The sequence below is a fragment of the Saccostrea cucullata genome, unplaced genomic scaffold (genome assembly GCF_032062105.1).
Source record: "Saccostrea cucullata isolate Sc308-1 unplaced genomic scaffold, CSIRO_AGI_Scuc_v1 ctg5716, whole genome shotgun sequence".
In the NCBI taxonomy this organism is placed as follows: Eukaryota; Metazoa; Mollusca; class Bivalvia; order Ostreida; family Ostreidae; genus Saccostrea; species Saccostrea cuccullata.
Window position 1 is genome coordinate 2,953 of NW_026937260.1, and position 72,089 is coordinate 75,041.

The 72,089-nt window shown below is 37.1% G+C and overlaps 1 protein-coding gene and 2 long non-coding RNA genes across 4 annotated transcripts; all 3 read right to left on the reverse strand.

Annotated features, from left to right (window-relative positions):
- Positions 1–15,743: 15,743 nt before the first annotated feature.
- Positions 15,744–45,586, reverse strand: LOC134247660 (uncharacterized). The gene is made up of 19 exons (XR_009987899.1): positions 45,549–45,586; positions 44,974–45,066; positions 43,821–44,104; positions 43,241–43,449; positions 42,589–42,942; positions 42,027–42,175; positions 40,644–41,186; positions 40,208–40,477; positions 38,097–39,708; positions 35,399–35,469; positions 25,586–25,684; positions 25,252–25,485; positions 23,831–23,980; positions 23,029–23,096; positions 21,108–21,232; positions 19,499–19,588; positions 19,151–19,249; positions 15,970–16,097; positions 15,744–15,850 (listed from the first exon to the last, which is right to left on the reverse strand). It is a non-coding gene; the product is annotated as an uncharacterized LOC134247660 (long non-coding RNA).
- Positions 45,587–51,091: 5,505 nt separating this feature from the next.
- On the reverse strand, positions 51,092–51,481 carry LOC134247657 (uncharacterized). The gene has a single exon (XM_062729998.1). It carries the CDS (start codon positions 51,479–51,481, stop codon positions 51,092–51,094), a length of 390 nt encoding a protein of 129 aa, XP_062585982.1.
- A 16,052-nt stretch (positions 51,482–67,533) lies between these two features.
- LOC134247658 (uncharacterized) lies at positions 67,534–71,666 on the reverse strand. Of its 2 annotated transcripts, none has more exons than XR_009987897.1 (5): positions 71,478–71,666; positions 69,689–69,760; positions 68,688–68,827; positions 68,277–68,407; positions 67,534–67,986 (listed from the first exon to the last, which is right to left on the reverse strand). It is a non-coding gene; the product is annotated as an uncharacterized LOC134247658 (long non-coding RNA). The 2 variants fall into 2 exon arrangements; XR_009987898.1 differs by having other exon boundaries at positions 69,685–69,760.
- Positions 71,667–72,089: the final 423 nt, after the last annotated feature.

Here is a 72,089-nt window from a genome sequence, read left to right on the forward strand (position 1 = left end):
TTAACCAATCAAACACAAAGAAGTTTAACCAATACAATGGGGCTACCTACACAACCAACCTCTAGACTCTAGCCCTCCCAACAGAAAAGGATGCCCCCTATGCTACATATTCCAACCCCAAATCTACACCCTCCTAACAGAAAATTATGACCCCCAAGAGCTAAATAGACAATTCCCAAACCATAATCCCATCTTACTCACATATAAAGACCCTATCAAACTAGCCCACCTTCCAACCCATTCCTCCTTACAGCTAAAGGGAAGAATTTTCAGCAAAGCTTCAACTTTTTAAGCACACACCAACTCAAAGTCAAGCCTTCCCGAAAATTCAGGGCCTAAGTTTAACCATTAAATAACACCCCTCTGTCGACAAGCCCCTAATGGGCTGGAGGTCTATTCTACAAAGTCCCCTGACCTCAAAGGGGCTTAACCAATCAAATACAAAGGGAGTCACTAACTTAAAAGACCACCTTTCTTAACCCAACCCTCTTAATACAAAACGAGAAACCTACAACCTATATACGCCAACTCACACCCTATACTAATAACAAAAGATGATAACCCAAGGGGCTTAACCAATCAAACACAAAGAAGTTTAACCAATACAAAGGGGCTACCTACACGACCTCCCTCTATAATCTACCCCTCCCAATAGAAAAGGATGACCCCCTATGCTACATATTCCAACCCAAAACTCTACCTTCCTAACAGAAAATGAAGACCCCCAAGAGCTAAATAGACAATTCCCAAACCCTTCCTATCCCCACCCTCCTAATACAAAACAAACACCCTACAACCCAAATACACCAACTCCAACCCTATACTAATAACAAAAGATGATAACCCAAGGGGCTTAACCAATCAAACACAAAGAAGTTTAACCAATACAAAGGGGCTACCTACACGACCTCCCTCTATAACCTACCCTTCCCCACAGAAAAGGATGACCCCCAATGTTACATATCCTAACCCTAAAACTTTACCCTCCTATCAGAAAATGAAGACCCCCAAGAGCTAAATAGACAATTCCCAAACCATTCCTAACTCCACCCTCTTATATAAAATGAGAAACCCTACAACCCAAATACACCAACTCCAACCCCATACTAATAACAAGAGATGACAACCCAAGGGGCTTAACCAATCAAACACAAAGAAGTTTAACCAATACAATGGGGCTACCTACACAACCAACCTCTAGACTCTAGCCCTCCCAACAGAAAAGGATGCCCCCTATGCTACATATTCCAACCCCAAATCTACACCCTCCTAACAGAAAATTATGACCCCCAAGAGCTAAATAGACAATTCCCAAACCATAATCCCATCTTACTCACATATAAAGACCCTATCAAACTAGCCCACCTTCCAACCCATTCCTCCTTACAGCTAAAGGGAAGAATTTTCAGCAAAGCTTCAACTTTTTAAGCACACACCAACTCAAAGTCAAGCCTTCCCGAAAATTCAGGGCCTAAGTTTAACCATTAAATAACACCCCTCTGTCGACAAGCCCCTAATGGGCTGGAGGTCTATTCTACAAAGTCCCCTGACCTCAAAGGGGCTTAACCAATCAAATACAAAGGGAGTCACTAACTTAAAAGACCACCTTTCTTAACCCAACCCTCCTAATACAAAACGAGAAACCTACAACCTATATACGCCAACTCCAACCCAAGATGATAACCCAAGGGGCTTAACCAATCAAACACAAAGAAGTTTAACCAATACAAAGGGGCTACCTACACGACCTCCCTCTATAATCTACCCCTCCCAATAGAAAAGGATGACCCCCTATGCTACATATTCCAACCCAAAACTCTACCTTCCTAACAGAAAATGAAGACCCCCAAGAGCTAAATAGACAATTCCCAAACCCTTCCTATCCCCACCCTCCTAATACAAAACAAACACCCTACAACCCAAATACACCAACTCCAACCCTATACTAATAACAAAAGATGATAACCCAAGGGGCTTAACCAATCAAACACAAAGAAGTTTAACCAATACAAAGGGGCTACCTACACGACCTCCCTCTATAACCTACCCCTCCCCACAGAAAAGGATGACCCCCAATGTTACATATCCTAACCCTAAAACTTTACCCTCCTATCAGAAAATGAAGACCCCCAAGAGCTAAATAGACAATTCCCAAACCATTCCTAACTCCACCCTCTTATATAAAATGAGAAACCCTACAACCCAAATACACCAACTCCAACCCCATACTAATAACAAGAGATGACAACCCAAGGGGCTTAACCAATCAAACACAAAGAAGTTTAACCAATACAATGGGGCTACCTACACAACCAACCTCTAGACTCTAGCCCTCCCAACAGAAAAGGATGCCCCCTATGCTACATATTCCAACCCCAAATCTACACCCTCCTAACAGAAAATTATGACCCCCAAGAGCTAAATAGACAATTCCCAAACCATAATCCCATCTTACTCACATATAAAGACCCTATCAAACTAGCCCACCTTCCAACCCATTCCTCCTTACAGCTAAAGGGAAGAATTTTCAGCAAAGCTTCAACTTTTTAAGCACACACCAACTCAAAGTCAAGCCTTCCCGAAAATTCAGGGCCTAAGTTTAACCATTAAATAACACCCCTCTGTCGACAAGCCCCTAATGGGCTGGAGGTCTATTCTACAAAGTCCCCTGACCTCAAAGGGGCTTAACCAATCAAATACAAAGGGAGTCACTAACTTAAAAGACCACCTTTCTTAACCCAACCCTCCTAATACAAAACGAGAAACCTACAACCTATATACGCCAACTCCAACCCAAGATGATAACCCAAGGGGCTTAACCAATCAAACACAAAGAAGTTTAACCAATACAAAGGGGCTACCTACACGACCTCCCTCTATAATCTACCCCTCCCAATAGAAAAGGATGACCCCCTATGCTACATATTCCAACCCAAAACTCTACCTTCCTAACAGAAAATGAAGACCCCCAAGAGCTAAATAGACAATTCCCAAACCCTTCCTATCCCCACCCTCCTAATACAAAACAAACACCCTACAACCCAAATACACCAACTCCAACCCTATACTAATAACAAAAGATGATAACCCAAGGGGCTTAACCAATCAAACACAAAGAAGTTTAACCAATACAAAGGGGCTACCTACACGACCTCCCTCTATAACCTACCCCTCCCCACAGAAAAGGATGACCCCCAATGTTACATATCCTAACCCTAAAACTTTACCCTCCTATCAGAAAATGAAGACCCCCAAGAGCTAAATAGACAATTCCCAAACCATTCCTAACTCCACCCTCTTATATAAAATGAGAAACCCTACAACCCAAATACACCAACTCCAACCCCATACTAATAACAAGAGATGACAACCCAAGGGGCTTAACCAATCAAACACAAAGAAGTTTAACCAATACAATGGGGCTACCTACACAACCAACCTCTAGACTCTAGCCCTCCCAACAGAAAAGGATGCCCCCTATGCTACATATTCCAACCCCAAATCTACACCCTCCTAACAGAAAATTATGACCCCCAAGAGCTAAATAGACAATTCCCAAACCATAATCCCATCTTACTCACATATAAAGACCCTATCAAACTAGCCCACCTTCCAACCCATTCCTCCTTACAGCTAAAGGGAAGAATTTTCAGCAAAGCTTCAACTTTTTAAGCACACACCAACTCAAAGTCAAGCCTTCCCGAAAATTCAGGGCCTAAGTTTAACCATTAAATAACACCCCTCTGTCGACAAGCCCCTAATGGGCTGGAGGTCTATTCTACAAAGTCCCCTGACCTCAAAGGGGCTTAACCAATCAAATACAAAGGGAGTCACTAACTTAAAAGACCACCTTTCTTAACCCAACCCTCCTAATACAAAACGAGAAACCTACAACCTATATACGCCAACTCCAACCCAAGATGATAACCCAAGGGGCTTAACCAATCAAACACAAAGAAGTTTAACCAATACAAAGGGGCTACCTACACGACCTCCCTCTATAATCTACCCCTCCCAATAGAAAAGGATGACCCCCTATGCTACATATTCCAACCCAAAACTCTACCTTCCTAACAGAAAATGAAGACCCCCAAGAGCTAAATAGACAATTCCCAAACCCTTCCTATCCCCACCCTCCTAATACAAAACAAACACCCTACAACCCAAATACACCAACTCCAACCCTATACTAATAACAAAAGATGATAACCCAAGGGGCTTAACCAATCAAACACAAAGAAGTTTAACCAATACAAAGGGGCTACCTACACGACCTCCCTCTATAACCTACCCCTCCCCACAGAAAAGGATGACCCCCAATGTTACATATCCTAACCCTAAAACTTTACCCTCCTATCAGAAAATGAAGACCCCCAAGAGCTAAATAGACAATTCCCAAACCATTCCTAACTCCACCCTCTTATATAAAATGAGAAACCCTACAACCCAAATACACCAACTCCAACCCCATACTAATAACAAGAGATGACAACCCAAGGGGCTTAACCAATCAAACACAAAGAAGTTTAACCAATACAATGGGGCTACCTACACAACCAACCTCTAGACTCTAGCCCTCCCAACAGAAAAGGATGCCCCCTATGCTACATATTCCAACCCCAAATCTACACCCTCCTAACAGAAAATTATGACCCCCAAGAGCTAAATAGACAATTCCCAAACCATAATCCCATCTTACTCACATATAAAGACCCTATCAAACTAGCCCACCTTCCAACCCATTCCTCCTTACAGCTAAAGGGAAGAATTTTCAGCAAAGCTTCAACTTTTTAAGCACACACCAACTCAAAGTCAAGCCTTCCCGAAAATTCAGGGCCTAAGTTTAACCATTAAATAACACCCCTCTGTCGACAAGCCCCTAATGGGCTGGAGGTCTATTCTACAAAGTCCCCTGACCTCAAAGGGGCTTAACCAATCAAATACAAAGGGAGTCACTAACTTAAAAGACCCTTTCTTAACCCAACCCTCCTAATACAAAACGAGAAACCTACAACCTATATACGCCAACTCCAACCCAAGATGATAACCCAAGGGGCTTAACCAATCAAACACAAAGAAGTTTAACCAATACAAAGGGGCTACCTACACGACCTCCCTCTATAATCTACCCCTCCCAATAGAAAAGGATGACCCCCTATGCTACATATTCCAACCCAAAACTCTACCTTCCTAACAGAAAATGAAGACCCCCAAGAGCTAAATAGACAATTCCCAAACCCTTCCTATCCCCACCCTCCTAATACAAAACAAACACCCTACAACCCAAATACACCAACTCCAACCCTATACTAATAACAAAAGATGATAACCCAAGGGGCTTAACCAATCAAACACAAAGAAGTTTAACCAATACAAAGGGGCTACCTACACGACCTCCCTCTATAACCTACCCTTCCCCACAGAAAAGGATGACCCCCAATGTTACATATCCTAACCCTAAAACTTTACCCTCCTATCAGAAAATGAAGACCCCCAAGAGCTAAATAGACAATTCCCAAACCATTCCTAACTCCACCCTCTTATATAAAATGAGAAACCCTACAACCCAAATACACCAACTCCAACCCCATACTAATAACAAGAGATGACAACCCAAGGGGCTTAACCAATCAAACACAAAGAAGTTTAACCAATACAATGGGGCTACCTACACAACCAACCTCTAGACTCTAGCCCTCCCAACAGAAAAGGATGCCCCCTATGCTACATATTCCAACCCCAAATCTACACCCTCCTAACAGAAAATTATGACCCCCAAGAGCTAAATAGACAATTCCCAAACCATAATCCCATCTTACTCACATATAAAGACCCTATCAAACTAGCCCACCTTCCAACCCATTCCTCCTTACAGCTAAAGGGAAGAATTTTCAGCAAAGCTTCAACTTTTTAAGCACACACCAACTCAAAGTCAAGCCTTCCCGAAAATTCAGGGCCTAAGTTTAACCATTAAATAACACCCCTCTGTCGACAAGCCCCTAATGGGCTGGAGGTCTATTCTACAAAGTCCCCTGACCTCAAAGGGGCTTAACCAATCAAATACAAAGGGAGTCACTAACTTAAAAGACCACCTTTCTTAACCCAACCCTCCTAATACAAAACGAGAAACCTACAACCTATATACGCCAACTCCAACCCAAGATGATAACCCAAGGGGCTTAACCAATCAAACACAAAGAAGTTTAACCAATACAAAGGGGCTACCTACACGACCTCCCTCTATAATCTACCCCTCCCAATAGAAAAGGATGACCCCCTATGCTACATATTCCAACCCAAAACTCTACCTTCCTAACAGAAAATGAAGACCCCCAAGAGCTAAATAGACAATTCCCAAACCCTTCCTATCCCCACCCTCCTAATACAAAACAAACACCCTACAACCCAAATACACCAACTCCAACCCTATACTAATAACAAAAGATGATAACCCAAGGGGCTTAACCAATCAAACACAAAGAAGTTTAACCAATACAAAGGGGCTACCTACACGACCTCCCTCTATAACCTACCCTTCCCCACAGAAAAGGATGACCCCCAATGTTACATATCCTAACCCTAAAACTTTACCCTCCTATCAGAAAATCAAGACCCCCAAGAGCTAAATAGACAATTCCCAAACCATTCCTAACTCCACCCTCTTATATAAAATGAGAAACCCTACAACCCAAATACACCAACTCCAACCCCATACTAATAACAAGAGATGACAACCCAAGGGGCTTAACCAATCAAACACAAAGAAGTTTAACCAATACAATGGGGCTACCTACACAACCAACCTCTAGACTCTAGCCCTCCCAACAGAAAAGGATGCCCCCTATGCTACATATTCCAACCCCAAATCTACACCCTCCTAACAGAAAATTATGACCCCCAAGAGCTAAATAGACAATTCCCAAACCATAATCCCATCTTACTCACATATAAAGACCCTATCAAACTAGCCCACCTTCCAACCCATTCCTCCTTACAGCTAAAGGGAAGAATTTTCAGCAAAGCTTCAACTTTTTAAGCACACACCAACTCAAAGTCAAGCCTTCCCGAAAATTCAGGGCCTAAGTTTAACCATTAAATAACACCCCTCTGTCGACAAGCCCCTAATGGGCTGGAGGTCTATTCTACAAAGTCCCCTGACCTCAAAGGGGCTTAACCAATCAAATACAAAGGGAGTCACTAACTTAAAAGACCACCTTTCTTAACCCAACCCTCCTAATACAAAACGAGAAACCTACAACCTATATACGCCAACTCCAACCCAAGATGATAACCCAAGGGGCTTAACCAATCAAACACAAAGAAGTTTAACCCAAAGGGGCTTAACCAATCAAACACACCTCCCTCTATAATCTACCCTATACGCCAATGACCCCCAATGCTACATATTCCCACCCAAAACTCTACCTTCCTAACAGAAAACAACCCAGAAACCCTACAACCCAAATACACCAACTCCAACCCTATACTAACAAGAGAGCTTAACCAATCAAACACAAAGAAGTTTAACCAATACACAATACACCCTTAAAAGACCACCTTTCTTAACCCAACCCTCTTAATACAAAACGAGAAACCTACAACCTATATACGCCAACTCCAACCCTATACTAATAACAAAAGATGATAACCCAAGGGGCTTAACCAATCAAACACAAAGAAGTTTAACCAATACAAAGGGGCTACCTACACGACCTCCCTCTATAATCTACCCCTCCCAATAGAAAAGGATGACCCCCTATGCTACATATTCCAACCCAAAACTCTACCTTCCTAACAGAAAATGAAGACCCCCAAGAGCTAAATAGACAATTCCCAAACCCTTCCTATCCCCACCCTCCTAATACAAAACAAACACCCTACAACCCAAATACACCAACTCCAACCCTATACTAATAACAAAAGATGATAACCCAAGGGGCTTAACCAATCAAACACAAAGAAGTTTAACCAATACAAAGGGGCTACCTACACGACCTCCCTCTATAACCTACCCTTCCCCACAGAAAAGGATGACCCCCAATGTTACATACCCTAACCCTAAAACTTTACCCTCCTATCAGAAAATCAAGACCCCCAAGAGCTAAATAGACAATTCCCAAACCATTCCTAACTCCACCCTCTTATATAAAATGAGAAACCCTACAACCCAAATACACCAACTCCAACCCCATACTAATAACAAGAGATGACAACCCAAGGGGCTTAACCAATCAAACACAAAGAAGTTTAACCAATACAATGGGGCTACCTACACAACCAACCTCTAGACTCTAGCCCTCCCAACAGAAAAGGATGCCCCCTATGCTACATATTCCAACCCCAAATCTACACCCTCCTAACAGAAAATTATGACCCCCAAGAGCTAAATAGACAATTCCCAAACCATAATCCCATCTTACTCACATATAAAGACCCTATCAAACTAGCCCACCTTCCAACCCATTCCTCCTTACAGCTAAAGGGAAGAATTTTCAGCAAAGCTTCAACTTTTTAAGCACACACCAACTCAAAGTCAAGCCTTCCCGAAAATTCAGGGCCTAAGTTTAACCATTAAATAACACCCCTCTGTCGACAAGCCCCTAATGGGCTGGAGGTCTATTCTACAAAGTCCCCTGACCTCAAAGGGGCTTAACCAATCAAATACAAAGGGAGTCACTAACTTAAAAGACCACCTTTCTTAACCCAACCCTCCTAATACAAAACGAGAAACCTACAACCTATATACGCCAACTCCAACCCAAGATGATAACCCAAGGGGCTTAACCAATCAAACACAAAGAAGTTTAACCAATACAAAGGGGCTACCTACACGACCTCCCTCTATAATCTACCCCTCCCAATAGAAAAGGATGACCCCCTATGCTACATATTCCAACCCAAAACTCTACCTTCCTAACAGAAAATGAAGACCCCCAAGAGCTAAATAGACAATTCCCAAACCCTTCCTATCCCCACCCTCCTAATACAAAACAAACACCCTACAACCCAAATACACCAACTCCAACCCTATACTAATAATAAAAGATGATAACCCAAGGGGCTTAACCAATCAAACACAAAGAAGTTTAACCAATACAAAGGGGCTACCTACACGACCTCCCTCTATAACCTACCCCTCCCCACAGAAAAGGATGACCCCCAATGTTACATATCCTAACCCTAAAACTTTACCCTCCTATCAGAAAATGAAGACCCCCAAGAGCTAAATAGACAATTCCCAAACCATTCCTAACTCCACCCTCTTATATAAAATGAGAAACCCTACAACCCAAATACACCAACTCCAACCCCATACTAATAACAAGAGATGACAACCCAAGGGGCTTAACCAATCAAACACAAAGAAGTTTAACCAATACAATGGGGCTACCTACACAACCAACCTCTAGACTCTAGCCCTCCCAACAGAAAAGGATGCCCCCTATGCTACATATTCCAACCCCAAATCTACACCCTCCTAACAGAAAATTATGACCCCCAAGAGCTAAATAGACAATTCCCAAACCATAATCCCATCTTACTCACATATAAAGACCCTATCAAACTAGCCCACCTTCCAACCCATTCCTCCTTACAGCTAAAGGGAAGAATTTTCAGCAAAGCTTCAACTTTTTAAGCACACACCAACTCAAAGTCAAGCCTTCCCGAAAATTCAGGGCCTAAGTTTAACCATTAAATAACACCCCTCTGTCGACAAGCCCCTAATGGGCTGGAGGTCTATTCTACAAAGTCCCCTGACCTCAAAGGGGCTTAACCAATCAAATACAAAGGGAGTCACTAACTTAAAAGACCACCTTTCTTAACCCAACCCTCCTAATACAAAACGAGAAACCTACAACCTATATACGCCAACTCCAACCCAAGATGATAACCCAAGGGGCTTAACCAATCAAACACAAAGAAGTTTAACCAATACAAAGGGGCTACCTACACGACCTCCCTCTATAATCTACCCCTCCCAATAGAAAAGGATGACCCCCTATGCTACATATTCCAACCCAAAACTCTACCTTCCTAACAGAAAATGAAAGACCCCCAAGAGCTAAATAGACAATTCCCAAACCCTTCCTATCCCCACCCTCCTAATACAAAACAAACACCCTACAACCCAAATACACCAACTCCAACCCTATACTAATAACAAAAGATGATAACCCAAGGGGCTTAACCAATCAAACACAAAGAAGTTTAACCAATACAAAGGGGCTACCTACACGACCTCCCTCTATAACCTACCCTTCCCCACAGAAAAGGATGACCCCCAATGTTACATATCCTAACCCTAAAACTTTACCCTCCTATCAGAAAATCAAGACCCCCAAGAGCTAAATAGACAATTCCCAAACCATTCCTAACTCCACCCTCTTATATAAAATGAGAAACCCTACAACCCAAATACACCAACTCCAACCCCATACTAATAACAAGAGATGACAACCCAAGGGGCTTAACCAATCAAACACAAAGAAGTTTAACCAATACAATGGGGCTACCTACACAACCAACCTCTAGACTCTAGCCCTCCCTTACAGAAAAGGATGCCCCCTATGCTACATATTCCAACCCCAAATCTACACCCTCCTAACAGAAAATTATGACCCCCAAGAGCTAAATAGACAATTCCCAAACCATAATCCCATCTTACTCACATATAAAGACCCTATCAAACTAGCCCACCTTCCAACCCATTCCTCCTTACAGCTAAAGGGAAGAATTTTCAGCAAAGCTTCAACTTTTTAAGCACACACCAACTCAAAGTCAAGCCTTCCCGAAAATTCAGGGCCTAAGTTTAACCATTAAATAACACCCCTCTGTCGACAAGCCCCTAATGGGCTGGAGGTCTATTCTACAAAGTCCCCTGACCTCAAAGGGGCTTAACCAATCAAATACAAAGGGAGTCACTAACTTAAAAGACCACCTTTCTTAACCCAACCCTCCTAATACAAAACGAGAAACCTACAACCTATATACGCCAACTCCAACCCAAGATGATAACCCAAGGGGCTTAACCAATCAAACACAAAGAAGTTTAACCAATACAAAGGGGCTACCTACACGACCTCCCTCTATAATCTACCCCTCCCAATAGAAAAGGATGACCCCCTATGCTACATATTCCAACCCAAAACTCTACCTTCCTAACAGAAAATGAAGACCCCCAAGAGCTAAATAGACAATTCCCAAACCCTTCCTATCCCCACCCTCCTAATACAAAACAAACACCCTACAACCCAAATACACCAACTCCAACCCTATACTAATAACAAAAGATGATAACCCAAGGGGCTTAACCAATCAAACACAAAGAAGTTTAACCAATACAAAGGGGCTACCTACACGACCTCCCTCTATAACCTACCCTTCCCCACAGAAAAGGATGACCCCCAATGTTACATATCCTAACCCTAAAACTTTACCCTCCTATCAGAAAATCAAGACCCCCAAGAGCTAAATAGACAATTCCCAAACCATTCCTAACTCCACCCTCTTATATAAAATGAGAAACCCTACAACCCAAATACACAAACTCCAACCCCATACTAATAACAAGAGATGACAACCCAAGGGGCTTAACCAATCAAACACAAAGAAGTTTAACCAATACAATGGGGCTACCTACACAACCAACCTCTAGACTCTAGCCCTCCCAACAGAAAAGGATGCCCCCTATGCTACATATTCCAACCCCAAATCTACACCCTCCTAACAGAAAATTATGACCCCCAAGAGCTAAATAGACAATTCCCAAACCATAATCCCATCTTACTCACATATAAAGACCCTATCAAACTAGCCCACCTTCCAACCCATTCCTCCTTACAGCTAAAGGGAAGAATTTTCAGCAAAGCTTCAACTTTTTAAGCACACACCAACTCAAAGTCAAGCCTTCCCGAAAATTCAGGGCCTAAGTTTAACCATTAAATAACACCCCTCTGTCGACAAGCCCCTAATGGGCTGGAGGTCTATTCTACAAAGTCCCCTGACCTCAAAGGGGCTTAACCAATCAAATACAAAGGGAGTCACTAACTTAAAAGACCACCTTTCTTAACCCAACCCTCCTAATACAAAACGAGAAACCTACAACCTATATACGCCAACTCCAACCCAAGATGATAACCCAAGGGGCTTAACCAATCAAACACAAAGAAGTTTAACCAATACAAAGGGGCTACCTACACGACCTCCCTCTATAATCTACCCCTCCCAATAGAAAAGGATGACCCCCTATGCTACATATTCCAACCCAAAACTCTACCTTCCTAACAGAAAATGAAGACCCCCAAGAGCTAAATAGACAATTCCCAAACCCTTCCTATCCCCACCCTCCTAATACAAAACAAACACCCTACAACCCAAATACACCAACTCCAACCCTATACTAATAACAAAAGATGATAACCCAAGGGGCTTAACCAATCAAACACAAAGAAGTTTAACCAATACAAAGGGGCTACCTACACGACCTCCCTCTATAACCTACCCCTCCCCACAGAAAAGGATGACCCCCAATGTTACATATCCTAACCCTAAAACTTTACCCTCCTATCAGAAAATGAAGACCCCCAAGAGCTAAATAGACAATTCCCAAACCATTCCTAACTCCACCCTCTTATATAAAATGAGAAACCCTACAACCCAAATACACCAACTCCAACCCCATACTAATAACAAGAGATGACAACCCAAGGGGCTTAACCAATCAAACACAAAGAAGTTTAACCAATACAATGGGGCTACCTACACAACCAACCTCTAGACTCTAGCCCTCCCAACAGAAAAGGATGCCCCCTATGCTACATATTCCAACCCCAAATCTACACCCTCCTAACAGAAAATTATGACCCCCAAGAGCTAAATAGACAATTCCCAAACCATAATCCCATCTTACTCACATATAAAGACCCTATCAAACTAGCCCACCTTCCAACCCATTCCTCCTTACAGCTAAAGGGAAGAATTTTCAGCAAAGCTTCAACTTTTTAAGCACACACCAACTCAAAGTCAAGCCTTCCCGAAAATTCAGGGCCTAAGTTTAACCATTAAATAACACCCCTCTGTCGACAAGCCCCTAATGGGCTGGAGGTCTATTCTACAAAGTCCCCTGACCTCAAAGGGGCTTAACCAATCAAATACAAAGGGAGTCACTAACTTAAAAGACCACCTTTCTTAACCCAACCCTCCTAATACAAAACGAGAAACCTACAACCTATATACGCCAACTCCAACCCAAGATGATAACCCAAGGGGCTTAACCAATCAAACACAAAGAAGTTTAACCAATACAAAGGGGCTACCTACACGACCTCCCTCTATAATCTACCCCTCCCAATAGAAAAGGATGACCCCCTATGCTACATATTCCAACCCAAAACTCTACCTTCCTAACAGAAAATGAAGACCCCCAAGAGCTAAATAGACAATTCCCAAACCCTTCCTATCCCCACCCTCCTAATACAAAACAAACACCCTACAACCCAAATACACCAACTCCAACCCTATACTAATAACAAAAGATGATAACCCAAGGGGCTTAACCAATCAAACACAAAGAAGTTTAACCAATACAAAGGGGCTACCTACACGACCTCCCTCTATAACCTACCCCTCCCCACAGAAAAGGATGACCCCCAATGTTACATATCCTAACCCTAAAACTTTACCCTCCTATCAGAAAATGAAGACCCCCAAGAGCTAAATAGACAATTCCCAAACCATTCCTAACTCCACCCTCTTATATAAAATGAGAAACCCTACAACCCAAATACACCAACTCCAACCCCATACTAATAACAAGAGATGACAACCCAAGGGGCTTAACCAATCAAACACAAAGAAGTTTAACCAATACAATGGGGCTACCTACACAACCAACCTCTAGACTCTAGCCCTCCCAACAGAAAAGGATGCCCCCTATGCTACATATTCCAACCCCAAATCTACACCCTCCTAACAGAAAATTATGACCCCCAAGAGCTAAATAGACAATTCCCAAACCATAATCCCATCTTACTCACATATAAAGACCCTATCAAACTAGCCCACCTTCCAACCCATTCCTCCTTACAGCTAAAGGGAAGAATTTTCAGCAAAGCTTCAACTTTTTAAGCACACACCAACTCAAAGTCAAGCCTTCCCGAAAATTCAGGGCCTAAGTTTAACCATTAAATAACACCCCTCTGTCGACAAGCCCCTAATGGGCTGGAGGTCTATTCTACAAAGTCCCCTGACCTCAAAGGGGCTTAACCAATCAAATACAAAGGGAGTCACTAACTTAAAAGACCACCTTTCTTAACCCAACCCTCCTAATACAAAACGAGAAACCTACAACCTATATACGCCAACTCCAACCCAAGATGATAACCCAAGGGGCTTAACCAATCAAACACAAAGAAGTTTAACCAATACAAAGGGGCTACCTACACGACCTCCCTCTATAATCTACCCCTCCCAATAGAAAAGGATGACCCCCTATGCTACATATTCCAACCCAAAACTCTACCTTCCTAACAGAAAATGAAGACCCCCAAGAGCTAAATAGACAATTCCCAAACCCTTCCTATCCCCACCCTCCTAATACAAAACAAACACCCTACAACCCAAATACACCAACTCCAACCCTATACTAATAACAAAAGATGATAACCCAAGGGGCTTAACCAATCAAACACAAAGAAGTTTAACCAATACAAAGGGGCTACCTACACGACCTCCCTCTATAACCTACCCCTCCCCACAGAAAAGGATGACCCCCAATGTTACATATCCTAACCCTAAAACTTTACCCTCCTATCAGAAAATGAAGACCCCCAAGAGCTAAATAGACAATTCCCAAACCATTCCTAACTCCACCCTCTTATATAAAATGAGAAACCCTACAACCCAAATACACCAACTCCAACCCCATACTAATAACAAGAGATGACAACCCAAGGGGCTTAACCAATCAAACACAAAGAAGTTTAACCAATACAATGGGGCTACCTACACAACCAACCTCTAGACTCTAGCCCTCCCAACAGAAAAGGATGCCCCCTATGCTACATATTCCAACCCCAAATCTACACCCTCCTAACAGAAAATTATGACCCCCAAGAGCTAAATAGACAATTCCCAAACCATAATCCCATCTTACTCACATATAAAGACCCTATCAAACTAGCCCACCTTCCAACCCATTCCTCCTTACAGCTAAAGGGAAGAATTTTCAGCAAAGCTTCAACTTTTTAAGCACACACCAACTCAAAGTCAAGCCTTCCCGAAAATTCAGGGCCTAAGTTTAACCATTAAATAACACCCCTCTGTCGACAAGCCCCTAATGGGCTGGAGGTCTATTCTACAAAGTCCCCTGACCTCAAAGGGGCTTAACCAATCAAATACAAAGGGAGTCACTAACTTAAAAGACCACCTTTCTTAACCCAACCCTCCTAATACAAAACGAGAAACCTACAACCTATATACGCCAACTCCAACACAAGATGACAACCCAAGGGGCTTAACCAATCAAACACAAAGAAGTTTAACCAATACAAAGGGGCTACCTACACGACCTCCCTCTATAATCTACCCCTCCCAATAGAAAAGGATGACCCCCTATGCTACATATTCCAACCCAAAACTCTACCATCCTAACAGAAAATGATGACCCCTAAGAGCTTAATGGAGAAGTCCTAAACCATACCTAACATCTGCACCCTATAGGCATGAGGCCAGAAACAGATACCCTTACCTTAATCAAAGCAGGCCGTCTGACTTCTTTCAGGTCTATTGTTATCTTTCCGTGTGGATGATTTCAAGAATCTGTACTCTTCTCAAATCCTTTAATGGTCACCTGAGTATAAAACAATCCTCTGTTACCTTTGTTATGTTTAGCAGACAGGTGAGAAAAAAAACAAGATAATTATTGAAAATAATTTTATGAAAGGTAAATAATGCAAAATACAGTGAAACCTGCTGAACGTAACAAAGATTACAGTGGTGATTGGTAGAAATACAGCGTCAAGACTCTCTGTTGATGACCAGGCAGCATCCCACAATGTTTATACACCATGGAAGTTCTTTAACAGGGGAGACTACTCCTAAAATCAGAGGAAATGTTGTCAAAATAAAAATTACCCATGATTCTTACAACTAGGTTCCAAACAAGAAAATATTTTCTTTACAGTATTATACGGCTAAAGCAAACACTCAAAATGAATTGACATTTACAGCATCAATGCAAACACATGCATGTATATGTTACATCTATTTTATTGCAGACTTAATCATGTTAATTTGTACTCAGTACAGGCTACTTTTACTTGTATAGGAACATTTCAGATGGATAGTAAGATTCACATTAGTTAGTTAATTAGTTAAACAAAATAATGTTTGATCAAGACACATAAATCAATTGGTGAAAAATGGAACTTTCAGTTCAATAGAATTTTTGCAAAGTTTTTTAATTATATAAAGTTTTCTGGGAAACATCATTTTGTAAAATTCATTTTCTGCCGCTAAACAGCCATTTTGGGGATGTTTGATCATTCATAAGCAAAAAAAAAAAAATTCCGACCTTCTTCCGACCCTTGATTTTTTTGGAATGTTACAGGAAACAAACTTTTTTTTAAGCTTAATATAGAATTTTTATGTACAACTCATCTTAAATGGACTGCGATTGTTTATAATCATTCAGACCCTTAAAGTAATGGCAAAGAACAGCAGGGTTTATAGTGTCAGTATAATGTATGAAATGTAAGATACATATGAATCAGTAAAACATAGTTTTGTAAATACAAGTACTAGTAGTTCTACAACAAGCTTCCCTGATTCCACAAAAGGAAATTTGTTTCAAACAGATGCAACTATTGCAGATGTACAGCAATACAGAAATCATCATCATGTCAAGTTATTCAATGAAATATAAAGAGATAACAAACAAAAGTCCATAAAACAATACAAAATAGGAGCAGAGCAAACACAGACCTCCGAAACATCAGAGGTGGGATCAGGTGTCATGGAGGAATGAGCATCCCCTGCTGACCCGTCAAAGCCGCCGTGTGCTCATTGTCTTGATCAGGAAATAACAGAAAAATCTGTCATCAATTCAGTGTGTGAATAATGGACTAATAATTGGTATAAAAAACATCAGACATCATTTTTACTCAATGATAAATTGTATTTGCTGACAAAGTCATTTTATTGACCATAGAACTTAGAAAATGATGACTTTAAACAAAACTGCTGTATTCTTGTTTTGAAATTTTCAATAATTTACCTAGTTTTAGAAATTGCACATACATAGAGCACGTTATTGCACATCAATTCAACCCAAAGATATGACCATTAGCAGGTGATGAAAGTTTATTGCTTCATAATTAAGGGAAGTTGACAATTGAAAAGTTTAAATCATCTTATTTATCATAGAGCTTGGTTAGTAATCTATTTCTGGACATGCTTAAAAGCCTACTCTGAAAACATTAACCTGGTCATTCTTTAGCTGAAATTGCAGCATCTTAAAACTTAACTGGTACAAAGAAACTTACTAGAAATATTTTTTTTTTAAATGCTCCCTAAACCTTATCCTAGGACACCTACACTGAAAGTTTACCAAAAGCTCTCCTTAACTTTTTTGACGTGAACTAAACATATAGGTAACAAATATTACGAAGCTCATCTCGACAAATGTTATCAGTTTAAGTAATGCAAATGTACATCATATTTTCTCAATAGTAGGTATTTATCCTGAGAAATAGTTTAAATAAGTCTTATAGTTCCTTGGGGATTGACCTGTTCCAAAAACTTAAACCTAGTCACTTGTTTGAAAAATTCAGGTCAGATCCAGCATCCAAAGCAAGTCTTGATTGTCCCCGTCTATGCGAAAGTCACCGGACCGTCGGTTTTTACCGGTAAAATTTAGGTCGGGTCGGTAAAAAATTTCAGTATACAGGACCAAATGTCCGGTAAAAAATAAAGCCAAATAAATCAAAATTAAGAGGTACACATGGTCTAATTCCCCACAAATATCCTTTATTTGACCAATTCAGCAGTAATACCTGATTAATTTTTATGTATTACAACCCTGTCATGATCGTTTTTATTCTAATTCGAATTTTCTCTGTCAAGGGTTAGAGATCTTTAGACATGTTAGATAGCTCATACGTAGAATTGGTTGGGAAAATATTTAGATAGCTCATTCGTAGATTCGGTTGGAAACTTTTTTCATTGAACTTGAGTAACCATAATGAGTTGTTTTAAGAAAAATAAATATGCATTGAAAGTGCATATTAAATCTAGAAAATATTTGATACAATGTATGTTGTATAAGTCAAATATGAAGGAAAAAAATGCATGCAATTGTATAAATAGATACCTTTTACAAATGAAAATTATAAATAGTTAACTTGTCCATTTCACTTTGAATTTATTTATAAGGTTAAATTGAGAATTAACCCCATCCCACCCACCCTCTCAATTTCAGTATCATAATGATGTATAGATTTAAAGGAAAAAAGTCGGTCTGGTAAAAAATTGCTTGGTCTGGTAAAAATTTTATTTTTACCAGACATTTTGTCCTGTAAAAATTTTCAACTTTCGCGTAGACTGTTGTCCATCCTTAGATGTATTATCCATGCAAGTTTGGTCCAGGTAGGGCTTATAGTTTCTTGGAAATAACCTGGTCACTCATCTGGAAAATGTAGGACAGATCCAGCATCCGAAGCAAGTATAGTAGTGTCATCATCCATGCAAGTTTGGTTCAGGTAAGGCATTAATTTCGTTGTTTTGAAAGTAACCCTATTCAATATATAGTCATGTAAAATTTTGTGTGGGATTTAATATTGTTCATAATTGTTTTCAATGAAATAATTGAAATTTAATCCCCCAGGAATATTTGTGCTTTTACAGTAGTTACATGGGAATGGACTTGCTTCTAGACCTTTAACCTGGTACACTGATGCTTATGTTGACACCAATGCTGGGGGTATAGCATAAGCTCATCTGGACTTCCTCCAGGTGAGCTAAGAAGGAAACATTCCTCACAAGGGGCAGAAGAGTACAAAGATGATCAGCCCTGTGAATCCATGCAGAAAACTGAAGCTTCAGTTCAGGACAACACATAAGAATTGCTACACGTACCATTCTGAAGACTTACCTTTGATGAAGGTGGCTATGTCTACTGCGGACTGTTCCATTCTTAACCGATACCTGGAACAGTGTGGAAAGTCCTGTCAACTTGACAGCTTTTCCTGGGCTGAAAAGAGGTAGAAAACATCAGTGGTGCTTACTGACTTTGATTCAAACGTAATAACATGGATGAGGAACACTTATGTTTGTTAAGAGATTGTAAAAAAAAAATTTCTTTTGGACCAAAAAATCTTGATAGAATTGAAATATCATAATCTAAAATTGTAAAATGGACCATATTTTAAAAATCAACATCCAAATGTATTTTAAGTATTTACTAGAATTTTTTTGAAAGTAGAATACATAAAAACTGTACTCATTGATTAAGGCTTATGGATACTCAACATTGGAACTTTGGGAATCTGTATGGACACCTGTTTTCAAAGGAAGTAGAGTGGTTCATCATCTAAATCAACAACAAAGTGGAAAAAATTACTTCAAAAGCAAACAAGAGGCCACATACTCATATGAGATCTTTTGCTAGGGAAAAAGCAGATATCAGTTCAGTATTGAAAAGTTTATTTATAGAAGTGGTCTCAGGGGGGAGGGGGTTATGATTTGAACAGACTTTATTTAAATTTACACTCCCTGTGGATACTACCAAATTCCTTTGGTCGCCCGCGTGGCACAGTGGTTAGAGCGTCTGCTCTAGAGTCGCAAAGTAAGAAGTTGATCCTTAGGTCTCGGGTTCAAATCCCGTTGAGTGCCGAGCAAAGGAAAAAATTGGTAGTTCTCTACCGGCAAATGGTGGCTTCTCCATATGAGTGAAAAATTCTAGAGACGGATGTTAAACAACACGCAATCAATCAATCAGGTGAGCCCAAATTTTCTAATAAAAATTTCTTTGAAAAACTTTAGACTTTAAAGATATTCACTCAAGAAAAATTAAGCATCACTATAAATCACTCGCAAATCCAAATTAAGATGAAATTCATATTTATTTCACGTTCTGTAAATTGTATACAGGGCTCTCACACCACTTTTTGGGACTGGGGCCGGGGTGTTCAAATTGGGAAAATTACCATCATTTTGGGAAAAGTTGGATAACCAAAATTCATTTTAAAAAATCCTCAAATTTTGCTTTTCTAGCATTTTGTCATCTATTTAACTCTGGTTTTGAATACAGATCAAACATGGGTACGTAGGCTATTTATGAAAGTACATTAGCTTTGTCATTACTATCTTTGAGTGTTGATATTGCGGTTATCTGTCTTTCTGAGTGACAGTCGCTAGTCACATTGTCCCAAATTTCTTCGATCACATGGACAAAGTTGCTTACCAATATAGCACGAGATTGATCATGCCGAAGCGTGCATGGGTACGTTTCTACGTGCAGCTTACTAATATTTAAGTGAAATGTCTTTTTTGAAACCAAAATGATGTTTTTTTGTCGAAACTTTAATACATGACAAGATACTCTGAACTCATAGTACACATTTCGGTAAAAACAATAACCTGGTTCCCCGAACCAGTTTACGAATGCATTTGGCGCGAACTAATAAAATAGTGGTACAGTTTCACTTTCATTTTCAAGTGTGTTTTGTTTGTTTGTTTTTTTTTTGCGATTAAGTTTCATGGACTTTTATTTTTTAATTAATATTCTGCTATGAAAATTGGGAAATTTACACCTTTCTTTTGGGAAAAAAGGTACCTTTTTTGCATTGGGAACGGGGCCGTTGAACTGCCCCAATTTTAGAGAATCGAGAGCCCTGGTATATCATGCAACATGCGCAATAATTGTTTTATTATGTTATGATTCTCTTCATTTCAAAGTCAATTCAGATATGTAAATGTTCTATAATCATCATGATCATGTATAAAATGTGACATTTAGCAGGGGAGTCTGTACAATTTTAGGTTCTAGCTATTTTGTATTCTTAACCTTTAATAAAATTATTTTCAATAATTATCTTGTTTTTACTTACCTGTCTGTAACAAAGTTTACAGTGGTGATTGGTAGAAATACAGCGTCAAGACTTTCTGTTGATGACCAGACAGCATCCTGCAATGTATGTACACCATGGATGATCTTTAACAGGGGAGACTACTCCTGAAATCAGAGAAAATGTTGTCAAAATAAAAATTACCCATGATTCTTACAACTACGTTTTTCTACAGTATAAAATGGCAATAGCAAACACTCAAAATGAATCGACATGTACAGAAAAGTCATGGTTCTTATTCCCCATGGCTTTAAAATATATTGTAAACTTAACAGATACATCTATATAGACAATAGTGAAGTAAAATCATCTGTCCCTGGCACTGTCTATAAATCTGTTTCACTGTATAAATGTAAATGTATACCTTTAATAATCAAGTCTAAATTAAAAACAAGTATTTCATCAGATAATAGTGTAAATGAAAATTAAAAAAAAATTATCAAAAACTAGAGGCCCATGGGCCACATTGCTCACCTGATACCAGTTCAGTATCAATGAGTTTCAATATAAATCACAGATGTTCATCTGACATTTGATATTTTATTGAGGCTTTGCCCTAGCTCCAAGGGCATCAAAACATAATTGATCAAACCTAATTTACATTACCTGAGGATGCTTCAATATAAATTTGATGAAACATTATGGCACAATTAAAGCTTTGCTGTCTTTTTAAAGAAGATTTTTAAAGATTTTTTCTTAAATATTTCTGTGTCAAACTTTAATCCCCCATTGAACAGTGCTCCAAGTTGCGACTAAAATGATCGCATTTGTGACCAAAAAATTGATTTTGCGACTAAAAATGAAAATACACTCGCATTTTCGCGACTGAGAAAATTTGGGCTTGAAATGTCAATTTTTAAGACCGGGATCGAAAGATTCTCTATCAAGAAAATGTTTGAAGACATATACAGTACTTAAATACACTTTACAAAGCGTCACATGGACTTAGATCACGTGATGTTATGGCAGCATGCTGTACAAAGTTTGATAGAACCAGAGACGTGTATAAATAATGTTTCTGATAGAATGGCATCCAAACTTCGTAAACTTTCTAAGATCCGACCTTGTTATTGAAGCATTTGATCAATTGCTTGCATATCATAATGAATCATGCTAATAAAGAGTGTTTTGGCAGCATTTATAATGACTGGGTAATGGGTTAGGTACGTAGTAGGAAGTAAACATGACAAACGGCAGGCAAAGTCCTGTCTCAACAGCTGTCAAGCTTGTATTTTCATTTGATAAAATTTTATTTCTGTAATCAGATTTACTTGTGTTCTTCTGTACAACCATAAGGGTACATGTATTCAATAAAAATATTTCATTCAACCTAGCAAATTTTTATAGTCACAGTAATAAGTAATCTTTGATATAATAAAGACATAATACATATCCTTATTTAATTTATCAAGTTTTATTCACAAAATATATTTTTTTATGGCAAGTGAAATTTTTTATTATGGCGACCAGATATTCTGAAATGGCGACCAAAAAAAATTTTAGGTCGCCTTTTTGCGACCTAAGAGCAAGTGTGACTTGGAGCACTGTTGAAGCCCCACTTTACCCAGGGAGTCATGATTTGAATGAACATATATTTGAATCTACAATATTTTGAGAAGGTTCAACATGTTTAAACTTTTTTGACCTAAGTGGTTCTTGAGAAGAAATGTAAAAAGATACCATCAATTTTTTTATTCCAGGAAGATGGAGTTAACCTTTGTTTGAACAAATGTGAATTGCCTTCATCCCCATCCCCATCCATGGATACTTTTTGTAAGTTTGGTTAAAATTGACTCAGAGGGTCTTGAGAAGAAGTTGAGAATATGAACACCACAGACAACGGCCAAATTTCAATCAGAAAAGCTCACTCCAGGTGAGCTAAAAAAATATGTTATAGACATACCTATCCTAAAATTCACATGGGTTTCACATGTTGACAGGAAGACAGGAAGATACATCTGACATGCTCAACTGAAAAAAATGTCCTTTCATTCAGCATGTTCAGTAGATTTTAATCAAACATTTTTTTTCCTTAACATCAAAGAACGAGTAAAATAAATCATAAAATAATATATGTAAGTTAGACACCCATATAGCGCATGCAGGGCTTACTGCTGGAAAAAATTCGTCAGAAACAGATCTATGTGGAATTAGTATGAAGTTTGAAAAGTCAATGACCACCCACCCCCCTCCCACCAAAAGAGGGTTTGAGTAAAAGTTTGTTGTTTTTTTGCTTGTCACCTTGACTGGGTTGGGACCCCCCCCTTTGGGAAAAAAATAGATCCGCACCTTAGGTGCATGGTTATTTCAACATTGGATATACTGAGACTCGAATATTTCATTGAAATCAAATGCTTAAAAAACTGACCTTTTATAAAAGTGAAAAATGAGGGTGAACAGCTATATATTTTTCTTATTCAGTTTTGAACTCTTCAACTATGTTTAATGAAGAAAAAATGAAATTTGTCCCTAAAAATAATGTATTTTATAGGCAAATATATGAACAGACCCTCCAAAAGACGTTGGACACATTAAAAATTTGAAAACTGTGAGGATAAAAAAAGCATTTTGTAAAATTGTTAACAGACAGACAAAGACCTTGTAAACGTCACACTATCAAACAAGGCGATAAGCGCTTCTGTTCTCGGACCAGTAGAGATAAAAATTCATTTTGCTTGAGCTTTTAAAAATAAAAACAGATATACCTATAATCAGTATCATGTGGCTCATTAAACATCGTCTCACTGGCCCTCTGATCATCCTCTCCTTTCCCGCCACGGACATGTCACACAAATGGCGTTCCAGTATTACGATCCCGATGTTATTTCACGCAGTACATTGGCCCCACGAACAATCTGTATACAGAGTAAACAAAAAAAAAGCATTCCCTCATGCCAGTCCTTCTTTAAATTATCTTTGCCAAGTCATGTTTTGCATATTTTTTCTCCACATTGGTATTTTTTTTTGTTAATCCAAAACTTTTCCTTCATTGATCTGTTTAACATATTGTTACTCAAAATGTTAGCATACATTTTTCAAAGGTGTCACCGACCCCTTTAGATCTCACGGTAGATCTAGAAGGGTGACGGTCGGTCCACATGGGCGTCGGAACCGGGGGGGGGGGTACTATGGGGGTTTAGCCCCCCACCACCACTTTTTTTTCCAAACATGGACTTAGTATTAGCTAGGCTTTAAACATTGCGGTGTAGGTTTGGCCCCTCACTTTCCACAGACACGTCGCAGTATTGGTAATTAAAAAAAAATAGGGAAAGTGGTGGTGTTCGGAACAAAAAATATAAAAATTGATACTGAAAGAAGTTCGAGCCCCCACCCCACCCCAACGAAATTGGATTTTCGTTGTTTTGTTTTTTGTTGTTGTTTTTTTTTTTGTGTTTATTTTTTTTGTTTGTTTTTTTTTTGCTTGTTAGACTTGTAATTTTGAAGGGTCTAAAAAAAATCATTACACTTAACCCCCCCCCCCTTCTATTTGCTTCCGACGCCAATGGTCCACATACACTAACTAAACAAATTTATTAGGAATAGGAATTTATTGAATTTACCGAAAAGAGAAAAAAACTTAAAACAAATTATAAAAAACTTATAAACAAACATGCAATAAAATCGGGTATGCGTTTTACTGAAGAGACTAGGGTCAAAGCGATATAATTAGAATTAGATGTTAGATCCGCTCGCATACTCGCTACACTAACGTTTTCCTGAGGAGACTAGGGTCAAAGCGATCTAATTAGAATTAGATGTTAGATCCGCTCACATATACTCGCTACACTAACGTTTTCCTGAGGAGACTAGGGTCAAAGCGATCTAATTAGAATTAGACGTTAGATCTGCTTACATACTCACTACACTAACGTTTTCCTGAGGAGACTAGGGTCAATGATATTTTTTTTCGTTAGGCCATTCCAAGTTTTTTTTTCCTGAGATAGCAATACTCGCCTGTCTACCTAAATTTCTACCGGTGGAGGAACTTCTACTAACAATTCCTAGTATAGACATAAAAAAAAACGACTCAAAGCTCTCCAGCATTCTGAATCGAACATTCCGTGTACCCTGTATTTGAAGCTATTTTTAAAGGACTGTACGTATATATATATTGTACAATACTCACTTGTCTCTACCTGAATTTCTGTTGACCGGTGAACGAGCGGCTCCTTACATGTACATCTTCACGTGGACATAACAAATCCAAGAGACTCAATCCCAGAGTATTGAATCGAACATTCCCCGTACCCTGTTGTTGAAGTTATTTTTTACAGGACTGTGTGCAAAAGCGCTCGTGCATGAAAAACATGAAGTGTGGCCAGTAGACTCGGAAGTCGGAAATTCACGAAAACTACCGAACCTGAAAAATGTCAAGAAATCTGTATCATATTTTTTGTCTTCGAAAGAAGACTTAGACATGTAGATAATTTCTAAAATGAAATCGAATTATATAAATTTACAATTCTTTATGGCCGGGACAGCTAGAGACTGTTATTTATTCCATGGGATGTAGGTCAATGTAGGACTGGGGTCCAGGTGGGTACAGCCTTACAGAAAATCTAAACAAGAAAAACAATAATCAGAGATTTTTCTGGAGACTAGTGATACACCGTATATTAGCTTAGTTTTCAATGTAATGTGTGCAAAAATAATTTTTTTAAAAGTTGCAAAATTATGAAAGAGTGCCGGTAGGTCTACGGTTTTTGGTTCCACGGGGGCTGGCTAAATCATTGTGCCCTCTCCCTTTTGCATGGAATTTCCAGATTTACAATTGTATATACAGTATTTCTAAGAAGAAGATACAAATAAATAGCATTGGATCCTATAGAAAACATACTGACAAACGCCTATTCATCGTCGCAAACCACGATCAAAATGTACGATCCTCACATGTAAGAGAGAGCTATATGCTCACTCCGGACCGTGGCTGGAGACGATGATTCCACTTAGAATGGGGAAGAAATTATATTAAAGTCTTGTTTTGAACAAACTGACTTAAAAAGACTCCAAAAATCAACGAAATGGGTTTTCCTAGGTTTCGTAAAGTTGTTTTATGATATCATAATCATATGATAATGGGTCATTATTTTTTTTTTATCCCCCGCTTTCACTGAAAGTGGGCGATATTAATTTCGGTCTTTCTGATTGTTCGTCCGTCTGCCTTATAACTTTTGCCTATAACACTTTCGTTTTCGTGCGATGTCTCCAAGCCTTTTCCATTGAAACTTTACATAACAAATACATCTACCTATGTCCTATGAAAGACCCTACTGGTTTTGAGTTCAAAAGGTCAAAGTTCGAGGTAGTACATGTACATTCATTCATTCTGTTTGACTGTAAAACTTTCCGAGCAATACTGTATCTCTAGAAGCTTTAATTTTTAGCTTTTTCAGTGAAATGTTATGCGAAAATTCCCTATGGCCCCACCACTGCAAAAGTATCCCATCCCCACCCACCCCCACTAGATCCGTGCATGATCTACTTCAATCGTTAAGCGGGGGGAGGGGGGAGGGGGGGGGAGGAGGCACAGAGTCTCTATATTACCTTGTTATATAAGGCATGTGGTGGCTAGACAGCTCTGAAGAAGAAATTTCATTAAGGACGGGGCGGGGATTGCACCACATGTACAAAGTAGCTACAGGTAGGTTTTCTATAATTCTTTACATGCACAGTTGCATTTTATGATGTTTCTTTTTTCCGGATAAACCACAACATTTAACAAAAAAAAAGTTTTTTTTCTTTCTCAAACTCCTCTTACAATGTACACAGTAGCCGTTTGATTTTTATGACGGTGATTGCTTGTGTCCTGTAGAGGTAAATTAAGGTTTCTGAATTTTCTTTTTTAACCCTATAGATTTGGGTCAATTAAATAAAAGTTGAGAAAACTTAAGGCCATAATGTACATTTGTTCATACAGTTCCAGGTCAAATTGTGTTCATATATTTCAATATTATTAGTTATATTGTGATCAAACATTTCAAGGTCACCGGTACCATTATTACCAATTAAGTTCAAATTAAGGATTAGAATGTCCTCCAGGAGATCATGCCATTAAAAATATTTCATGCTTAATGACGGACTGAAAAATCAACCATTTTCGAGATTTCTTTCTTGATAGTCAATTTTACCTCTTTTTATCTCTCGGAATATTTTTGTGTCTACCATTTTTTAATTTTTTAAGAATGGTCACTTTTTTTTAATGTGATTTAATATTTCAAGAAAAACTGACTGACGTTCTATGAGTTTTACTGCATATGTTTAGCTGTCTCTATTTAAAAATAATGTCATTCGGATATTCGAACACCATGATGATGATCGACGTTGAAGATGAATGTCCAAAATAATCATTATTTGTCCAGGTTGTATGATAATATGCGACGACTCTCCATTCTTCTAATCATGATTTTACTTTAAACAGTCTAAAATCTTATATTTGTCTTAAACTTGTTAGCTCATCTGGGCTCAAATGGGCTTTTCTGATCAAAATTTGACATCTGTCTTTCATCGTCGTTGTCGTCCTCGTCGTTGTAAACCTCATTACAATTTCAATTTCTTTTGCAGAACCACTGGTTCAATTTCAGTTAAATTTAACACAGAGAATATCCTTGGGTAAAGGCAACTCAAGTGGGTTTTTCTTTCAAATAAAGGTTAAACCACCATCCCCTCTTCCAAGGTAAGATAATGAAGAAAAACAATTTGACTGGGATCATTAAAAAATTTCATCTAAAGAATCGTACACTCAGAAAAGATGACAGGCGTGTGTAAGAGATTCTGACACAGTGTTGACTCGACGTTGTTTAGTCACTGTAGCTCTCCGGTCTGTCAATACGTATTTTTTCGGAGAGCTACAGTTCTGCAGAGCTCTATTTTCAACTTTAACCTTCGCCAGGACTTTTGAACCGTGAGAGCTAGATCTTTCATATTTGGTATCCATACTACTTCTCAAGGGATTAAATTTATTATTTTGATTTTTGAAACGATTTGAACGCACCCGTTTGATTAACTGCAGATCTGTAGCTCTCCCCAAAAATATATGGATAGACCGGAGAGTCTGTCAATATATTTTTTGGGAGAGCTGCAGATCTGCAGCTACCGTTTGATTCACGTAACATGGACAGACATTCGATTTGTCCGTCACCGTTACGATATAATATTCGGGCAATGTCTGTCAACCAGTAAGTTATGTAAGAAATTTCAAATTTCAAGTGTTTATGTAATGATGAAGAGCGTGCAGGTTCATGATTTAAACAAAACATTCGGACCATTGAATGTGTATATTGTACATTTAAAGAATTACAGAGTTGGAATTTTTAACCCGTTGGCTTTCCATAAATGAAAAGCTCTTTTATTTGTTATCTAACAAAATCTGAAGACAGTTTTTTTTTCAAATAAAAAAAATGTCTACCTAACTACCAAGTCTTAAAGTGCAACTGCATACAAAGAATTTTAAAGCTTGGCTTAAAGGCTTGATTTCTATATAATAAAATCAGTTGCTCTGGACGCATGATAGTCTTCTCCAAAATTCATAACGAAAATATCTGATAATTTAATCAATATATATATAATATAAATTTTCACAAATTTCCGGACAAAGAGAACGGCATATACAGATCTTAAGGATTTGAAAAGAGCATATCTTTAGGAATTTATTTCTTATACTATTTACAAAAGCTTATTATCATATCTGAACACCTACAATTGAATTGTAAGATATACAATGTACTTGGTTCCATTATTCTACCATTTGTTATATAAGAAAGATAACTCTTCACGATTGTGAAAAGTATTTCAACTGATTGAGTTTATAAGAGTTATTTCCCTTTTCACTTGAAAAACATTTAGTAAATTTCATACAGTGCTATTTCAATGATTCTCATTAAGCTGATACAAATAGGTCAGTAGGTCACAGGTGACTCAGGTGACCTTAAAAGAAACCTACCGACCTATTTGTATCATAGTTAAGTGAGACCAAGGTGTATGTTAAGGAGGAATGCCACACCAAATTTTTATTTTATAGATCTCTGAGTCAACCTTTTTAAACAATGGTTTCAGCATTGAAAGGCCGACATTAGCTCTCAATTATTTTATATGAATTTTTTTGTCTTTTTTCAAACAAAATGAAAAAAAATATTTCCATCAAAATAAGACGCTTTCTTCTAAAATTTTCGCTGTAAATTAATGCATTACATTAATATCTAATAAAATATGTGTAGAAAAGCCGTATAGATATCTAATTTTTTAAAATAAAAAAAATATTTATGAAAATAAAACACATAATTTGTTAATGTCTTTTTTAATGTGTGGTTAAAATTTTCTTAAAATCAGTCACAACTGGGGAGAACATGTTCGTTAATCATATTTATAAAAGAAATTGAAACGAAATGGCCAAATTTTAGATAAATTATTTTTTTTTAATTTTGGGCGATCCCGATCAAAATTAAACCGATCCCAACAATAATTGTACATTTATTGGAAATAAATACATTTCCCCAAAGAACACTAGTCTGATTAAGTGTGATAAGGATTAAAACATTAATGAACCTGACAATAAAATAGATTTCTTCATTGTAGATACAGTAAATTAGCATTTTATTAATTTTGTATTAATTTTGATCGGGATCAGTTTAATTTTGATCGGGTTGGGTCCAAATATTAAAAAAATTAATATCTATAAAATTTCTCAATTTCGTTTCAATTTCTTTTTAAAATATGATTGACAAACATGTTGTCCTCAGTTGTGACTAGTTTTATAATGATTTTAACCATAGGTTTAAAAAATATTCACAAATAATTATGTGTTTTATTTTCATAAATATTTTTTCATAACAAAAATTAAAAAGTCTAACAATCCTTTCTTTGCATATTTTAATAGATATTAATATGATACATTCATTTACAGCAAACTTTTAACTCGAAAACATCTTAGTTGAATTTAATTGATTTTTTTCATTTTCTTTGAAAAAATACAAAAAAAATCATATAAAATAATTAAGAGCTAATATCGACCTTTCAATGCTAAAACCATTGTTTTAAAAGGATGACTCAAAGATCTATAAAATAAAAAGTTGGTGTGGCATTCCACCTTAATTCTCTGTACTTCAATTACATAACAAGTACATGTAGAATACACTTTGTACATGTATATCAAACCTCATTACTTTGATCTCACTGTGATAATTAGAAAGAACATTGAAATCAAAGGTTTAAGAAATCATTTAAGGGTAAAATACTTAAGTGTTGCAGATAGACTTCTACATCACTTCAACATTTTCATGGTATTCAAGATATCATTTTGTTCCATATAACAAAGTTCTGGTTTGCATGTATATTTAACTCCCCTTTCAAGATAAAGACCCCAGCACTGCTGGAGGTGGTCTGCACAATTTAGATCATGACAAGGAGCACAAAGCGGGTGTGACCTGTCAGCAGGGTATGTTCACTCCTCCATGGCACCTGATCCCACCTCCAATGTTCCGGAGGTCCATGTTTCCTCTGCTCCTATTTTGTATTGTTTAATGGACTCTGAGATTGATAACTGTTCGTTATCTCTATATCCTTCATCTATACATCTTGGCACCCGGGGGCCATTAAGCAGTGAGGGAACTTTTTCTCTCCAACACAAACTGCAACACAGAACCTGGTTTATACTGGTATGGTCTCATCCCAAGAACGGCTCTCCATATCCCGCTGTGGGATTTGAACCTTTGATGTGAGGGTCAACACTCTAACCAAGTGCAGGCAGCTTATTTACAGACTACATGTACATTTACCTAAATGGATGCATTCAGAAAAGGACACAACTACCAAAAATATAAATACACATTTATTTACAATAAAAATAAAATAAATACATAACATGTAGCATATAAGTATACTAAGCTAACAAATGCATGAAAGCTGAAAACAAATCTTAAGGTGAATGTACACCAGAAAACAAATCTTAAGGTGAATGCATGTACACCGGAAAACAAATCTTAAGGTGAATGTACACCAGAAAACAAATCTTAAGGTGAATGCATGTACACCGGAAAACAAATCTTAAGGTGGATGAACCCCAAAAGCTAAACTGGTTCTCATTTACTTGCCAAAAAACCATTAATTATGAAATAGTGTAGATTGCATCATATAATATACTAGGTCAGATGCAGCAAACAATCGCCCTGCTTTAAGGCAAAGCATTCATCTGTGTAGGCACTCAATATGTGCAAGTATGGGTTCAATAGTACACAGCTTAAAGAACGCCATAGAAATAAAGCTGTATCACACAGAACACATGTATATTAAGCACATGTATCCAAGCATCCGTATATTAATTTACAGAAGGATAGTTTGGATCATTCTGGAGAGACATTATCGTTTACCAAGCTTAATGAACAATTTAGAACCCATACTGATTGAGCATACTTTGAATCTCTGCAAACTTGACTTACAAACCAGTTCTAATCTCTGAACAAGACTTAATTCTCTTCAATGATGCACACCTAAAACATGTTGGTTAATCACGATTACTTTTACCGAACAAAGTGTTCACTAGAAAAGATCAAACATTGATCATTATGTATGACTTAAAAATTCATTAATGTGTAAATGCATTTAAATGTAAATTAATCACATGGAAACAAAGCGATATTTTTAAACACAATAGAAAACAATTATATACAATGTTAAACAAAATCCATAACATTATTTTTCTATTTCTATGCTCCCCTTGCCCCCCCCCCCCCCCCCCCCCCACACACACACACAAATTAGACAAATTACAAAATTGAATTGTAAATGGTATAAATCCCATAACCATTAATTTTTTGTAGTATTGCATGTCATATTGTCTATGAATGTGTTTAACCACATAATTGAAATGCCATGTATTTGCATGATGTATTAGATGCTATACAGCCAAAATCCCATACTTTAATGTGATATGTACAGCTAGAGCTTAACAGTAAATTCCAATAATCCTCCCCAGATTAGCCCTATACATGTAATGTGTATCATTTAACAATACCACTAAATCCCAAAATTTTAGATGATTAAAATAAATTAATGACATAGTACTACATGTAATAATTATACATATTTACTCCAATAATGTCAAATGATCTGAAAAGAAATCATACATTTTTAAAAAAAAAAACATACCGGTAATTCATTAAAAAAAAAAAGACATTATACGATACTCTATCATTCTGAAACTATAAAATATACAATACTGCATGAAAACCCACGCAAATCTCTATGATCCAAGACAAAGTTCATAAATAAAGTACACAATTACACTATATGTCTTGAAATTCCCTAATGCCAACCCCAAATAAATCACAGAACCTAAAAATGAAATTTCCTAACCCCATTCACCCTTCCCCCTAAAAAAAATCATAGAAATTATAAGGAATACAAAAGTACATGAAATTCTAAATACATCCAATAATCCCAGATCTACGATAAAAACTAACAAGTTTACCATAATTAACTCTTTACAACTTACTAAACTGTTATGAAACATATACACTTAACGTTCACGTCATAGAAATATGACCTTACCATTTCCCTGCAAGCACTTTATAGCATAGTAAATGTTTCTCTAAAATTTAGCATAAATAATATTAGGACGTAATATTTTAATAGGAAAATAACTTTTTTTTTATTTAATTAGATTTAAGTAAGTATAAAATAAAAGGCATTTAATTGAAGATTCAATGAACTTTTTAAAGTGCGTGAAAATGCGTGATTGCGGGGAAACAGTATATGCATGATTTTGCATTAGAAATAGGAAATAGCATATGCGTTAAAATGCGTGACTGCGGGGAAGGGGGTTAATGAAACCCCCTAACCCAATTAACAAAAGCTATTAAGTTAATACCTTATACTTATCATATTATATATGGTAATTCCCATATCCTCAATTCCCCCCACCCCAACCCATCCCCTAAATACCATAGAAACAATAGAGTAAACATTACTACACAGAGTTTCTATAACCAAATGCATCAAAGAAACGATAAAATTTACAATTTTCTATGCATAAATTCCCTTAATCCCTTGATAACCCCAATGGCCATATGTGTATTATAGTAACACAAAATTGCAATTTACACAAACAACCCAAGACCAGATAATTAAATATATATATATATATATATATCATATAAACTATTAAGTATACAATAGTATAATATTCCCAATGCCCCAATAATCCCAGATAGTTAAAAATACGGTAAAGTATACAATACTATGATGTTGCCATCCCCCTAATAACCCAGATATATAATAGAAACTGTAAAGTATACAATACTAGGATATTGCCATAGCCCATATAACCCAGATATATAATAGAAACTGTAAAGTATACAATACTAGGATATTGCCATAGCCCTTATAACCCAATTTAGTTATATAATAGAAACTGTAAAGTATACAATATTGAAAAAGTTCTGAAAACCAATATCTGCAATATTCAAGTCTAAGGTTTCTTCAAAGAGTATTCTGGTGGTTAAAATGCTCTGCTCTAGGCTAAATGGTAATCCTTGGAAGAACACGGAAAGTTAAAATATCTCATGTCAGTTTTTCTCACATGGAAAGCAAAAATATCTCCCAAGTTTATCTCACATGGAAAGCGAAAATATCTCCCAAGTCTATCTCACATGGAAAGCGAAAATATCTCCCAAGTCTATCTCACATGAAAAGCGAAAATATCTCCTGAGTCTATCTCAAATGAAAAGTGAAAATATCTCCTGAGTCTATCTCAAGACCAATAGACAATCCTTGGAAGAACACGGAAAGCTAAAATATCTCCAAACTCTTCTCCAGGCTCCATCAGAATTCTTGGAAAGACACCTTTAGGAAAAATGTCTCAGAACTCCATCCCAACAGCTCCAGTTTGAGAAATACAAGGCAAGGCTTCAGTTGTCCAACACTACAGAAACACAATGAATACATTATTTACCATGATATATTTAAAGAACAAAGCATTTCCGGTACCTTATTTATGATGATATTGATAGAAACATTCTCATTTTGCCAATTTTTAGACTGAAGAAATTCAATTACTTTATTTTTTTTACTTTATTATTTATTATAAATACAAGTATTAAGGTCTCACATGCAATTAATTTTTAGCGATATTCAATTTTAGCGACTTCAGCATCCTCGCTAATAATGCCAAAATTAATTTACAAAAAATTCTACTTAATATACCATCATTTATGAAAAAGAAAATAAAGATTAATTCTTTAAAAAAATCTAGACCAGGGGCGCAACCGAATAGCAGTTTTACTAAACGATACTCGCATCGTTCGACGGTTAACCGATTAGCCGGGTACTCGTTGCCAACACTAGTTTTAAGGTCTCAAGATGCATCAACTTACAAGATTTGATGATTTCTAAATTAATGTGATTAAATATTTTAAAAAGGATTAGTCATAAAGTTCAAAAAGTAGGTCAAGGTGACCTACTTTTAAGTTAACATTGTTCAAGGACCCAAGATGCATCAACTGACAAAGTTTGATGATCATAGGCCTTAAAGTGTCCAAAATATGCCTTCAATTCAATTTGAAAACAGATGCCTGCAAAATTTAAAAAGTAGGTCAGTGACTTAATTTTTTTTATACATATGTATTAAGGTCCTAAGATGCATCAACTTACAAGATTTGATGATTCTAAACCTCTCAGTGTCTGAAATAATGGGATTAAATTTTTTCAAAAGGGATTAGTCATAAAGCATAAAGTTCAAAAAGTAGGTCACCGTGACCTACTTTTGTTCTTACATGATGTGAAGTCCTAAATTGCATCAACTTACAAGTTTTGATGATCCTAGTCCTTATAGTAAGTAAAATATAAACATTTATTAATTGTAAATTTGGGTCAACTTTGAAGTGACCTTGAGACCACGCCCTTTGCCCCCGGCTAATTCCCTGTGCAATTTTCAATCTTCGACATATCCTGATCCTTGTATGTAAGTTTGGTGAAAATCTGCCTGGAGGTTCTAGAGAAGAAGATTTTTAGCAACTAATACTTTTGGGTTTTTTTCATGATTATCTCCCCTTATTTAAGGGTCCCAACCCTTATTTTGCTATAAATGGTAGCCGGCCTTGGGCCTAGTATACCCTGTGACAAATTTGAGACTGATTGGCTAAGGGGTTCTTGAATTATGGCCCATATTCTAAAAGGTTTAGGCAGTGACACCGCACAAATGCCCATAGCATTAGCTCTTTGAGCCTGTGGCTCAGAAGAGCTAATAATTGACAAAATACATGTACATACATGTATATACCTACCCCAAAATACACGTGGGTTTCACATGTTGACAAACGCCTATACACCATCCAGGAAGCTGCATCATGTGCACCTAAAAATATTAGTTCCCTTTAATTCAGTGGGATAATTCTGCTAAATTTAAAGAGGATATTTATTTGTAGCAGTTGAGTATGGAATTTATTTCTTAGTTGGGCAGGATTTTTTTATATGCAAAGCACGAGTGAAAATAGATAAACATAGGTAATCAGAGATTATACAGAGCTCACCTCAACGAATGTTGTCTTTAAGTACCGGTAAGGCAAAGTCAAAACAATTATCCAACAAAAAGTGTACATCCAAAAATGCAAAATTTATGCAATTTTGATTTGATATTTTAGAATAGATCTATATAAAAACTTAAAACTAGTTCTTCTTCATGAAAATGTAATTAAAATCCAGCATCTGAACAAGGTTGAGAGTTTTCATCCCTTGATGCATCATTTGTACAAGTTTGGTTTATATAAGCCTAATAGTTTCTTGGTAATAGACCTCTACCCATAACCATGCATACCTTTTAAGAGGTTGATGATCTGGAAAATGTATGTCGAATTCAGAATATGAAGCAAGTCCATTAGTGTGCACCCTAAGATGTATCATCCATGCAAGTTTGCTCAACATAGAGCTCAAAGTTACATGGAAATAAAACTTGTATAAAAAGCTAATCACTTATCCAGAAAATGTAGGTCAGATTCAGTATCTGAAGCCAACCTGGTAGAAGGCACCCTTAGATGTACCATCCATGCAAGTTCCGTCATTATGAGGCTCTAAGATACTTGGAAATGACACCTGCACCAAAAACTTAAACCTGTTCACTCAAGCGGAAAATGTAGGTCAGATTCAGCATCCGAAGCAAGTCTGTAAGTATGCATCCCTAGATGCATCATCTATGCAAGTTTGGTCACTATAGTGCTCATAGTTACTTGGAAATGAGACCTGCACCAAAAACATAAACCTGTTCACTCAAGCGGAAAATGTCGGTCAAATTTAGCATCCGAAGCAAGCCTGGTAGACTAGTGTGCATTCTATGATGTACCACCCATGCAAGTTTGGTCAACACAGGGCTTATAGTTACTCGAAAATGAGACCTACACCAACAAGAGGCCCATGAGCCATATCACTCATCTGAGCACTAAGGCTAGGAAAAAGTAGAAATTGGTTTATTATTGTAAAGTTTAATTCCAAAAGTAGTCCCATGAACAATCATAGATTTGCTATTCTTTAGAAAATGATTTTTAAAGAATTTTCCTATATATTTCTTTGTAAAACTTTGGTTGGCCATTTTGCCCCTACCCCCAGGGGTTATGATTTGAACAAACTTGAATCTACACTACCTGAGCATGCTTCCATACAAATATGATGAATTATGGCTTTGTCATTCTTGAGAAGAAGATTTTTAAAGAATTTTCCTATATATTTCTATGAAAAACTTTGGAAGGCCATTTGGCCTCGCCCTACCCCTGGGGGTCACGATTTGAACATACTTGAATCTACACTACATGTACCTGAGCATGCTTTCATACAAATATGATGAATTATGGCTTTGCCATCCTTGAGAAGAAGATTTTTAAAGAATTTTTTTTATATATTTCTATGTAAAACTTTGGTCGGCCATTTTGGCCCCGCCCTACCCACGGGGGTCATGATATGAATATACTTGAATCTACACTACCTGAGCATGCTTCCAAATAAATATGATGAGTTCATAGCTTTGTCATTCTTGAGAAGAAGATTTCTAAAGAATTTTCCTATATATTTCTATGTAAAACTTTGGTCGGCCATTTTGGCCCCGCCCTACCCCCGGGGGTCATGATTTGTACAAACTTAAATCTACACTACCTGAGGATGTTTCCCCATAAGTTTCTTCTTTCCTGGCACAGTGGTTCTTGAGAAGAAGATTTTTAAAATATTCCACCAAATTTTCATTAATTCCCAATTATCTTTCCTTGAATGAGGGTGTGGCCTTTCATTTGAACAAATTTGAATCCCCTTTACCCAGGAATGCTTTATGGCAAGTTTGGTTGAAATTGGCCCAGTGGTTCTTGAGAAGAAGTCAAAAATGTGAAAAGATTACAGACAGACAGACGGACATCAGACAAAATGTGATTAGGAAAGCTCACTTGAGCCTTCGGCTCAGGTGAGCTTAAAACTGCATCAAAAATGTTAACCTGCTCCAAAAACATTAACCTGGTCATTGCAGCATCTGAAAGTTTGACTGGTACAATGAAACACACTAGAAACGTCTTCCATGCATGTCTAATCAATATAGGACATAGAAGTACTTTAAAAGAAAACTGCCCCAAACAAGAGGCCCATGGGCCACATCGCTTACCTGAGTAACTTGGGTGATGCAGTTCTTTACCAGATTTCCCCTCTTGCTATACCTATCGTGCCCCTACCCCTCCCCTAACAAGATTTAAATACTTTAGAATCTGCCCGCATTGTTGTACCTAACAACTGCACATAAATGACCAATGTTAGAAAACTATGGTGATCATAAATCCAATCTCAAAACAAAACATATTTTGTCAATACCTAGTGCAAAGAGCAATGTGAATAAGGATGCAAGCACTTTTATCCCTAAGTTAAAATTTCCATTTTTTCAAAACAATCATCCTTTTTCAATAAAATTTGTGCTCTTACAAGACCATGAATATTGTCAAGTATTTTAACAAATCTTACTTAACCAAAGAACTGTAGAAGCCCTTTCTCTATGTAGGACAATGGGGCCGGGTCTGAAGATGTAGCGACCTTTGTTGTCCGAGTTATTGCTGGGAATCAGTAAACGCACCAGGGGGCCACTGATTTCTTTGGCAGCTTGCCATAACCAGAAGTCTCTGTCGAGACTGTAGCTCTACTGGTTTATACTTAAAACAAAGGAAGAGAAAAGTAGCAGTTGGGACTTGAGACTTTAAATCAGCAATAAATAGAAAAATGATCCTTGCCACTCATCAAAATAAAAACCAATGCACAGAATTATGTATCTTAGTATAGTCTACTTGTGTGCCAAGTTATACTGAAATCAGACCAAAACTGCAGGAGGAGTAGCATTTTGAAAGAATTTCACAGAAATTTCTATTTTTAGTAACCATGGCAACATTGTTCATTGAAATCAAAAACCGATGCACAGAATTATGTATCTTAGTGTAGTCTACTTGTATGCCAAGTTATATCAAAATCAGACCAAAACTGTAGGAGGAGTAGCATTTTGAAAGAATTTCACAGAAATTTCTATTTTTAGTAACCACGGCAACACCGTTTATCGAAATCAAAAACCGATGCACAGAATTATGTATCTTAGTGTAGTCTACTTGTGTGCCAAGTTATACTGAAATCGGACCAAATCTGTAGGAGGAGTAGCATTTTGAAAGAATTTCACAGAAATTTCTATTTTTAGTAACCAAGGCAACACCGTTCATTGAAATCAAAAACCGATGCACAGAATTATGTATCTTAGTGTAGTCTACTTGTGTGCCAAGTTATAATGAAATTGGACCAAAACTGTAGGAGGAGTAGCATTTTGAAAGAATTTCACAGAAATTTCTATTTTTAGTAACCACGGCAACAACGTTTATCGAAATCAAAAACCGATGCACAGAATTATGTATCTTAGTGTAGTCTACTTGTGTGCCAAGTTATACTGAAATCGGACCAAATCTGTAGGAGGAGTAGCATTTTGAAAGAATTTCAAAGAAATTTCTATTTTTAGTAACCACGGCAACCCCGTTCATCGAAATCAAAAACCGATGCACAGAATTATGTATTTTAGTGTAGTCTACTTGTGTGCCAAGTAATATTGTAATTGGACCAAAACTGTAGGAGGAGTACCATTTTGAAAGAATTTCAAAGAAATTTCTATTTTTTGTAACCACGGCAACACCGTTCATCGAAATCAAAAACCGATGCAAAGAATTATGTATCTTAGTGTAGTCTACTTTTGTGCCAAGTTATATTGAAATCAGACCAAAACTGTAGGAGGAGTAGCATTTTGAAAGAATTTCACAGAAATTTCTATTTTTAGTAACCACGGCGACACCGTTCATCGAAATCAAAAACCGATGCACAAAATTATGTATCTTAGTGTAGTTTACTTGTGTGCCAAGTTATATTGAAATCGGACCAAAACTGTAGGAGGAGTAGCATTTTGAAAAATTGTTTACAGACAGACAGACAGACGGACAGACAGACAGACGGACGGACGACGGACTCATTACTATCGCATAAGCTCTTCTGGTCTCTGACCAGTAGAGCTAAAAACTGTCGGAAGGAGCCACCTTAAGTCAGAAGGAGCCACCTTAAAAAGAAAACAATGGCCATATAAATTTGCATGTCCAGACATATTTACTAGAATGTAAATAAATTTTAAAGGATTGTGAGTGCAGCTTTTCTTATCTGCAAGAAATCATACTCTAGGTCCAAATTCCTATCATCAATTCATCATAGAGTTCTATAATGTATGACCAGGGTCTAAAATATAATTCTTCCATCCAATTTGCAACTACAAGTAAATATTTCATCATTTTGCTAATAATACCAGTTGTCTTAATTTCTGTCAGAATACTGTATACAGGGTTATTTTTGCCCCGCTTTATTTTCGCCCTTTCACACTTGCAAATAATTTTGCCCTGTTCAAAATTCGCCCAGTCAGTTTTGTTAAAGAAATTATATGATATTCTTTGAATTCACCCCTTTTAAATTCACCCAATCAAGGAAAGGGCTAAAGGGGCGAAAATAAAACTGTGGCGAAAATTTTCCTGCATACAGTACTACATATATTTTTGATGTTGACATACTAGTTCCATGGACCTCCTCCCCCGTTAGGTGGACATTGAAGGTGTAGGTCGGGTCTCCTCCACTGGCCAGTCTCACACAGAACTGACTAGACGGAACGGTCAGCAGCTGTCTGTAGGCCTGACACAACCAGGTCGCCGGGCAGTCTCACACAGAACTGACGAGACGGAACAGTCAGCAGCTGTCTGTAGGCTGGACACAACCAGGTCGCCGGGCAGTCTCACACAGAACTGACGAGACGACTCCCATGCTTCTCCTTGAATCCCAAGCACCTGTAAAAACACACACTCACTTAGGTTTGCTGAAGAGGAAAACATTTTTCAACTTTTGATTTAACTTCAAGAGAGAATTGAATCCATAATTCTGAAAATGCATACTTTTCCTTCAATTGTAACCTGAAATCAACAAAACTATTAACACAAGCTTTAAAATAGCTACCTGAGGATTTTGGATACAGTGACAGCTCTGTGTAACCACAGTATATCCTCCATTTTGACATTTGTTCCACTAGGATCCCCCTTTCCAGGATCACTCCCAGCAGTGGCCAAGGAAGTCCCAGAGGTGGAGGGGGAAGCAGAGGCCGCTGAGGCAGAGGAAGAAGACGGAGTCACATCCGAAGAAGTCGCTGGGCTCAGAGACATGGAGGAGTCGCTCTCACTTGTACGCTGAGCAGGGGTGGATGTCTTAGGCACGGCTCCTCCTCTCTCTTTATGTCTTTTTGCTTCGAGTTTCTTCCTCTTGGCAGAAGATGTGGGACTGCTGAGGGGATGTAGAGAAGAAGAGGATGCAGTCTCCAGAGTTGAGGATGAGGAGGAGGACTGAGCTCTGAGACTGGGAGGAGGTTTGAATCAATCCTCATATTGCAACTCATCACTGCCAGATTAACCTCCATCAGAGCGTGGAAATATGTGGAGAATCTACCTTTGTCTGATACACCAATAACAATTCCTGTTCCACTCACTAAAGTACCATACTGCCATCCTAGAAAAGTAAACAAATCGTCTTTCCTATGTGATATGAATAGTCCTCATATGTATCTACATATCAAAAAAGTTTCAGATTTTTTACAAACATCCATGACAATATAAAATATACAGTATAATCAAAAATTTTCATATGTACACAATTATGATACATAAAAGTCAGCCATTTTGGCCCCACCCTAGCCCCGGGGGTCATGATTTGAACAAACCTAAATCTACACTACCTGAGGATGATTTCACATGAGTTTCATCTTTCCTGGCCCCAGTGGTTCTTGAGAAGAAGATTTTTAAAGATTTTTCCTATATATTCCAATGTAAAACATTGATCGGCCATTTTGTCCCCACCCTAGCCCCGGGGGTCATGATTTGAACAAACTTGCATCTACACTACCTGAGGATGATTCCACATGAGTTTCATCTTTCCTGGCCTAGTGGTTCTTGAGAAGAAGATTTTTTTATAAATGCCTTTAATTTTTCTCTAATTCATAATTATCTCTGCTTGGAAAAGGGTGTGGCCGTTCATTTGAACAAACTTGAATCCCCTTTACCCAAGGATACTTTGTGGCAAGTTTGGTTGAAATTGGCCAGGTGGTTCTTGAGAAGAAGATGATAATATAAAACGGTCAAATTTAATTTCACTGATTCTATCACTTATACTGATATTGTCTTCTTGATTCTGTGAAAATTTCATTAATTCTTAAATATTAGAAATATGAGAAGAATCCTACCTTAAAGAAATGCCAAAATTCCAAAAAGGTAACAAGTGCGGTTTCAAACCCCAAAATGTGCCTCACAAATCACAATAAGGGGGTGGAAAGTAAGCAAAAGGAAAATTTACCTGCACCGTACAGGAGACTGTCTGAGGACATGCATCAGATGGTGACGGTGACTCCCTCAGCTGCTGAAAGGCAGGAAATGAGGGTGCGACCCAAGTGCCACCACCTCCTCAGGCCAAGGAAGCCAAACAATGAAAGTGTTCAGGAGGGCCTAAATGAGAGCGAATCAGAACAGTAAGTCAAATTTCAAAAAAATTAATCACAATTATCACTTTTTCTCAAAATATTCTTTAAAATTAAGCATTATATATCTAAATATTACCTAAATACTAAAAAAAAGTCTAAATAAGGGTAGGGTACAGGTTACACATAATTACATGTAAATACATGTAAATACATGTAAATACATGTAAATACATGAAGGGTTAAATTTGATACATGCAGTTAAAAGCCTTATCAGTATTTCACAAAAATTTAAAAGTAATAATTGCAAGAGAAAAAAATTACACAATGTTAAATTTCTCTATGTCTTGTTAGATAGTCTAAGGGAAGTAACTCTAAAATCTATTCACATGCTCTGCACAATGCCAACTGTTTAAAGTAAATGAAACATTGAATATTTACCTAGGCTGGCTAACCAAAATTCCCATAGACTCCTACATCTAAGAAAAACAGCCGAGATGTGGAATGAGGTCATGCGAGTCCACCAGCATGAGGAACCAGGCTGTGATGGACCGGTACCTGGCTACCGAAGAGAGGCGAGGCCTGGGAAGCTGATTGGGCCTCTACTGCACCAAGTGCGGCTACACGTCGAGGCGGTACAATCTGTATGAGGAGGTAGAGTCCAAATCCCAAGGTAGAAAAGCTGCAACTGTTAATCACGGGCTTCAGGTGGGCCTAAGTCAAACCCCCATAGGCAATGACGGGATGAGGAAAATTCTTCTTTCTACTAACACTCCCCCTCCTTCTCGTAGGTCCCTACAAAAAACATCAAATAAAATTATGCCCATAATAGAGACCCTAAATGAAGCTGACATGAGTAACTGGTGTCTCCAGCTGGTGGATGTCAACACTCTAAGGGGAAGTGGCTCCCCACATGCCATCCCTGTACAGTGTGATGGCATGTACAATAACCCCCTGTACTCGGGGATGGGTGAGACACCCTTCCAGCTGGTGACACAGACTGTGTACTCATTTGCTGAAAATGTCACATCAAAACACCAAATTGTTAAAATGGTTACAAATAATAAAATCTGTTCAAAACATGGCCACTTACTGGAGGAGGGTACTGCTAACCACCAATGTAGTCCTGGGGTGTGTGGGGCAAACCTACCCATGCAGCATACCATAGGGGATGAGTTGACATGAGCTCGGGAGGGAATGGCGGAACTCCTCTGCAAAGATGACCTCGAGGTAAGGGAGGTAACCACTGACCCGGACAGCTCGGCTGGTCGAGCTGCAGATTCCCTCTACAAGGACGGTTTGCTACAAGATAAACCAGTACATTATATTGACACTCGTCACTTGTCTGAAAATATCAGAAAGTCAATTAAAAAAGATCAAAAACTCTTAGAGGTCATCCCAAAAAGAACCAAGGCAGAAAAAACCAAACTTTTGTACAACTTTGCCCTTGATGCTGTTGACAGATGCATGGCAGAGATAAACCAAGCCCAAGCAGCATATGCCGGAGATACAGATGAAATGAAAGACAAAATATCTTATTCCAAACATGCAACAGTGAGGTGTTACATGGAGGATCATGCATCATGCAGAGAGCACTCTCTAGTGTGCAAAGGCAGAGTTAGTAACAATTGGGTTAGGAAGAGTTTCTTATTCAGGTCATGATTTCACAATACCGTCTTTTGTCAAGAACGAGGCAAGGCTCCATGCCTACATCTCAAAGAGGTTGTCTCCAGCTGTACTGGACAGGACGATCAAAAACAGCAACTCACAAAAGGTCGAAAGCTTCAACAGAACTCTGCGACGATCCCTGCCTCATAATGTTACTTTAACGAAAAACTTTGCTGGTCGGGTGCACAGTGCTGCTCACTCTTCTAATCACGGTCCGGGCAGCTCCATCAGAGGTCTCTGTGCAGGTGTTGGTGCACCCATTCCCACTGGTGGCCAGGTTGACCATACCCTAGATAAGATACAAAAAGATTATGAGTTAAGTAAATCAAATCAGAAATCACAGTCCTACAAAACAAAAAGGGTTATTAAATGCAAAAAACTGTACAAACTGTATGAAAAACACCAGGAAGAAGTCAAATATAAAAAAAATATGATGCTAGTGGAATCCCGAACCCGAGCTCAGAAAAAAAAGTACCCTGAACACAACTATTCTAAATTGAGTGATTAATATTTTTATATTTATCAAATATTTCTATTAATAAAAAAAAATTACTTTAAAAAATGCACTTGGGGTAGTGGGCCTCAGTACAAAAACCCTGGCCTACGCAGTGAATCCTCTCCTGATTGATGGCATGCTGCTCCCCTGTCAGGTGCATCAGGTTGATACACAACTTCTTATGGCAGAGATGGCTGACCTCCAGTCCCCTACCTGGAAACTGAGACTTGGTCTGACGCATCTCTACCATAAGAGCAACCCGATGCACCAGCTCTACCTTCCTACCCTCCTCTGGCCATGTGACCCTCATGACCCCATACCCCTTACTATTGGTCCCCCCTCTCCACAGTATACAATCCCCCTCCCCTCCCCTCCCCCCACCCTCTCACTCTTTTTTGCTAAATTCAATTTCAGCTTCTCAAAAATGTCTCCCATCTTTAAATCATTCGTTATAAACAACATTTACTTATTTTGTCTTTAAAGTCACGTGACATTTCAAAAATGGGGTCTCTATAGGGAAAAGAGTTCCAATTATTTTCCCATAGAACTCTATACAAATCTCTTGTCCTCCCAGTGCTGTACTATTTCCCTTTCCAACAAGTTCCTGGTATCATTTGAAACTACATTCTAAGCAATTTTTAAAAACACTGAAAAATACATACCATGCCGTGGCGTTTATAGGTCAAATTTGCAGTTATTTTCAACTTCCAGTAGTCAAGACTTTGTATTATAGACAAGCGTCTGGTTGATCGAGACTACAAATAATGACGAAAAAGTAGTAGCATATAATGAAAAGTAGTATATTGAAAAGTAGTATAAAGAAAAGTAGTATAATAAAAAGTAGTATAATGAAAAGTAGTATAAAGAAATTTGAGTAGTATAATGAAAAGTAGTATAGTGAAAAGTAGTATAAAGAAAAGTAGTATAATGACAAAATACAATTATATAATGACAGAATACACTCATATAATGACAAAGTACCATCATAAAATGACAAAATACCATATCATATAATGATAAAATACCATCATATAATGACAAAGCACCATCATACAATGATAAAATACCATCATATAATGATAAAATACCAGCATATAATGACAAAGTACCAGCATATATGATAAAATACATGTACCATCATATAATGACAAAGTAACAGCATATAATGAAAGTTCTCCACATAAGGCAGTTACGGCTTTCCATACTATTTTGCTTTAAAATGAAAATATTTACATACCTGAATTCAGCCAATCAGGTAAAGCCTACCCATTTATTATTCTGCTTCATCTTGTTCAACCAGGAAATGATGTAAAAATCTGGGTCTTTAAATTGGTACTCTTTTTCCTTAACTATAAATATCCTCATCTTTAAACAATATCTTTGTAAGAGAACACATCTGATTGGCTAAGCACTGAACCAATGAGGGTGAAGTTGTTAAATTTGTTGCCATGACAGTGCCATGGGTTAAAGGTGGACATAAAAGTTCATTGGACAATAATTGAAGGTTTTCAATGTCTAACTGTTGGAGGGCAGCACTGGCAGCCATTCCTGAGCCGAGACTGGCAGAACAGGAGACAATCTCGATATAGCTGGAGAGTTACAGTGGTCGATCAGTTTTAACAGAGCTGTCCTTCAGAACATCTTGGCCAGCAATGACTCACTACTCAACAGCTCTCTGTAAAATAATCAAACAATTACATTCAGAGTCAACAACAACACATTGCACTGGGCTTTTCACTTAATAAGACTTCACAACAAAATTCAAGATTTTCAGTGCATAAGTTACACAAAAGAAAGCATCTGATTTTATTTGTTCTATTGTGATATCCCTTTTCCGTTTTCTGACCTGTGTATGAAGACATTAGAAGTGTCCAGTATCTGTCCCCCGGTGATGCTGGACTTTCTCAGTCCCTGTGGGGGACTCTCTAACATCCCCCGGTGATGCTGGACTTTCTCAGTCCCTGTGAGGGGCTCTCTAACATCCCCCAGTGATGCTGGACTTTCTCAGTCCCCGTGAGGGCCTCTCTAACATCCACCGGTGATGCTGGACTTTCTCAGTCCCTGTGAGGGGCTCTCTAACATCCCCCAGTGATGCTGGACTTTCTCAGTCCCCGTGAGGGCCTCTCTAACATCCACCGGTGATGCTGGACTTTCTCAGTCCCTGTGGGGGCCTCTCTAACATCCCCCGGTGATGCTGGACTTTCTCAGTCCCCGTGAGGGCCTCTCTAACATCCCCCGGTGATGCTAGACTATCTCAGTCCCCCGTGATGCTGGACTTTCTCAGTCCCTGTGGGGGCCTCTCTAACATCTCCTGGTGATGCTGGACTTTCTCAGTCCCTGAGGGACTCTCTAACATCAGGGTACCAGAACTTGACCAGGACACCCTCACTTCTCAGGTACACCTCAACTTGTACTATCTCATTAGACTGAAATGGAATGAATGAGGCATTTTGAAATACAGCAAAACTTGTTATTACGAAATCACTGGGACCTATATATTTACTTCGCTATATTAGTAATTCGTTATAACCGTACAAGAAATCGATCAATTTTACATTTGTGGGGATCCAAGATGATTTAGGTATATCCGTAAATTCGCAATATCCGTGTTTGTACTAAACGAGTTTTGCTGTACTCATATTACAAAATTTTCATTTTTTTTTTATGCCATTGCCTTATATCTACTCTCCAGCTTGAAAACAATTGACTTTTACAAATGCTCAACTTACATGTGCAACATAAATAATGATAAATGAGAGACTTACATTGTCAACATCTAGGACATTTCCAGTCAGACCAAATGTTTTGAGCATACCGCGGACAGCAAACTTGGGCAGCACTGCGGTGCCTGCGGTGTAGGTTTCTGCGGTGTTCCTGATCACCGCGGTGGTGCCCTTCCTCACTCTCTCTATTGTAAACTTAGCTAGATCCTCCTCAATGTTCTCTATAGTGGTTGGAGATCTCGTGGTATTCCTCCATTCTCTTCATAAAGAAACTCCAGTGTATGTCGAGCAATATCTGTCATGCCTAAGGAATACATATTTACATGTATATGTAGGAAGGACAAAAAATACACATAAAAAGGAATTTCTCAAAGACAAACATTTACAACAGCTTGAAAGCTAGACGATCTTCTGGGTTGTACACTGAAAAAAAGGCTCAAACTTATAGAAGGGAGATTTGTGCTCACTGAAATTACAACTTCTTAGACCTAACGTTTGTTAGTTTACTACAGCAACACATTCATTCAAATGTCCATTCTAATTTATGTCTTTAAGATGGACTAGAAAGAGGGAGGAGACATCTTCATAAAAGTCACAGTGTCATACATATTGAGAGGATAAGAAAATAATGTTTTCCGCTGTCAAACTTAAGTAACGGTACTTTTTTCCGCATGGTATAGGACACAGACTACCAATTATTTTGCTATATATCCCTTTATAACATAAAAATTAATCTAAAAAAATTCAACAGATCAACTCACCTGAAATTCAGCACAGAGCTAGAACCATTCAAGTCCAAAAATATTTCCAAATCTCAGAAAAATCCATCGCACCCAAGTCTTTCTATGGAACGGCAAGTAACCCCTACCCTGCATATTTTCATTTCCCTTTGAAAAACAGGTAAACAATGGCCTCTTCACCCCCTTCCTACTATGCACCTAATAGCAAAATTCCCATTATTCTAAATTTCATATTTTTTTCAGACCCTCTCCTTTCCATCTATGCCCTTAAATAACCCCATTTCACCCCATTTATACCCCAAAGAATTTTTTAGAAAAAACCTCTATTTTTAAACTGGAACTCTTTGCGTGGTCAATGAAATAGGGGTAAAATTAGTAGCCTGTAACCTAATAAGGACACAAACCTTCTTTGATTTTCCTGAAAATTGGTACATAAACTTCTATAGTCATACTTTACATACCTCTGAAGTCTCATTGGATTTGTCATCTGAACAGCAGAGTTATGGCCCTTTGAAGTGATGTGCTGGATCTGCTGAAAACAGAGGATGAAATATTGCATCAGACACACAATACACATTTTTGAAATGCTCACATATCACATATGCTGCAAGAATTTTTTTTTTTAATTCTCTTTATTTATTGTATCAATATCTCTTTTACTTAATTCTAATCCCAACTTTGATCAATTATGTAGAAAAATATTTTTAAGATTTTTTTTAAAAATTACCCCAAAATATGATGAAATTTCTTAAAAATTGCCATTTAAAAAATATTAATCAATAGAAATTTACATAAATAAAAATATCTAAAAATTCTACATTATATTGCTTATAAAATACAACATTACAAGAAAATATAAATAGATTAATCCCTTTGTTATGAGCAGATAAGCAAACATGACCACAGCAGCCAATATTAGGAAGTGGCACTTACAGGTCATGCTGGATTATCCTGTTCACATTAAAAATGTCATAGATACATACAAGATGCCATCCTAAGGTTAATCAAACATTAAGCCCCATAAATATGGGTGAGCAAAGACAATTCCAGGCATCATTGCTTAAATCTGTAAGAATAAGTGTTACTCTACTCACCAACATGTTTGAGAAAAATATGGCTCCATGGAACAAAGGGAAGCAACTCTGCAAGAGGAAGATCCCGAGAAAAGGAGAATTTCGTCAAGGAAATTGCCATGGCCGCTTCAAGACGGATGTTCGGAGAAATTCTGGTCAACGATCATTTGTCAGGCTGAATTCAACAGATCATGCCCTGGTCACCAAACCAAGTCTCGACAGCCAGTCCTACCAAACTCCAAACTGTGACGGTGAGAGTGGATCAACCTGTATTCTACGCCCAAGTACACTGAACTGCCAAAAACAAATACCAAAGAGTAGTGAATACTTAGGCGGTCGACGTATAGTGGACGAAGAGAAGATGATAGAAATGATTAATCAAACCTTACAACTTCATCAGTCTACCACATGTACCGCACCGAACATTACTGTGCTGCATTCAAAAAAAGTAGGAATTTCCTGGAAATACTCACTGACTTGTGTTAATTGCCAGTTCAACTCACCCGAGTTTGCCCTGTACCAAGAAATCCATCAAGTGGGTCCTGGTCGCAGAGTTTCAGCATCAAACATGGCCCTGGCATATGCCCTTCAGGACACCTCACTAGGTTCTGAGAAAGTTATAGAATTCCTTAGCTGCATGGACATCCCGCCTCCCACTAAGGCCTCTCTCCAGAAGCTCCTGTTCAAAACAAGTAAGAATATTACAAAGCTTAACAAGGAGGATATGCATCAGAAGATACAGAAAGTAAAACAGATCAACAGGACCCGAGGCCATCCAGAGGATGTCATTAACATCTCAACAGATGCCCGTTACAACAGTAACATCATGTTCAGCCGTACGACTCCCGGACAGAATGCCAGTCAAGCCTTCTCATTGGCTGTTGAAACCAACACTGACAGAAAATACATACTTGCCTGTGCTCTGCAAAATAAACTGTGCTGGACAGGTGCATGGCTGAGGGGCAAGGGAATGGAAGTGGATTGTCCAGGTGGCCATCCTGAGTGTACCTCCAATCTACCACGGGCAGCACCATTTTCCGAGTACGAGATGGGGAAGGACATCGGCACACAGCTCGCACTACAAGATATATTAGTCCGGTATGTTACCACAGACGGCGACGCCCAAGGTGCCAAAGGAGTGGACGAAGCCATGCGAGCTCTACATCCCCTATGGAAAGTAGAGCGTCTTGCTGACCCCGTCCACCTTGGGCAGTCACAGTTCCGTGCCAGCAACCGAGCAGTTTACAGCGATGCAATGTTCCATACTAAGACTAAAGAACAGAAGAAAGAGCTTCAGAGGGTGTTCAGCAATGATCTAAAGTCAAGATGTGCTTTGATAGTTAAAGAACTGTTTACAAGATTTAACAGAGACTTGCAGAAAATGAGTGATTTCTTACCTAAAGTCCTTGAGGCCACTGTCCTCTGTTACACCGGTGACTGTTCAATGTGTGCGGCGTACTCGCTTGTGTGTGATGGTGGGTGCGTTTCCAACTGGTGGAACTTCAGCCGCAATTTGGCCGTTTATAAGATCACCGCCCTGCAAATGAGTGAAAATGACATTAAAATTGTGACAGAAATCCTTAAAATGAAACTGAGTGTAGAAGCCATCAACGCCATGAAGCTGCTGACTGACACAAATGCCAATGAGTCTTACCACCGCAGTGCCAGTTGCAACATGCCCAAGAACATTAAGTTCTCTCGAACAGTGGAGGGTCGTCTTCATTCCATGACCAAATACACAGACGGAACAACTTACCTGGTACTTCGACGAGACTGAAATGCGAATCTGCTGGAATACAGTACTCGGAACAGGGAAAGCGACAACTACACAGACTAGACCAGAAGTTCCTCTACAATCAAGCCTATCACAGAAAAGAGAGAGTAAAGAGTAGAAGAAACAGACAGCTGGCCAGGAAAATGGCTGAGCATCACCAGTACTGCGAGGAACAAAGAGGAACTTCAGATTACCGTAAAGGTCAACTTGACTTCAACTCACCTGCTGCCCGTGATCACCCATATCACAAGAATGGAGGATTACGATACAAGCTAAGGCCACATCATGGAAGAGAGTGACTCGCTATGAACTTTGTAAAATAATAAGTTACATGAAAATGACATTAATAATTACCTTTTAACTTTTTCATTGACAAATACTTACTAACTAACTTTGTGAGGAGTGATGCATGCCTCTCCCATCTTCAGCGGTGTAACATAATAATAAATGTGATAAACTTACCTAGATTGTTAATCGTCATTCATACGCAGCTCAAGGCGACAGGGTGGATATGGCGGTGGGTGCCCCAGACAGGTGCCCCCAGATTTGCAGGTCTGTCGCTGGTTGTTGATGCCCTGCAGCTCCAGAACAATATGTTCTGGAACAACACACAGCGTGTTGTGGCATAAGTGAGATGCAACAACTGATGCATCCAACTCATGGTAACGATGATGTAACATGACATTGAGTCTATGCACATGCATCGTCTGCCACCTGTTCTTTATCGGATGCTTGTAGCACACAACACCATACTTGTTGTTGCTGCTTCTAGCCCCCGTCCAAATGCGACACTGACCATTCAATCCAGGGGCAGATCCCGAGTTTACCTTGAAAACATACTTTCTAAAGAAGGCCTCCATGGTCAAAGTGAAAGTCTGCAGACGACAAATCAGTAGACAGAGGTCAAAACTTACGTCATCTATATCACGACGCACCTCTTTTGCATAAATTAGGTCAAACACCTTACGTAAAGATACCCACTCCCCCCCTTTTCTTCACACTTTTCAACCCATTTTCCCCCAAAATTAATAAAATTATCTAAATTTTGTCATAATTAATCATTATCAGTCCCACATTATACAAAAATGGTGGTATAGTTGCTTAACGTGAGTTTTGACCTTTGACCTGATAGGACACAGACTACCAATTATTTTGCTATATATCCCTTTATAACATAAAAATTAATCTAAAAAAATTCAACAGCTCAACTCACCTGAAATTCGGCACAGAGCTAGAACCATTCAAGTCCAAAAATATATATATTTCCAAATCTCAGAAAAATCCATCGCACCCAAGTCTTTCTATGGAACGGCAAGTAACCCCTACCCTGCATATTTTCATTTCCCTTTGAGAAACAGGTAAACAATGGCCTCTTCACCCCCTTCCTACTACGCACCTAATAGCAAAATTCCCATTATTCTAAATTTTATATTTTTTTTCAGACCCTCTCCTTTCCATCTATGCCCTTAAATAACCCCATTTCACTCCATTTATACCCCAAAGAATTTTTTAGAAAAAACCTCTATTTTTAAACTGGAACTCTTTGCGTGGTCAATGAAATAGGGGTAAAATTAGTAGCCTGTAACCTATAAATTTACACTATATATACGTGGTCACAAATTTACCATGGAAATTTAAGCATACTTAACATAGATGCAAGGCATATAGTGACAGTCTTAAAAATCCACGTAATTTTCAATCCACTGATTAAATGGAAATTGAGATTCCGCTGAATTATGAACCCATGGAAAAAAAGTATGTCTACAGTAACTATAGTAATATTAACTGTGATAAACAGATAAAGTACCATTCTGTGGTTTTGGTATGGTAGCAGTTTTACATTGGGGTCCTTTCATGGCTTTGATTTTCTCCACCATGGTGGTATCAGGGCTGGGGGCTTCCCTCGTTCTCACTGTCAGTGTGGGGGTGGAATGGCAGGTGACAGAAACTCTCCCTGATCTCTCTGGTCATTCGCTCCATCAGCCGCCTCCTTGTGTTGCTGTCCCTCGGCAAAAGCAAAAGGCCTCGTCCGAAGTTTGCTCTGTTTCTTGTGTTCTAAAAAATATACCCCAGTCAGCATACATACAGATATCAAATTGCAAATTCTGCTGTTATTTGAATCTCAGATAAATGAAAATAAAACATTGGAGAGAAGGGAGGGGCATTATAAAAAAGACCTCACTTTTTTTTGAATATGAATGACAGGATACATTCCACCAGACACATCATCCATGTAGGAATTGAGGCGGTGCCCATTATACGTGAAGTAGACCGTCTCCCTGGGGGTCTGTCCCTGTATGGGGGACTCTCCTGTCCTCTCCCACCCTATACCTGCTACGTCCCCAGCATTCAGGGTGATGTCTAGTCTAACACTCCTCCACTGAAGTAGACCCTCCCCCTGGGGGTCTGTCCTTGTGTGGGGGACTCTCCTGTCCTCTCCCAACCTATACCCGCTACGTAGCCAAGATTCAGGGTGATGTCTAGTCTAACACTCCTCCACTGCAGTAGACTGGCCCTACTGTAGTGGACAGCCTTACCATTGCTACACAAGATTTATTGCTGATCACATTTTTTTTTGTCTTGAGAACAAAATAACCAATGATACAGAGAAAATTTCTCCCTTGAATTAAAGACTACATGTTATGCAGATGTAAAACTATAGAAAAACTCAAATTATATTGAAGGACTTACTTTAGGAAGAGGCATGTTCCTACAGGGTTAGTCCAGGCTCCATCTTTCTTGTCAGCCGACGGAGCGAAGCCAAACGAGATGACTGCACCACTCTCCTCCTGACTGTCTCCAAACGATCAGATCTCCAGCTCCCAGTAAAACGCTGGAGCCTGTATTAAAAGTAAAGAAATGGGTCAACTGTTTCTCTCTCAATATTTTTTGTTCAGTTTTGAATTAATGGGTTTCATGTAAGGAATATAGGTGAATTCTAACTTATGCTAAATATTAAAAGAATAAAGATTAAATTCTTTATTTTCAAGGCATTTATGCAATAGAAATTAGCTTTTACGGTATTTCCTCTAGAGGAAATATTTTTAAATTCAATATAACGGCATTCAGTGAGTTGTAATATAGAGGCATGTACATGAATATAAAGAATATTTTTCCTGGTATTGCTCTACCTGTTGTGGAACTGGTTGGTTGGCGTAGATCATGGTGCCCCTGGGTAGTCCAGTTCCTGTGCTGGGGTCACCAAGGAAGGTCACTCCAGTACGTCATGTCCTGAGAGAATACCGAGGCCCGAACCGGGGGGAGGGATCAATTGGCGTCCAGCAACATCTCCTGATTCTGTACAAAACACAGTTTACAATTTTTAACTTGACAAAGTGTATACTATATTTAATAAAGACTCATTTTTCAGATTCATAAACATTGTACCTCACTTATTTAATGATGCTGCGTTTGAGTTTAAGATTGAGCTCTTTGTAAACAAAGCTTTACTTTAATTTTGCTTACTCCAGAAGTTTTTCATTTTTAATCATTTCAACTTACTCACAGCCCGACTGTCAAGCTTGCAGGATGGAGCTGGAGGTTTAGCACAATCCTTGTGTAGTAGCCTAAGTCTGTTGCAGTGGCTTCCACAACAGTCTACCTCCTGTAATATAAAAATACAATTTCTTATCAACATGTAGTTTAGTACATGTAAAATGTCTCAGCTAATCATTTGTTAATAAAAATTTAGTGAAAAAAAATGAGTAACAAAATTTGACAAACCTTAATTATAATCCTTTGCCAGGGACTTCAGAATATCAATAGCGGATCCACAATGCTGAATGAACTCCTTAGCGAACTCGATGTCCTGTAGATACTGAGCGAGCACCATACAGGCTTGGGTCTGTAGCTCGGCCACCACACGACTCACCTGATTACTGAGTCTGTTACCATCCCCTGTCACAGGCAAAGTCTGTTGGAGGGGGCAAGTCCCGTCGTCCTGGGGGAGCAGAATGGCTTTGATGGCCATCACCAGGGACTCCCTCACTGCAGGCACACTGGCAGACTTGTAGATCTGGATTAAAATTTTAAAAAAAGGCCTGTTTAATTAATGTTTAATTTAGCTTTATAATGTATTCAAAATCGTCCAGTTTCTCTCTTCTTACATTGTATACAAGTAAATCTCTATACAATAATGCTATTAATATGTTTATTGGCAAATTAGAAAAAACTCCTTTTTTTAATACAGATTTGAAAGAATGTGGATATCCCTTTAAATTTAAAGATTTGGGTAATTTTATTTTTTTATTTTAATAGCTCATTTCCACCCTGAATACAAAATCATGTTCATGACACTTTTCAACTGCAAAATTTTTGTGTTCCTCATTTTTACCTCATTCCTGACAGGGATGAGCCTGGTTAGCGGAACCTGAATGGTGTCACTCAAGCGTGAATGTCTGTCCTCCTCTGTCTCCGGATCTAACTGAACCGCGACCATCCCTGAACCACAATTATCATCTATACCTGGTCCTAGCATCTATGTCAAATAACAAGAGAAATACAGTCTAGAATACAGTCATTTAGGGTATTCCGAATCACCGTTTACATTTTGACTGCAGATGTTTTTATTAAAAACTTTTCACATGGTTGTTTGGTATCAAAGGAAAGCCAATTTAGTGAAAAATCAGATCTACTTTACAGAACGAGTCTATCTTCAATACAGCGACCTTGACGGGGGTTATATTTGGATCACCTTTTTAGTGTATTGCGAATCACTTCCGGGTATTTCGAATCACCAGGTAAATGGGTTGAAAACGGTCAGATAACATCATCATAATTGATGAACTAGTTAGTATTGTTTATAAAAAGCTCCAAGAATAAAAAGAATTAAAATTTTCTTGATTGTTCTTGTTTATTTGAAAGTTATCAGCACCCCCCTCTTTATTCGCGCTAAGAACAGCTTTTCAGAGGCGGATCATGCAGAAAAGCAATTATTACCAAGAAAATAGGGGTTTCAGAAATAACATGACTGTAAATTGTTGTCCTGTTAATATAATTATGTCACTTTTTTGCACCTGGGATATTTTTTTCGCTGCATAACAATTAACATTGAAAATATCATAATTCTAAGAATCGGCTACGAAAAAAAAAATCATACATGTATAATGATAATGGTGATAAAAAATGTATGAAAAGGAATAATAACTAGCTCCTGTTTAGATATATGTATCACAATTATTAAATATGACATAAATCACTGCATATGTGCACAGTGTACATATATGTATGTGTACATGTACATGCGTGCAAGTCCATATTTAAAAATTTACGACAAAAGGATAACCACTGGTCAAGCTACTCATTAACTCTTCACAGCTTTTCCATTTCATAATTTTCATAGGTCCCTTGCATGTAAAGAAAACCGATGTTTTTGAAATATCGGGCATATAACAAGTATGCAGCCTGCAATTTCTTCAGTTGCGGTTATGCACATACGTGATTCGAAATACCCCAAATGATAGGGGGCTACAAATGCGGTTGTAACATACAAATTTTTGAGATGTAATAAAAAATTATTAATGCTCATAATTGATAAAAGCTCATAAAATTGCCGTTCTATCAATACCTAATATGCTTAGATGAGGTTTCAAACACCACCAACGCAACGACATCGATGAGAAATATTCTGCAACGTTTATACACGGAAATTTTCTTCGAGAAGGAAAGCAAGTTAACGAATGAATTAATTATTTTTTTAATTAACGCATTAAGTTTACCTCTTTATTTATTGTATGTATTAAGCATGAACCATGTTGTTAATGACTTTTTAGTTGTCACACGTGTGCATGTCTCGTATAAGATACAGCGATAAGGTAAATTACCGAGTATCGCGAAATGCGGGGTGATTCGGAATACCCTAAATGACTGTAATTGCAGAAAAATTACATATGTACATGAATTTACATACAACAAAAGATATTTATAAAACACTTATGCCCCCCTTCCCCAAATTAGAATTTTTCCAAGTGAAGTCCAACATCTGCAAAGAACTTAACCTAGATATACATGTGATAAATCTGTATTATTTAGTAAACATGGTTAAACTCATTTCAGGAAGTTTTCAAAATTTGACTTTTGTGGGGGCAAATATATGCAATGTACAGCATATAGTTCTTTGTCAAAATCTAACACAATCATTTTAGAAATCAAATAACAAGTACTAAGTATTAAAGGATGAGATGCACAATCTAAAATATATACAAATATTGAATGTACTTTAGAAGAACAAGATATCTGCGCCGAGATACTGGCTGTCCCAAAGACGCAAACAGACTGATTATTGGCCAGTTTGACAGTCTGCTTAATTACCATGCTCACTGCACGATTGAAAATTTGATTTGCTGTTAACTGGTAATTTATCAAAGAGAGACTTTGAAATGATATTGATACTACTTTAAACAGTATCTATAACAGTACAGTGCAGTAATTTGCATACCTTGGATCTTGACTGGCATGTACATATTAAAATATTCCCCAACACTATTTTCATTACATTCACTGTCACTATTTACACTTAATTTCACAAAACACATTTTCACTTGTAATCTGAAATGTTGGCACTAGGACTTTCACTGCCACAGACTGTGTGTGTCTTTTGCAGACTGGGCGCGGTTAGTTTCCCGCAACGGTGACCTTTTTACAGGCCGCAGCACTGTGTCCGTTTTGCTTACAGATCTGGCACAATACGGATGGTTCGCGGGGTTCCTTTCCGTGGTCTTGGGCGATGGGCTGCTTTCCTCTCTGGGTCCTCTATTATACGTCTCTGATGAAATATAATCCAATTAAAACACAATGAAATAATTCCTTCAGATACATGCTGTGTCCACCACACTGCACGTGCAGTCTGTCACTGCAGTGCAATCTAAAAACGATAATGGTAAAACAAGGCCTAGTACTTAAGTTGGGTACGTGACGCAAGCCCACTGTAATGCCGGTGTTCAGATTCATATATACATACGAAAGCCTATTAGGATCAGTCTATAGAAAAAAAAATAAAAGGCGTATAATAACGCGAAAAAAGGCCATAATTATAACGCCTTTCCATTCTATAAGGCGTTATTACTGCGGCCTTTCCAAAAGGCGTTATTACGCCTTTCCAAAAGGCGTTATTACGCCTTTCCAAAAGGCATTATTACGCCTTTTTAAAGGGCGTTATAACGCCTTTCCAAAAGGCGTTATAACACGTTTCCAAAAGGTGTTATTACGCGTTTCCAAAAAGCGTTATTATGCGTTTCCAAAAGGCGTTATTACGCGTTTTCAAAAGGCTGTATTTCGCCTTTTAAAAGGCGTTATTACGCCTTTTATTTTCAATACATGACTAAACATATTTAGCCCAACCGAGGGGGGGGGGTGCAGAAATCTTACCTTTGGGACATGAATTTCACAATTAGATATAGAACTAATTTGATTCTCAACAAGCAAATTCAAAGAATTGTGGTCCCCCGCTTTCGGTGTCTTTTTGGGTGAGATGTCATTTTTTAATGACACTTTGTGTCTAATATGAACGCCCTATCATATGTCATCTACTTAGAATATTATCACTGAACTCCAAGGTCAAGGGGTCAAAATTGTTAAAGTTTTTGGTATCCAATGAAAATTTTTCTCAAAAGAATTACATATGTGAAGTATAAAAGCCCTAGCCCTTACCATTCAAAAGTTATGGTCAAGGTTAAAGTTTTCTCATATAAGTACAAAAAATCTCCAATTTTTTAAGGTCAAGGTCAAAAAGTCAAGGTTGTTGGTATCAAATGAAAGGTCTTGCCACAAGGAATACATATGTGAAATATGAAAGTCCTGGTATCTACTGTTCAAAAGCTGTGGCCAAGGTAAACGTTTTTGAATAGTAGGTCAAACTCCAAGGTCAAGGTGCAAGGGACAAAGTTCTTGGTATTCGATGAAAGGTCTTCTCACAAGAATTATATATATGAAGTATGAAAGCCCTAGCCCTTACCATTCAAAAGTATTGGTCAAGGTTAAAGTTTTCTGATAAGTACAGAAATCTCCAAGGTCAAGGTAAAAAGGTCAAAATTGTTGGTATCCAATAAAAGGTCTTGCTACCAAGTATACATATGTGAAATATGAAAGTCCTAGTACTTACCATTCAAAAGTTATGGTTAAAGTAAACATTTGGAATTTTTGTGTAAAAGTGGATCAAACTCCAAGGTCAAGGTCAAAAGGTCAAATTTGGTGCTACCCAACGAAAGGTCTTGTGACAAGGAATATACATAAGAAATATGAAAGTCATAACTCCACTAAATCAAAAGTTATGGGCAAGGTAAAAGTTTTTGTGAGGGACGGGCAGACAGACGGACGGATCGCAGACGAATGAGATTTAATGTCCCCTCGCTTTCGCGAAAGCGAGGGACAAAAAATAATTTAAACAGCAATAGATTTCCAGGAAAAAAGATTTTTAAATGAGTCATATATTTTCAATGTTGAACCAACTAAGTCAGTCTTTTTTAAAATACAAGGCACGCCTCTACCAAGGGTCATTGCTCATTATACCCATGCACATAGTTTGCCTGTTTTTTTTTTCAAGAGAGAAAAACATCTTCAAATGACAGGAATTTTAATACATGGCAATTAAGCTAAGCTCCAAGATGCATAGATCTGCCTATATCCTAGATCTTCACAAGTAGAGTGTTGCCTTCTCTTAATTAATACGAATGCAAACAATTGTCAGTGAGATGTGAAGGAATACAGAAAATTGCATAAATAAAGATGGTTTTAATTAAATCTTTCATATATTTATTAACTTAAAATAACGCCTTTCCATTTTCCTTTTCAAGAAGGCCAGTAGTACGCGTGCGAATGGGGTACCCCTCCCCCCTCCACACATAAACACTTTTTTGGGAAAAGTCTTGCTAGAGTTTAAATTTCATAACTATTGTTTGCTTGGTTCCTGAACATTTTGTTGCAGTATGTAAAACTGGGGCAAGTTATTGCACTGAAATCACAAGTTTTACCGAGAAGTCCCTCAACGAGTTTGGCCAGTAGAAGGGGGGGGGGGCTATTAAAAGCACGAGCCTGTTAAATGCAAAATAATAGATATTCAAAAAGCGTAATAATTTTTTTAGAAAGGCATAATAACGCCTTTTAAAAAGGCATAAAAATGGAAAGGCGTTATAACGCCTTTTAAAAAGGCGTTATAACGCCTTTTAAAAGGGCATAAAAATACCTTTTGGAAAGGCGTTATAACGCCTTTTAGAATGGAAAGGCGTAATAACGCCTTTTGGAATGGAAAGGCATAATAACGCCCTTTGAAAAGGCGTTATAAGGACTTTTTCCGCGTAATTACGCCTTTTCAAAAGGCGTTATAACGCGTTTTTTTTTTTTGTCTCTTTAGATTGGTCCTAATCTTTACTGAATAACTTTCGACTCCAAAAGTTTTCTGCATGAGAAAATAATCTTGCTTGATAACTGAGACCTATATAAAATCCTCAAAAGGGAGGGGCTTGCTTTGTTTTTCTTTCTCTTTCTTTTGTTTCATTTTCATATTTTTTCCTACAGCTGTATCTAAATTTAACCTGGAATTTCTCACGTGATCTCGAAACCTAAACTTTAGTAGAAATTCACTGCTCAAAATGACAATTCAACTTTCTATTTTTTTTTTATTCGGGAAAACATCTGCTTTTTTCCATTTCCATAAAGTTTATCACGCTTCGAAGACTTTAAACAGAAAACAGAATGTACATTGTAATTCATTAAGACTTACATACATGTATATGTGTTTTTTTTTCATGTAAGCAAAAAGTCACACATTTGCATAGTATTTAAATACATCGATACACTTATTTCTAATTTATAAAAATTGATTTTAAAAAATCAATTACCCAGATATTTAAGGTCTGTTCTCATTTTATAGTCTTGAGACTTTTCTTTCCAACCAAACTACATTGGTATAGTTCTCTGAATTTTAACAGAGCATGACATATGGATGCATGTACTGTTAATTAATATTTGCTGTTTTGAACTCAGTGGTACCAAGAAAGAATGTTTTAGAGTATTTTGTATTTTTGACATCTAAATCACTGTCATTGGAGAAATCCAATTGTTCCAAATACCAAAGATCAGTATTTCTCTGATATTGTGATGCCACCATTTGCCGTTGGAGGACTATAAATTTAGACCTGTACTGGGGACTCAGGACCTCACCGGAAACACTGGCCCCAATGTCCTATGGTGGGGATATTCCGGATTCAAACCTGCGACGTAAGGATTAACTCATTGTTTGGACATAACTCTACAGTAAATGCCCCGCCCACTGTACGACACAGTTCTATTTGTACCTAAATCATTTCATATAACAGGAAAATTGTCCTTTTCTTAAAAAAAAAAAACCACAAGAACTAAGAAATTTATACACCTTTATCTACATTAAAAAAAACACAAAACAAGAGATTGACAAATATTTGTAAAGGTATTATGGAAATAAATTAACTAAACATACATCAAAACTCTGGCATACCAGGGTACCTGAAAACAAAGCTAAAGGTGGATGTACCCCATGAGCGAAGACTGGGTATTAACTCACATTAGAATAAAACACAACACAAACATACAATGCCTAACAGCCAGTCGTGATTGCTGGACGCCCGTAATTTATTAGTTTTACATACATGTACATGTATAACATACAAATATATTTTGTAATGCAGAAAAAAACATGACACTATCTGTCCTTTTCTTTCCATGACAGGCAATGTTTAAAATTCTTAATACCCCCTTTACATAGCATCAGGGCCGGCCAGGAAAAAACTAGAGATAAAACAATTTAAATCGATTTTGAATAAGCTCTAGAAAACCTGTGTCCGTTGCCAGGTGCCGCTGGATGCAGGAGGAGTTGTGAACGGACCTCGCAACTTTATTACCATATGAATATCAATATAATTATTTGACTTGCAACAAAAGCAAGTACTGAAAAAAACAGTGTAGATTATCACACAAAATATAGGTCAGACATTTTAATGTTCAAAACTTTAATCAGGTAAAGAGGGAGGTTTTTAAAATTCTTGAGATATCGTCAGTTAAAATGTAATTCCTCTAAAAAAAAATAAAGGAAAGTCACTAATCATTACTCTTTTCCTTAAACATCCTTTACCATTTAAAAAAATACAACTTAAATAACTTTATGACAGAGACAGAAAGCTACAATAATTAAGGTATAAAGGGAGGTTGTAATAGATAGAATATCTACCATAAAAAATACCACACAATGGATAATTTCTGTGGTTATTATGACTGAACTATTTCAGCTTTGTTTGATACTGAAACTGAGCACGGAATATTCCATCTCTCTGATCATTACATTATGCTAGTAACAGGTGTGACCGGATCGTTATGGAATGCTTAGTCCTCCAAGGCACCTGATCCCACAGCTGTGATTTCCTGTGATCCTTGTTTTATGCCTTATTTACAGATTTGAATTGATAACAGTTTTTGTTTTGGATCATTCACTGTTCGTCATCTTCAAAACATTCATTGACTCAATTTTTCATAGATTTTTCTGCTTTAAAAAGCAACAGTATTACCATTGAAATAATGAATTAAAAAGGGCAAAAATGCAAACAACATGAGCCACAGAAATTACCCACTATATGGAAAATAACCACCCTTAGAAAAAGATAACGTGCTCATGTAAGAAAAAATCTGAGCAAGTGTGACGTCATCTGTTTGTCTCGAGCCAGACATTTTAATGTTCATACATGTAGCTACTAGGATAATGAGCTACATAGGTAGGTTTTTAAAATCCATGAGATGTCTTCAGTTAAATATAATTCCTCTGAAAAAAATGAGGAAAATTACTAATCACTACTGCTTTTAAACATCATTACCATTACAAAAAATACAACAACTTAGATAACTTTATGACAAAGACAGAAAGTTGCAATGAGTTATAGAGGGAGCCTGTGATAGTCATTGAGATATCTCTGATTATGAAATAATGAGAAAGAAAGAGATATTTCTTCTGATTAAAGCTTTTAAACAAAACGTCCTTGCCTTAAGAAAATAAATTAAAACTAAATTATATGAGAGAAAAATAAAACTATATTAAAATAACAAAAACTCCTAATTAAAAAAAAAAAGAAAGAAAGAAAAGAGAAATAAGAACGTTTATGTAAAAAAATATATATATAAGAGAAAGAAAGAAAAGATAGTATAAAAATAATTGTCATTTGAATTAATAAGAAATATTAAAAAAAAATTACCTTAAGAAAGGGGGGATAGTCAGAAGAAAAAAAAGATCTGCTTCTTTAAGCTTTAGAAAAAAAATAAAAAGAGAAAGGAAGAAGAAAGACAGAATATCTACCATAAAAATACCATACAATGGATAATTTCTGTGGTTATTATGACTGAACTATTTCAGCTTTGTTTGATACTGAAACTGAGCATGGAATATTCCATCTCTCTGATCATTACATTATGCTAGTAACAGGTGTGACCGGATCGTTATGGGATGCTTAGTCCTCCAAGGCACCTGATCCCACAGCTGTGATTTCCTGTGATCCTTGTTTTATGCCTTATTTACAGATTTGAAATGATTACAGTTTTTGTTTTGGATCATTCACTGTTCGTCATCTTCAAAACATTCATTGACTCAATTTCTCACAGAATTTTCTGCTTTTAAAAGCAACAGTATTACCAATGAAATGAATTAAAAAGGGCAAAAATGGAAACAACATCAGCCACAGAAATTACCCGTTATATGGAAAATAACTACCCTTATAAAAAGATAACGTGCTCATTTAGGAACAAATCTGAGCAAGTGTGACGTCATCTGTTTCTCTCGAGCTAGACATTTTAATGTTCATAGCTACTAGTATAATGAGCTACATAGGGAGGTTTTTAAAATCCATAAGATGTTTTCAGTTAAATGTAATTCCTCTGGAAAAAAATGAGGAAAATTACTAATCACTACTGCTTTTTAAACATCTACCATTACAAAAATGCAACAACTTAGATAACTTTATGACAAAGACAGAAAGTTACAATGAGTTATAGAGGGAGCCTGTGATAGCCGTTGAGATATCTCTGATTATGAAATAATGAGAAAGAAAAGATATTTCTTCTGATTAAAGCTTTTAAACGAAGCATCCTTGCCATAAGAAAATAAATTTAAACTAAATTGTATGATAGAAAAATAAAACTATCTTAAAATTAAAAAAAAAAAAACAACTCCTAATTAAAAAAAGAAAGAAAAGAGAAATAAGAACATTTACGTAAAAAAATATAAGAGAAAGAAGGAAGAGATAGAATATAAATAATTGTCATTTGAATTAATAAGAAATATTTTTGAAAAAAATTACCTTAAAAAAGAGGGGATAGTCAGAGGAAATAAGACCTTGCTTCTTTAAGCTTTAGAAAAAAAAATAAAAAGAGAAAGGAAGAAGAAAGACAGAATATCTACCACAAAAATGCCATACAATGGATGATTTCTGTGGTTATTATGACTGAAATATTTCAGCTTTGTTTGATACTGAAACTGAGCATGGAATATTCCATCTCTCTGATCATTACATTATGCTAAAAACAGGTGTGACCGGATCATTATGGGATGCTTAGTCCTCCAAGGCACCTGATCCCACAGCTGTGTTTTCCTGTGATCCTTGTTTTATGCCTTATTTACAGATTTGTATTGATTACAATTTTTGTTTTGGATCATTCACTGTTCGTCATCTTCAAAACATTCATTGACTCAATTTTTCATAGATTTTTCTGCTTTAAAAAGCAACAGTATTACCATTGAAATAATGAATTAAAAAGGGCAAAAATGCAAACAACATGAGCCACAGAAATTACCCACTATATGGAAAATAACCACCCTTAGAAAAAGATAACGTGCTCATGTAAGAAAAAATCTGAGCAAGTGTGACGTCATCTGTTTGTCTCGAGCCAGACATTTTAATGTTCATACATGTAGCTACTAGTATAATGAGCTACGTAGGGAGGTTTTTAAAATCCATGAGATGTCTTCAGTTAAATATAATTCCTCTGAAAAAAATGAGGAAAATTACTAATCACTACTGCTTTTAAACATCATTACCATTACAAAAAATACAACAACTTAGATAACTTTATGACAAAGACAGAAAGTTGCAACGAGTTATAGAGGGAGCCTGTGATAGTCATTGAGATATCTCTGATTATGAAATAATGAGAAAGAAAGAGATATTTCTTCTGATTAAAGCTTTTAAACAAAACGTCCTTGCCATAAGAAAATAAATTAAAACTAAATTATATGAGAGAAAAATAAAACTTTATTATAATAATAAAAACTCCTAATTAAAAAAAAAAAGAAAGAAAAGAGAAATAAGAACGTTTATGTAAAAAAAAATATATATAAGAGAAAGAAAGAAAAGATAGTATAAAAATAATTGTCATTTGGATTAATAAGAAATATTTTTTTTTTTTTTAAAATTACCTTAAGAAAGGGGGGATAGTCAGAAGAAAAAAAGATCTGCTTCTTTAAGCTTTAGAAAAAAAAATAAAAAGAGAAAGGAAGAAGAAAGACAGAATATCTACCATTAAAATACCATACAATGGATAATTTCTGTGGTTATTATGACTGAACTATTTCAGCTTTGTTTGATACTGAAACTGAGCATGGAATATTCCATCTCTCTGATCATTACATTATGCTAGTAACAGGTGTGACCGGATCGTAATGGGATGCTTAGTCCTCCAAGGCACCTGATCCCACAGCTGTGATTTCCTGTGATCCTTGTTTTATGCCTTATTTACAGATTTGAATTGATTACAGTTTTTGTTTTGGATCATTCACTGTTCGTTATCTTCAAAACATTCATTGACTCAAATTCTCATAGATTGTTTTGATTTAAAAAGCAACAGTATTACCATTTGAAATGAATTAAAAAGCGCAAAAATGCAAACAACATGAGCCACAGAAATTACCCGTTATATGGAAAATATCAACCCTTATAAAAAGATAACGTACTCATTTAAGAAAAAATCTGAGCAAGTGTGACTTCATCTGTTTCTCTCGAGCCAGACATTTTAATGTTCATAGCTACTAGTATAATGAGATACATAGGGAGGTTTTTAAAATCCATGAGTTGTCCTCAGTTAAATACAATTCCTCTGAAAAAATGAGGAAAATTACTAATCACTACTGCTTTTTAAACATCATTACCATTACAAAAAATACAAAAACTTAATTAATTTAAAAAAAAAAAAAACTCCTAATAAAAAAAAAAGAAAGAAAGAAAAGAGAAATATGAATGTTTTTGTAATAAAAAAAAATATAAGAGAAAGAAAGAAGAGATAGTATATAAATAATTGTCAATTGAATTAATAAGAAATATTTTTAAAAAATTACCTTAAAAAAGGGGGGATAGTCAGAAGAAAAAAGACCTTGCTTCTTTAAGCTTTAGAAAAAAAAAAATAAAAAGAGAAAGGAAGAAGAAAGACAGAATATCTACCATAAAAATACCACAATGGATAATTTCTGTGGTTATTATGACTGAACTATTTCAGCTTTGTTTGATACTGAAACTGAGCACGGAATATTTCATCTCTCTGATCATTACATTGTGCTAGTAACAGGTGTGACCGGATCGTTATGGAATGCTTAGTCCTCCAAGGCACCTGATCCCACAGCTGTGATTTCCTGTGATCCTTGTTTTATGCCTTATTTACAGATTTGTATTGATTACAGTTTTTGTTTTGGATCATTCACTGTTCGTCACCTTCAAAACTCTCTTTAACTCAATGTTTCATCGAATTTTCTGTTTGCAAAAAAAAAAAAAAGTATTGCTGTTTAAATGAACAAAAAACAGAAAACACTGCAAGCAATATAAGCCACAGAAATTACCCTTTCTACTTACTTTTTTTTAAAATATAACTTGTCATTAAAATTCAGGCAAGTAATAAATACCTCTGTTTTTTTAAAATAAATATTTAGCAATAAAAACCTCCCTCATATAATTTTTCCATAGTAAATGTCAGGCAAGCTAGCACTCAATACCTCCCTCATATAAAATTTCCAAAGTAAATGTCAGGCAAGCACTTAATACCTCCCTCGTCTTAAAACTTAAAAAAAATATTCATGCAAGTTCTACATGTGTATGTACCTCCCTGGTTTAAAACTTCTATAGCTAATGCAGGAAAATACCAACAACCTCCCTCCTTTATATAAGTTAAACATTCAGGCAAGAACTATCTCCCTCATTTTAAAACTTGAATATTCGGGCAATTAATTATCTCACTTTTAAATCTAAATATTCAGGCAAGAAACTAAATACATGTACCTCCCTCATTTTTTAAAGTTAAATATTCAGACAAGCACTAAATACCTCCCTAATTTTTTTAAATATTCAAAGAAGCAGTGAATACCTCAGTCAAATCTAAATAATCAGACAAGCGCTAAATAACTTCCTATTTTTAAACTTAAATACATGTACCTCCCTAATTTTAAATTTAATTATTCTGACAAGTACTAAATATCTCCCTTACTTTTAAATTCAAATATTCAGGTAAGCACTAAAAACCTCCCTTGTATTAAATCTATTTATTTGTGATCAAGCACGAATTAAAAAAAAAAAACTCCTGTTTTTAGCTTAAATTTAAAATTCAGACAAGTGCTGATTCAAATACATATATAAAGAAAAGAAAACTTCCCACAGTTACCTAGATTTCTTATGTATAGAAACAATCTAAGGTAATAATAAGCTAAAATTAGTTTCTTTTCAGCGTTCAGGAAATCTCTGGTAAAAATACCTCCACCGCTTTTTAGCTTAAATAATATATCGGAAAAAAAACTTTATACATGTATAAAAAAAATGTTCAAAACAAAGACATACAAATATATTTTGAATCAATCTTAAGAATACAATAAACTTCAAAAAGGAAATTTAAGTAAAAAATGAAAAAAGTATAATTATTAAACCTCAATACTTCTAGATAAAAAAAATAATTAAATGCTCTCTGAATGATTCTGTCTCATTCAGATAAAATAGTAAGCCTAAGTAATCTTAAACAAATATCTAGCAAAATGAATTCTTCTATCATCCTAGGATATATCATGGAAAATGTCATGGTTATACACTACAATAATACATCAAATTCCCACAACCATCCAAAAATTATAAAGGTTCTTTCACATAGTATTCCTGGTGGTTTGTCCTGCTTCAGGCCATATGAGAAATCAATAAAATATCCAGAGTCCATCTCTAGGTCACATGGAAATTTTTGGAAAAACACAAGTAGTGAAATGATCTCCTATAACTGACACGGCTCCAAGGTCCATCAGAATTCTTTGAAACACATCCATAGGGGAAATATCTCTGGACTCTCTCCCCATAGCTCACGTTTGAGTAATACTGGGCAGGGCTCCAGTTATACAACACTATAGAAATACAATGAATCCCATTATTCTTTTTTTTACTATGATACTTTGTGTATATTTAAAGTACAAGTTTTCAGGGTATATATGATGATAATGGTAGAAACATCCCCATTTTACCTACAAGAATGTTTAAAGACTAGAAAAATTCAAATAATTTTTTTTTACTATACATGACAATTGTATTTCAAATACAAAGTAAATAAATTAGCTAATGTTAATGATAGACCGAGACAGAAACAACACTTTTTGCCAAAATAAGGATCATTAATAATCATTAATAAACATATTACCTGGTAGTCGTGTAGTTTAAGATCAAACATGATGAATGTTGGCTTTATGTATATTTTTCTGCTTGTGAATGGCACCAAATATTGGGTCACAGTAATTGTTGACTCAGTGACAGACCACTTTCACCTAAAGCCTGAAATGATAAAAAGAACCTTGAAAAAAACTTAAGGATCATTTAAATGTTTTTTAAAATAATTCATATCTGATCTACGGTATATCAAAGGTCAATTTGTAATTCAAAGTTTTAATATGAATCTTCCATATAAGCAAATACCATTTTTACAAGAATCAGGGATTTTGCCAGATTCCCAAGGGAGAGTGCTACAAGATGGCATTTATGTCTCGAACAAAGAAATAATTTCACTATATATCACTACATAGCTTGATTTAATTTTATTAACTCTTTTTCTTACCTGTCTGATGAACACAACAAAGGCTACAAAGATGACTGGTAGAATACAAGTATACAGGTGTCAAAACTCTCCATTGATGACCAGACTGCATGCCGCATTGTATGTTGTGAATTATTGATCTTTAACAGAGGAAACTACTCCTGAAATCAGAGAAATTGTAGTCAAAATAAGAGATATCTGCTCCTCTTTAGTTCTCACACAAGGAAGTTATTAAGGTCTTCCGTTCGTATCCAAAACACAACTTGACCCATATATTCATGTGATATATCTGTATACCATATTTCATTTCAGTATGTGCAACGGTTGTGAAGAAAATGAACAGAAACTAATGCCCTGTTCACACGATGAGTTTAATTCATATTCGCAGTAAATTAATGCGAAGTAAACTAATGCAAATCAAATAAATGCGTATTAAATTGCATTCATATGACAGCTAATGCGAAGTAAACTAATGCAAATTAAAATTTTTCTACTACAGTCAGGCGTCAGTAAGTCTATTATGACGTCATTTGTAAATCACGTCATGTGTGCAGAACCATCCTTTGATACATCATGTAGTGGCTACAGGTATTCATTGATTTTAGTGATTTACATACTTTCCCTCAATTTTTTAAACAAATATAGCACAAATACCTATATATAACCACCAACACGTGTCCTGTACGTGACTTAATTCTGGCCTTCGGCATGCATCAAAATTTAATTCGAATTAGCTTCGCTTAGTGTTCACACGGAGCTAATGCGAAGTAATTTAATGCGCAGTAAATTAATACGAATTAAACTAATTCACATTAAATTTTCCGTGTGAACTCTAAGCGAAGCTAATTCGCAGTAACTTTACATTTAATTCAAATTAAACTCTCCGTGTGAACAGGGCATAAGTGTACCGACAGACCGACCAACAGCAGCAAAGCTATATACCCTCCCTTCTTCGAAGGGGGGCATAATAAATGTCTCATGAGGCTTTTAAGAAAGAAAATTGACAATATAAACATACCAACCCTGAAATACACATGGGTTTCACATGTTGATAAACAGCCTACACACCATCTAGGAAGTTGTATCATGCACACCTGAAAAAAAGAGTTCCCTTTAATTCAGTGGCATAATTCTGCTACATTTATGATATTTCTAGTACACGAGTCCAAATTTAATACAGAAGGCCTAAAAATTTTGCCAAAAATTGATAAATAAATTGTTATATTTTTCCATTGAAATTGAGCTTTAAAGCATCATAATATTTAAGAAATAAAGTCCACGTTTTCGTGAATGTTGCAGAATAACCTCCGAGGTTGAGAAATGTTGTTTGAAAGATAAAAGCCGAGGCATTTCGAGACCGAGGAGGTTATTCTGCATCATTCACAAAAACAAGGACTTTATTTCTATTCCGCTACGTGTAGTTAGCAGCCCTAAAATACGACTGATCGTTTCTCTATAGAGAATCGAATTAGGTCACCAAAGAAACAAGAGGTCCAGGGGCCACATCGCTCACCTGAGCAAATCGGCTAGGAAAAAACACAAATCAGATCAGAACTAAAAAGTTTACTGAAGGGGGGGGGGGGAGGGCTTGAATTTAATACTACTTTAGAATGTCTTCATATTAATACAGGATATGACTTTGCTGTTCTTGATAAAAAAGATTTTTTTAAAACATTTTCTTCCTATACTATCACTAATCATTGCTTTGAAGTACTTCAGAAGAAGATTTTCCTATAAATTCCTGTGTAAAACTTTGATCAGCCATTGTGGCCCTATCCTACCCACGGGGGTCATGATTTGAACAAACTTGAATCTACACTACTGAGGATGCTTCCACATGAGTTACATGAGTTACATTTTTTTTGGCCCAGTGGTTCTTGAGAAGAAGAATTTTTAAGATTTTCCCTATATACTCCCATATAAAACTTTGATTGGCCATTGTGGCCCCACCCTACCCCCAGGGGTCATGATTTGAACAAACTTGAATCTACACTACCTGAGGATGCTTCCACATGAGTTTCATCTTTCCTGGCCCAGTGGTTTTTGAGAAGAAGATTTTTAAAGATTTTCTCTATATACTCCCATGTAAAACTTTGTTCAGCCATTGTGGCCCAACCCTACCACCGGGGGTCATGATTTGAACAAACTTGAATCTACACTACCTGAGGATGCTTCCACATGAGTTTCATTTTTTTTGGCCCAGTGGTTCTTGAGAAGAAGATTTTTAAAGATTTTCTCTATATACTCCCATGTAAAACTTTGATCAGCCATTGTGGCCCAACCCTACCACCGGGGGTCATGATTTGAACAAACTTGAATCTACACTACCTGAGGATGCTTCCACATGAGTTTCATTTTTTTTGGCCCAGTGGTTCTTGAGAAGAAGATTTTTTAAAAATGTCATTAATTTTTCACTAATTCATAATTATCTCCTCTTGGAAAAGGGTGTGGCCCTTCATTTGAACAAACTTGAATCCCCTTCACCTAAGGATACTTTGTGGCAAGTTTGGTTGAAATTGGTCCAGCGGTTCTTGAGAAGAAGATGAAAATGTGAAAAGTTAACGACGACAACGACTATGACAACGACAGACAACGGACAAATTTTGATCAGAAAAGCTCACTTGAGCCTTCGGCTCAGGTGAGCTAAAAATGGAATGTTTGCAGTTATAGATATCTATTGAAGAGCCGAGGCAGTGCACATGAGATGAAGATTGTACAACAAAGGCATATCCCTGGAAATTATACAAAGTACTTCACCAAGAAAAGAATGCTAATGCTAAATCTGGAAAAATGCATTTAAAGAACACTCACATAAGTTTCCAGACTGTGATGGTCTACTCGACTGGAATCAGCATGGGAAGGAAAAAAGAGGCCTGGCATGGATCCTTTCCATCCGATGTAAAAAGTGCCACTATACCAGTCACAGAGAAAAACTACAAAGAGGTGAGAAGATCTGGCAGGGGACAAAGAGCTGAACAGCTGAATGTGGGCATGGCTGTTGGTCACCTGGGTACCAGACCTGCAACAAAGTGGTTCAAATTATCGCTAAAATATGAAGAAAATAAGGCCGAACATTCAAGAACTCAATGAAAAATGTGGACTACTTGATACCCTCCCCCATAAGAGTGTAAGTATATGCTCGGTACATTAATGTCACCTTTAAAACCATTGGATAAACCAAATTCCAAGCTGCCACCCAAGTGACATGAACCTTCAGTGAAAATGTAACTCAGTGGAAAATTGTTGTGGAAGTATTCTGACGTAATACACAATCCAAACAAGAGCCCATGGGCCACATCGCTCACCTGAGCACTAAGGGTAGGAAAAAAACTAAGGGTAGGAAAAAGTAGAAATTGGCTTTTTATTGTAATTATTAAATCCAAAAGTAGTCCAATTAACAATCATGGATTTGCTATTTGTTAG

Coding starts and splice junctions, on each gene's coding strand:
- LOC134247657 (XM_062729998.1), bottom strand. CDS start 51,481: ATGGAGGCCTTCTTTAGAAAGTATGTTTTCAAGGTAAACTCGGGATCT.